General features: G+C 36.3%; 9 protein-coding genes, 2 long non-coding RNA genes and 2 other non-coding genes across 16 annotated transcripts; 5 read left to right on the plus strand and 8 right to left on the minus strand.

Moving 5' to 3' along the window:
- Window positions 1–427: 427 nt before the first annotated feature.
- LOC122277514 lies at window positions 428–1,132 on the minus strand. The gene is made up of 2 exons (XR_006229023.1): window positions 950–1,132; window positions 428–841 (listed from the first exon to the last, which is right to left on the minus strand). It is a non-coding gene; the product is annotated as an uncharacterized LOC122277514 (long non-coding RNA).
- A 3,685-nt stretch (window positions 1,133–4,817) lies between these two features.
- Window positions 4,818–7,389, plus strand: LOC122277553 (probable L-type lectin-domain containing receptor kinase S.5). The gene has a single exon (XM_043087569.1). It carries the CDS (start codon window positions 5,105–5,107, stop codon window positions 7,082–7,084), a length of 1,980 nt encoding a protein of 659 aa, XP_042943503.1. The 5' UTR covers window positions 4,818–5,104; the 3' UTR covers window positions 7,085–7,389.
- A 725-nt stretch (window positions 7,390–8,114) lies between these two features.
- Window positions 8,115–14,107, plus strand: LOC122277554. 3 transcript variants are annotated; one of them, XM_043087571.1, is made up of 3 exons: window positions 8,115–8,296; window positions 10,384–12,090; window positions 13,825–14,107. In XM_043087571.1, the coding sequence occupies exon 2, from the start codon at window positions 10,424–10,426 to the stop codon at window positions 12,056–12,058; it is 1,635 nt and encodes a 544-aa protein (XP_042943505.1). In that variant the 5' UTR covers window positions 8,115–8,296; window positions 10,384–10,423; the 3' UTR covers window positions 12,059–12,090; window positions 13,825–14,107. The 3 variants fall into 3 exon arrangements, with proteins under 3 accessions (XP_042943505.1, XP_042943506.1, XP_042943504.1); XM_043087572.1 differs by lacking the exon at window positions 13,825–14,107 and having other exon boundaries at window positions 10,384–11,318; window positions 11,408–11,543; XM_043087570.1 differs by lacking the exon at window positions 13,825–14,107 and having other exon boundaries at window positions 10,384–12,282.
- A 315-nt stretch (window positions 14,108–14,422) lies between these two features.
- Window positions 14,423–25,278, minus strand: LOC122277555 (nudix hydrolase 23, chloroplastic). 2 transcript variants are annotated; one of them, XM_043087573.1, is made up of 9 exons: window positions 24,612–25,278; window positions 17,875–18,006; window positions 17,091–17,167; window positions 16,774–16,909; window positions 16,541–16,684; window positions 16,382–16,440; window positions 15,669–15,736; window positions 15,468–15,502; window positions 14,423–14,845 (listed from the first exon to the last, which is right to left on the minus strand). In XM_043087573.1, the coding sequence occupies exons 1-7, from the start codon at window positions 24,882–24,884 to the stop codon at window positions 15,676–15,678; spliced, it is 882 nt and encodes a 293-aa protein (XP_042943507.1). In that variant the 5' UTR covers window positions 24,885–25,278; the 3' UTR covers window positions 14,423–14,845; window positions 15,468–15,502; window positions 15,669–15,675. The 2 variants fall into 2 exon arrangements, with proteins under 2 accessions (XP_042943507.1, XP_042943508.1); XM_043087574.1 differs by having other exon boundaries at window positions 16,541–16,681; window positions 24,612–25,268.
- Window positions 25,279–27,932: 2,654 nt separating this feature from the next.
- On the plus strand, window positions 27,933–31,160 carry LOC122277635 (actin-like). Its single transcript, XM_043087714.1, has 5 exons — window positions 27,933–28,075; window positions 28,823–28,892; window positions 29,006–29,399; window positions 29,884–30,497; window positions 30,787–31,160. Exons 2-5 carry the CDS (start codon window positions 28,833–28,835, stop codon window positions 30,850–30,852), a joined length of 1,134 nt encoding a protein of 377 aa, XP_042943648.1. The 5' UTR covers window positions 27,933–28,075; window positions 28,823–28,832; the 3' UTR covers window positions 30,853–31,160.
- Window positions 31,161–32,733: 1,573 nt separating this feature from the next.
- Window positions 32,734–37,114, minus strand: LOC122276055 (probable protein phosphatase 2C 68). Its single transcript, XM_043085494.1, has 4 exons — window positions 36,277–37,114; window positions 34,519–34,883; window positions 33,412–33,648; window positions 32,734–33,313 (listed from the first exon to the last, which is right to left on the minus strand). Exons 1-4 carry the CDS (start codon window positions 36,581–36,583, stop codon window positions 33,065–33,067), a joined length of 1,158 nt encoding a protein of 385 aa, XP_042941428.1. The 5' UTR covers window positions 36,584–37,114; the 3' UTR covers window positions 32,734–33,064.
- Window positions 37,115–37,334: 220 nt separating this feature from the next.
- TRNAC-GCA lies at window positions 37,335–37,406 on the minus strand. The gene has a single exon. It is a non-coding gene; the product is annotated as a tRNA-Cys (tRNA).
- Window positions 37,407–38,509: 1,103 nt separating this feature from the next.
- Window positions 38,510–39,394, minus strand: LOC122276057. Its single transcript, XM_043085496.1, has 2 exons — window positions 38,963–39,394; window positions 38,510–38,789 (listed from the first exon to the last, which is right to left on the minus strand). The coding sequence occupies exons 1-2, from the start codon at window positions 39,293–39,295 to the stop codon at window positions 38,700–38,702; spliced, it is 423 nt and encodes a 140-aa protein (XP_042941430.1). The 5' UTR covers window positions 39,296–39,394; the 3' UTR covers window positions 38,510–38,699.
- Window positions 39,395–42,123: 2,729 nt separating this feature from the next.
- On the minus strand, window positions 42,124–43,746 carry LOC122276058. Its single transcript, XR_006228748.1, has 3 exons — window positions 43,605–43,746; window positions 43,368–43,469; window positions 42,124–43,276 (listed from the first exon to the last, which is right to left on the minus strand). It is a non-coding gene; the product is annotated as an uncharacterized LOC122276058 (long non-coding RNA).
- Window positions 43,747–43,895: 149 nt separating this feature from the next.
- On the plus strand, window positions 43,896–43,968 carry TRNAA-UGC. Its single transcript has one exon. It is a non-coding gene; the product is annotated as a tRNA-Ala (tRNA).
- Window positions 43,969–44,133: 165 nt separating this feature from the next.
- LOC122276056 (probable plastid-lipid-associated protein 13, chloroplastic) lies at window positions 44,134–48,606 on the plus strand. Its single transcript, XM_043085495.1, has 7 exons — window positions 44,134–44,403; window positions 44,962–45,083; window positions 45,163–45,246; window positions 45,398–45,494; window positions 45,968–46,184; window positions 46,884–46,936; window positions 48,189–48,606. Exons 1-7 carry the CDS (start codon window positions 44,134–44,136, stop codon window positions 48,282–48,284), a joined length of 939 nt encoding a protein of 312 aa, XP_042941429.1. The 3' UTR covers window positions 48,285–48,606.
- A 3,108-nt stretch (window positions 48,607–51,714) lies between these two features.
- Window positions 51,715–52,590, minus strand: LOC122277476 (VQ motif-containing protein 17-like). Its single transcript, XM_043087456.1, has one exon. The coding sequence runs from the start codon at window positions 52,482–52,484 to the stop codon at window positions 52,005–52,007; it is 480 nt and encodes a 159-aa protein (XP_042943390.1). The 5' UTR covers window positions 52,485–52,590; the 3' UTR covers window positions 51,715–52,004.
- An 8,944-nt stretch (window positions 52,591–61,534) lies between these two features.
- Window positions 61,535–66,499, minus strand: LOC122276083 (delta(12)-fatty-acid desaturase FAD2). The gene is made up of 2 exons (XM_043085537.1): window positions 66,338–66,499; window positions 61,535–62,905 (listed from the first exon to the last, which is right to left on the minus strand). The coding sequence occupies exon 2, from the start codon at window positions 62,891–62,893 to the stop codon at window positions 61,742–61,744; it is 1,152 nt and encodes a 383-aa protein (XP_042941471.1). The 5' UTR covers window positions 62,894–62,905; window positions 66,338–66,499; the 3' UTR covers window positions 61,535–61,741.
- Between the last annotated feature and the right edge of the window lie 3,193 nt (window positions 66,500–69,692).

The raw sequence follows: 69,692 nt of genomic DNA on the forward strand, positions 1-69,692 counted from the left end.
CTCTAATTCTAATTTTTCCTCCAATTTAAATTTCTTTGAAACTTCATATGATTTGAATTTTTCTTGGGATTTTAATTTGCAGATTTTTTCCTACAATTGAATTTTTCCTACTTTGCATCTATAGAATGCCGTGTAATAAGTTGTTTTCTAATAATAAATGTTTCTTATTCAAATTACTATTAGAATTAAAATAAAAAAAAATGTTAAAATCAATATTTTAATAAAATAATGATAAATTTAGAGAGTTTTTTATTTGATATTATTGAAAAACGATTAGTTAAATTTATAAAAATAAAAATTTTTAATTAAATTTTAATCAAATTTTGACGAAGCCACTACTAGTGATGTAATACGGATCAATCTTGTTTATCTTTGGTTCTCCTGACCTAACTAGTTGGAGGTGTACTGCAGCTAGCTTTGTCTTTAATTTATGAAAGAAATATATCATGTCATCGAAATAGTTGAAGTTTTACATAATATTTAAGCTTAAAGGCCTGCATACATACGTATAATGGTACAATATGTCACATCCTCCATAAATTTTAACCACATCATACAATTGTGAACTGTAGTTAATGTAAATCGTGAATGAGATAATATATACTGCTGAGGCTTGGCTTCGTTCCATTTCTTTCTAAAATTTGAAAGGACAGGGGCCTCTGGGAAATTCAGCCTAGCTATATACTGCTAATTCTTTCTCCACAAAACATCCATCGGAAACTCCCTTTCTCCTTTTCATAACGATAACAGTAAGCTTCATTGCTCCAGCCGGGCTGTTGCCGCCACTTACTAAGCGCTGGTTGTATCCCCGCTGGGCTGCTAGCTGCTTAATTAAACCAGCCTGCAAGAGTAAGCAACAGTCCATATTTAGTTATGAGATAATATATACGAAAGTACATAAAGGTTATGGATTGCTTGTTTGTGGAGAAGGAATCTGCATCAGTCCAACCTGAGACGGGTCGGTCTCACCTGGAGTGGCTGTGACAGTGTGACTAAATTAACGTACGTATAACTTGATCTCGCCGGAATCCGGTTTAATTTGTATGAGAGGTCAAATCCAATCTTGTTTTCCAAGAGTTTTTTGTTTCTGTTTTCTGACTGGTATTTTTTTTTAGATTAGCCAAGTTGAAAACTAATGGAAATGATATTGTTAGGTCCCCATGAATGATGGAGAAAGATTGGTCAGCTGTCTTATTTAATTTCTACTGAATTGTTATCTTTCATTTTCAATAAAATGTTGTCTTTCATTTTCAATAACAGAGCCGCTTCTAAGCGGTCAGGCCAATTTTCACCTAATAACAGCCTTCCACTGACATTATGCCACCTCAAAAATTACACCAAAATCACCCTACACTCGTTCACATATGATAGAAAATGGCAGAGAGAACATAGATGGGAAATTGAGGAGAAGCTTCATGTTTTGATTTACGTCGACTGTAGTTTCACGCCGACTAGACTTCCACTGCCAACATCCACCTCCACCAATCCACCACCACCATTTCGATTATTGTCCACCATCTCTGTCTTCACTCACTTAGGCCGATTTCACCCCACGAATCCATCGCCCATGGCTTCTTTTGAACTATTTCTCATGTTTTAATAAACACCCAACCCACCCGGATAATTAAATTGAGATGTGATTGTGATATGCTAAAATCATGTTCTTACGAGTCTTAGTTCAGTTAATTTACACCATTTGAAATCTTGAGAAAACTAGTTTTTAGAATCTAATTGGTGAGAGAGAGAGAGAGAGAGAGAGAGAGAGAGAGAGAGAGATGTCAAAGGCATAAACTAATTTACCCAAAACAGATTTACGCTAGTCGGGCAAACAAATCCAGATGCAAAGATACAGAGAATGACCAAAAATCTCAAAAATTTTGAACAAACCCAGATTTGAAACAAACCCAGGCGAAATCTCAAAAATACACCGCAGGCCGTACGTTAAGCATCTCTCTCTATCCCTCTTTTGCTTTTCTTTACAACTTTGTCGCTCAGATAATTTTTCTTACAGATTTTCTCGGAGTCCAATCACTCTTGCTGCAAAAGCTTTTAGATATGTTTCATGACTCAACTGGGAGAACAAAGATGCAGCGAATTGGGCCAAACCAATAATCTGTAGGTGGGCGATGGAACAAATTGGGGATTTAAAATATAATTTCGTTTAAAATGTAATTTAGTTTAAAATGTAATATGTGGGCACTTCATGTTGATCGATTGAAGTTTTTGTCTGAATAAATGGAGTTGAAAGAGATGAGCGTAGGGGAAGGGGCTGTGAAGGCGAGGGGGCCTGTGTTTCTTTTGCCGTTGGGTTGATAATCTCATGTAGTGCTGGTTCACACTAATTTTGATGGAAAGCCTAAGTGTCTAAAAATTATTGGCAGGCTGTTATATGTGGATTTTTAGCTGGACCGACTTTAAGGAATTCTCTTTCAATAAATATGTCCTAAATTATTCACGTAGATGTTGCTTTCAGTAATTGAGAAAGACCTTTCATTGTAATGGCTGTTCAGCTATTTAAACGCTTGATGCCAAGAATAAAACTATCTGATGAGTATTATCTTCAACTTTGTATTGATTGGGAGTTGTGATTTTTCTCGAATTAAACCAACTTAAGAGGCCTAAGATCTCTCGAAGTATCCTACAAAATTACTATCATAGGTAGAGCATGCAAGGACGATCCTTATTCTCTACCCGTTTATAAACCCACTACAAGGTTGCAAACTCTGGCACGTAACAGATATTTTCTTTGTAAATAAACATAGTTTCCCAAAAAATATCTTGGGAGCTATTCAAATGGACCAAGCTGGATTATACGTTATTCGACGCAATTTACGGAGAGACAAGTGGGGGAGTGCAGGTAGAGCAAGCGAGCTTTACGTGTTAATAACTTGTTATAAAATAGGAATGACTGAAACTTTAGCCGGTTGCATACATGTGGAGACTCTGGCAGTGTAATAGTATTAAATCGCCCAATATAATAATTCTCGTATTCTTTTTAGTTGCATTTGGCGCCGTTGATGTCGCACGTTTGACAATTAATATTAAATGCATACAATATATATAGTATATGCAACTGTCCTCTCATTCTCCACTCAAAGCCTCGATCCAATTACTGGGTTGATCTCTACTACTCGATCGCTGTGATGCGTCATTGCCTGGAGTAACTAAGATCTGCAACCTCGCCTTGACGTGACATGGTATATATGTGCTTCCTTCCTTATGTCGCCGCAATATTATGGACGATGGCCACCGGCCAAGACGTTTTCATCCCTTAATGGAAATATCAAGAACAGGCATGGGATAACAGGAAAAAGGAAAACAAACGTTATATCTTAACCAGGATAATACCATCTTGCTTTACTTTCTTTGTGTGTTTTTCTTGTTGCTTTTTAGAGTTGTGTACGTTTGGCACTTCTCTTAATTGAGTTTCTATTTGTTTATCGAACAATGCAACTTTATCGGCCAATTTTAGTCCATAAATATGTCCATTCTGCTCTCAATTTACATCATGTGAAGACGACAGTTTATGTCCTTAGTGACTACTAGCGTTAAATAATTTCCGTGCGTGCATGCTAGGCATAAAAGTAGCTCAACAAAGCCATTTTGCCTTTTATGCTAAACTAAAATATAAGAATTATGTTAATTATCTACAGAAAGTGTACAAAAATAAAATAAAATTAGAGGATCTGTGAGAATGTTAACCACTGATTTAGGCAAGGGATCATGATATTATTACTGGAAAACGGATAGTCCAAGACTATTCTAACATCATATTGGACCTTAATTGACTACTCCTTGGGTTGGATCACAGTACCACCATTATTGCTGTAATTTGTTAGTTCTTGATTGATGGCGCTCGGCTCCCTCCTGTCTCGATCGGCGAAGATTGTTAGAACAGGACCCTATAATATCTGTCGTTTTCGCCAATTCGTATTTTTCTCTTCTCTTTCGTTTGCATATGCTCTGGTTTATCTTACATGTGAAAATTATTCCAATTGAATAGAAGAAGACATATCACCATGTTCTTAAAAGTTAGAAGACTTGAAACATGTAGCTTTTGGAATATTAATGACTCGTAATCGATCTGTCCGTTCTCGCATTCATCAAGATGGATAATCATGATAATATTCAACAGTTTTGAACTATAGACGATTTAATCATGTAAAAAACAATCTAGATGGATAATATTCAACAGTCTTAGCCAGCCTGTTCTTCTTCGTATTTTGTCGTATTGCTCCCCTTTCAAATGTAATGATAGCTGGGAGCCCGAGAAGTGAGAACGATATTAATATAATTTTCCTAGTTGATTCCGTCAGACCAGACGACAACTATGACCAATCACAAAATTTATACGTTATCTAGCAAGTTGCTGTCTTTTTAGTTGTTTTTATATGTAAATATAATAATGCATAGTGGGCGCGCAGTTATAATAAGTTAATAACACATGACGCACACGTGTTGAAAGGAAAAAATAAAAAATAAATAAGAAAGAAAGAACAAGACTTGTTCTTGATCTTGGACTTTCTGGAAATCTGAGCTCTATTTTATCCCAAAAAAAAGGTTATATCCATAATGAAGATTAATTATTTTTAATAGATTATATCACAGATGAAGCTAGCTGGGTTGCAATATTCATTGAAGATTAATATTAAACGGTCAAAAAAAATTATACTGCCAACAATAAATATTGTAATTTTTTTTTTAATCTCTCTTAATTTGAAACGCTTGTCTTTTGGCTGTTGGAATTTTTTTTTTTCAAATTATCCGTACAGTAAACCCTCAAAGAACGGAGTACTTGTTCCCGTTCCCCCGCCCAGTAAGGGGAAAAAAAAAAAAAAAACACACGCAGAAAACCTCCGGAGGTTGACTGCTTTTGATACGCCGCCGTTGAATGAAATATTATATTCAAATTGCAGAAATTACTGGGAAAGTTCTGTTCTACAAGGCTAAAACTTTAAAATCTCTGTTTAGAATATCTTCCAGAAAATAAACATAAGATTTTGCTTTCGTTTTTCTGATCAATCCGTACGTGTCTAATCTTGGCAGAAATTGGAAAACTACAATCGACCTGTCAAGAGCCAAGACCATTCTGTATTGATTTTCCATGGGTAGAAAGCAGTTTTCTGAGGTATTAGTGTCCTTTTTTCTTGCAATCCTCCTGTGTGGAGCTCTTAAACAAGTAGGGTGCTTTAGTTTTCAAAGCTTTCCTTATGAAACCAACAATGATCTCATTCTGAGCAAGAACTCAGTTGTTTTCCTAGATGCTATCCAAGTTACACCTGATCTTCGTGGAGAGAATATCACAAATCGTTCCGGACGTGTCTTTTACAAGGAGCCATTCAGATTGTGGAGCAAGAGCAAAGGTGTCACGGCATCTTTCAACACCACGTTTGTGCTTAGAATAAGTCCAGTGACATCTCCTGTAGGCGGTGAAGGCTTGGCCTTTATATTAACTGCAGATACCACTCTTCCAGAGGCCAGCCAAGGGCAATGGCTTGGGATCGTAAACGCGAGTACAAATGGATCATCTCAAGCTGATGTGGTAGCGATTGAATTTGACACCAGAAAGAGCTATCCAGAAGATCTCGATGAAAACCACGTTGGCTTGGATGTGAACAGCATCTTCTCGATCGAACAAGTATCGTTAACGGGCTATGGAGTCAATCTTTCTTCAAATACTGATATAAGGGCACGGGTTGAGTATGATGGCAAAACCAAAACCGTCGTTGTTTCCATCAGTAATGAAACGGGAGAGTTCAAGCCAGTCATTTCTCTGCCTCTTAATCTCTCTGACCATCTTCCAGAGAGGGTTTTTGTGGGATTCTCTGCTTCAACAGGTAATTACACCGAACTGAACTGCATAAGGTCATGGGAATTCTCAGTGGAAGATATTGGCGATGAAAATCCGGAGCGGTTATGGATCTGGATCACAGTTCCGGCAGTACTGCTCTTGATTGCAATAGTGGTTTACTTGTATTTGCAAAGAAAACGCCGAGAGCGACCAGAAGATGCATATCCAAGGATCGAAGACCAGATCGAAGGGTCCTCTGTGGCTCCACGGAAATTCAAACTGAAAGATCTGAGAAAAGCAACAGGCAACTTCAACCCGAGAAGCAAGCTCGGAAAAGGAGGCTTTGGAACAGTCTACAAGGGATTCTTGGCAAATAAGCTGGAAGTAGCTGTCAAGAGAGTCTCAAAGGATTCAAGTCAAGGTAAGCAAGAATTTATAGCAGAAGTCACAACCATCGGTAGCCTCCATCACAAAAATCTTGTGAAATTGATTGGATGGTGCTATGAAAGGCTTGAGCTCCTCCTAGTGTACGAGTTCATGCCAAATGGTAGCCTGGACAAGTTCATATATGGCGATGAGAATTTAGGCATGGAGGAACATGAAAATCTCAGCTGGGAGAAAAGGCACATCATAATATATGGGGTAGCTGAAGCGCTGGATTATCTTCATAATGGATGTGCAAAGAGGGTGCTGCATCGCGACATAAAAGCCAGCAACATAATGTTGGACTCGGACTTCAATGCAAGGCTGGGAGATTTCGGACTCGCACGCACCGTTCAACAAAGCGGAAAAACCCACCACACAACAAAAGAAATTGCAGGAACGCCGGGTTATATGGCTCCGGAAACTTTTCTTATTGGTAGAGCAACTGTTGAAACAGATATCTATGCATTTGGTGTTCTTGTCCTTGAAGTTGTCTGTGGAAGAAAGCCTGGAAAACAGAATGAGGACAACGATTACAACAACGGCATCGTGTATTGGCTATGGGAACTTCACAGGAGAGAAGGGATCCTTGATGCAGTTGATCCCAGATTGGACGGCAAATTTGACGAGGAAGGAATGAAGCGGATGCTTGTATTGGGGTTGGCTTGCTGCCATCCAAATCCACATCACAGACCCTCCATGAAAACAGTTTTGCAGGTAATCATAGGGGAAGCGCCTCTGCCACCGGTGCCTAATGAAAGACCTGCTTTTGTGTGGCCTGCCATGCCCCCATCATTCAAACAGGACGCGGATGATGTCTCTCTTATTGGAAGCCAACTCAGTCCATTCACACAACTCAATGGGAGATAAATCATGCCAAGCTTTAGACTCGCCAAACTCCTTTCAACAATCTCCACACACTCATTGTCATTCATCATGCCTCCATGGCCGCCATAATTCATCTCCCTTTCCTGCTCGATCAGACTCATCCTGAATTTCTGGAATCCCCCTGTTCTCTACTATTAAGGCATTATATATCATCCAACGAACATCCACTCCCTCTGTTATTTCCGTCTTGTAAATAATTTGCCAAGTTTTCATGTAAGAAAAACGAGGTCATAGTAGGTCAATTTGATGTTCTGAATGCAATTACCCTGTCATTTTAACATAGGAAACGACCAAATGGCCGAGTACGATGATTTCTTGCGTGTGGGGTTGCTGCTGATTCTGCATTTGGTTGTGTATTATTGTGTAGGCGAAGATCGTACGTATAGATTGGATGAGTACGAGTGCATCTGTGCATGCCTTCCATACAAAAACATCACTGGTGTTATATATAGACAGCCACTGTAATGGTAACGAAAGAAAACATGTACAGATCTTATTATGTCCCTTAGAGAAATACTTTACACAAACATTAGTAAACACATAAATTAATGCGATTTAACGTGATACATTAGATTAGCTGCTTGATCAAATAGTGCAAGTGTATATTCTAGAAAGTGGGCTTTGAATATTACTCCCTGCGTTAAGAAAAGAAAGGCAATCGACGAGATCAATCTCAAAGAAATGCTTTCTTTTCATGGACATTCTACATTTTTCACCTCCTCAAATTGTGTGGCAAATCACACCCTGCAAAGAAGGTAGAAATTTATTGGGTTTCACTTTCAGGTAGTGTAGAGGCAATTTGACTCTAACATCGAACTCTGATTAATGTCCCATTCTGTGGACAGTAGAAGCTGTTGGATCTGAACTGGATCTCTCCAAATTCTATTTTTAAAGTAGAATTAAGTCTTTTAATATAAATTATGACAATGACTTGGCTAGGAAGTCAAGCAAAAGGAACTTTAAATTAAAGATTGCTCGTCACCATGGATGTTGTCGTGTTAGTTGCGCAATTGCTAAAAAAAGAAATAAAAAACAGAGAGAGAGAGAGAGAGAGAGAGAGAGGAAAAAATACTTCTGCAAATCGACGGTGCATCCCTGCCAGCTTTCTCGCCGGGAGCCTCGCCGCCGCTCCCTCTCCCTCTCTCCACAACAGACTGGCTGCTCCCTCAGCCGATCATAGATAATTCCACACAGGTACGTTAGCCTATGCTTTTAAATTTGTTAGGCAGATGCCACGTGTGTCCTTTTATTCATCTCATCAGCGACAGTATCTATGAGATTATTGTTAATTAATTATCTGCGAATTAAGCATCAGAGATAAGATTGTATCTAACCTAAGAGGGAGAGCATCCACGTCCGAGTAAATATTTTAAATTTTTTTTTTCTAACTTTCTCATGAGTTTTATTTATCTTTTCAAAATCTCATACATCTTCCTCTATTTTTTTATATCAGTTTTACTAAAATAATATTTTTTATTTTTTATTTTTTTTCTCTCACTTCTCTTTATAATATTGATTCTTAACTACTGCCTTTTTTTATTTTATTTAAATTATTTTTTCACGGATACGATAATATTTTTAAAATTGTTACTTTTTTAAGAATAATATGACTTTTTGTCAAGTTTGGCATTTTATAATAGTAATATTTTGTAACGGTTAACTTTTAAAAATTAAATATGAAATCGAAACATACAATTCATTTCGGAATAAAAAAAAATTAGAAATATATAAGTATTAAGGAATTGGAAATCGTGCAAAGCAATATTAGCACTGAAATGTGTGTTTGTTAAAAAACAATTACTTAAATTTATAGTAAAAATGAGTATTTAATATTATTAAAAAATACAAAACTATAATCTCCCTCATATTAACGAAAAAAAAAAACTAATTTTAATGATATTGTTTCTAGTTTTGGAGAAAGAGTAGGAATAACAAATATATCTAAATATATTATTAAATTTGAAATAAAAAATTATAAAAAAAAAACGAGTTAGGCCTTGTTTACTTACATATATGAGATGAAAAATATGTAAATAAAAATAAGATTATTTGTAAATAGTAATGAAATAGTTTGAGTTAAGATTTTTATAGAATTTAGAAAACAATTAGAGAGAAAAAGCTAACTAAAAAAATTACAAAATTAAAATAGGGTTAGAATATAATTTTTTAATATTATTTTTATTTTAAAATTTGAGAAAGTTGAATTGATTTTTATCTTTTGTTTAAAAATTTAAAAAAATTGTAATGATTAGATGAAAAAGTTAAAAATTTAAAATTAAAAAATATTTGTGTTTGAATAGTATTTAGATGTGAGATGAGATATAACAAAATTATTTGAAAATTTTGTAAAATGAAACCAGACCTTAAGCTAGCTACAGTTGCTCTCCAAACTAAACCAATCCTAAAATCAAAAGTTAGTTTAGAGAGTTGGATTTATCCCACTTTTCTTCACTTTTCCTAATCATTTACTAAAATTTGGCTAAGGAGCAATATAAACGGGAAGTGGAGGTGGATGCTTTCAAGGATGTAAATGGGACCCCATTTTGTTTTTATTTTTAAAGTTTATTTTTATTTCTTTTATTGTTAAAAGAGATTAAAAATAATGTTTATATATATTCTTTTTCAATGAATATTATAGAGGATATTTGGTGGCTAATGTCAATTAACTAACGCTTGGTTACACAGATGAGATGAGATGAGATAAGATATTTTAAATAGTAATAAATAAAATATTATTATAATATAATTTTTTAATATTAATTTTATATTGAGATTTGAAAAAGTAAGATTGTTTATTATATTTTATATTGAAATTTAAAAAATGTGTAATGATCAGTTGAAATGAGATGAGATAAAATTTTTAGTTTTGATTAATCAAACAAGGCCTAAATTATACCTTCTCATTTTATTTTATAAAAAAAACATTTTATTTGCATGATGAAGGGGAACTGTATATATGTATGTGTGCTGTCAATTATTATTATTATTTTTTAGCAACCATTGTGATTGGTTCACGTCCAAAGCCAATTTCTTTCCTTTGTGTTCACGCGAACGCGTTTATTTAAAGAATTTTCTTTTCTTTAATCAACATCATGAGGTCTTGGTCCTCCCTGGGTGAGCGCACGTTTTGGTCTTTGAGATTTGTTTGGATCTTCCCCCTTTTTAATGGATCGAAGAGTTAATAGAATATATATATATTTTTTATCAGTAATTACATATTTTACTAATGCTTGAAAAACTAACCGCAATCTGGAAACCGATTACCAAACATCTCTGATCAGTTCTGAGCGTGTAAAGAGTGAGAGAGAGATCTTGAAGGAGATGGATCTCAAACATTTCAGTCACAGGCATCCATTGATCTTCATAGAAGAAGTGAAAAATGAAGGTAAGAAGGATATTATCTGCTCGGGTTGTAATGAACCGATATTGGGTCCCGCCTACAAATGCTCTAAATGCAATTTCCTTCTGCATCAATCGTGCACTCAGCTACCTCGCGAGATACAACATCCATTGCATCCAAACGACGCCCTTATCCTCCAAGCACCTTCGGCGAGTAGTCGTTGTGATGCTTGCCGGAGATTTTGCAGCAGATGCTTCTATTATCGTTGTGACTGGTGCAATTTCGATCTTGACATTAAGTGTGCCTCTCGTTGGCAAAGTTGTCCTGACAAATGTCATCAACACGCATTCGTCCCCATTATGAACCAAATCCAATTCGCCTGTGAAGCTTGTGGCGTGGAACGCAAGGATATTGCCTACCTATGCAACATCTGTCGACTCTTGGTTCACTATGATTGTACTGAATTCCCTCGTACCATAAAAATTACAGGACATGATCACTCGCTCACTCTAACTTATTCTCTTCATCATGTCAAGGAGGACCACAACATATTCTGTAAACTTTGTTACAAAAAGGTGAACACAAAGTATGCAGCTTATTATTGTCAAAGATGCAGTTATCTTGCCCACTTGACCTGTGCAACTGACACTTTGTTTGAAGATAGAATCGCGGACTACTCGAGTACTGCAGATTTCAACTCGTTCTCGAACGATTCCTTTGATTTTGTCACCCTAAGAGATGGTGAAGGAGCTAGAGAGATGCAATATTTCTGTCATCATCACAGCTTGATCTTCAATGACGAGGAGCTCAAGGATGATGAGCTTTGTGAGGGATGCATGCAATTAATCTCGGCACCATTTTACAGTTGCCAACAATGTAAGTTCTTTATCCATAAAAGATGTACCGAGTTACCCACAAAAAAGCGACACCTACTCCATCGGCATGTGCTCACCCTTCACTCACAGGCACCTTCCATTGATGGCGTGTTCTATTGTAATGCTTGCAAGCATTATCGCCATGGCTTTACCTACAGATGTGATGAATGTCAGTACAACCTTGACGTTCAGTGTGGTTCAATGCCAGAATGCCTTAAACATGAAGGTCACCAACACCCCCTCTTCCTCGCTATAAATTCTGATGAGGAATGCAATGCTTGTGATTATAATGATGCCCACCGCGTATATGTATGCACGGATTGCAGCTTCACCTTGGGTTTTAAATGTGCAACTCTTCCGCTTGAAGTTACACATAAATACGATACGCATCCCCTCAAGCTCACCTACACTGCTGAAGATGACTCTGGAGAATATTATTGTCTAGTTTGTGAAGAAGAAAGAGATCCAAATCACTGGTTCTATTACTGTGAAGATTGTGACTTTGCTGCTCATCCTCAGTGCGTTCTTGGAGAATATCCATACATTAAATTTGGAACCAGTTATACAAATGAACAACACCCACATCCTCTAATTATTGTCCAAAGGAGTAAATACTCCCATCCGTGCGACGCTTGTGATTTACCTTTCGATGGCGTGGCCACAGAATGCACTCAATGCAAATTCAATATCCACCTATGGGATGATTGTTTGTGGAACCTTACTCAAGAAACAGTTAAGTAACCTTTGAGTGGTCATTGGAAAATGCCAGACAGGTATCTTCTTGGTGTTGGTAACTCGGTTGTATTAGTTAGAATATTTGTGTTCCTGCATGTCTAATCGTAGATCTGTAAATCTAATGTTTTTTCTGATCACGTGTTCGAAAACCCTTGCAGTTGCCTTGAATTCGAACAATATACAAGGTTTAAATATGCGACTTTCACATTTGGCTTTTGGCTTTTGAACTATCTATCCTTCACCCTAAATTTTTTTTTTTATCATCGACACATTTTAAGTAAATGTATAACAGAAGATTTGATACCACTTAAAATGTGTTATATCAAGGTATGTGATTGGAGAAGATAAAATCTAAAATAATAAGTATCATGGTTTCGAACATATATGGTTTATTTTGCCTTAATTAAGGGAACCACGTATCCCTTGACGTAATCTAATTAATCCATTACCCTTTAAATGATTTTTAAATGTTGTTCCTGCAATCAGACAGAGAGACCCAAAGAGTTCTAAAGAATTTGGTTGGATCGTCAGGAACAAGGTAATCACCACCGGATTAAAACTTAGGCAGAGACAACAGAGTGATAAACGAACTCAATTAAGACTTGAGAGGTCAAATGTAGGGGTGACAATATATGACACGACCCGTTAACCCAACACGACACAATAAAAAAGGGTTTGGATTTAGCTTTATCAAGTTTATGTCAAAACGGGTTAACCCGTTAAGCAATCGCTTATCAAATTCAAATCAAAACGGATTGACCTGTTAAAACACGATTACTTAACAGGTCAACATTTTTATCCTTGACCTAAAAATTAAAAAACCCTAAGTTACTACGCCCTCTGCACTTAGTCTTGTCTCTCATCCTCACAAATTCACATTTCAGAAACTTCTATCTTCTATTCTTATTTCTTACTCTTCAGTCTTCACACACTGACTCTAAATTGTGAATTTTGGAGCCCTGGCCGAAATAGATTTAAGTTTTGCAAGGATAAGGTGTGGGTCTTGGGGGTGGTGGTGGCTACTTGGACTTGGATTCATGGCATATTGATCACAGTGTTTTTTAGTCTCTTTTCGGCGGCTTAACAGTTTGGAAAACTAATGCAATTGTAGTGGCATTATATGCTTATAAAGCACGATAACTACCATTTGTGTATATTCAGTTATTCAGTAAACATGTGCTAGGAAAAAGTTAAAATGAGCGTTGATTTCTTTTCTTTTTAAGAGAAAAACGAGTATCAAATTTTTTCTAGTTTTGGGTAACAGTTTCCCATTTGAAGTAAATGAATTTCCTTGGAGTAAAACTGGGTTTCCGGAAAGAGAACTTTTTTATCGGTGGGTTACTGGAAAGAGAATTGGTGGTAGAAACAACATGGTCAAACTAGCACAACATGTGCTTTTACCTTGTCATCTTTGTGAATGTGAATACAAAGCAACAAATTTAACATCAGGCCCTTTTTTAATAATTATGTGAGCAGGACAAGACACCTACCAATACTTTCCTGCTGGTTCTAGTTTTGTTGTGGGCTTATGCATACTGGTTTGGCTGTTTCACTTTGCTAACATGTAGTATGCTGTATTGTAATAAGGAAAACAACAAAATGTAAATGAAATGCTATGTAATGAAAGGAAAGTAATGCAGGGAAGATGTTTGATAAATTTCTTCTAAGAGTCATACGTATTTGATAAGGAAGGCTTCAAATCAAGATTGTGTTATATCTTTCTTTTTTTTTCCTTTGTTCTAATATAATATTTTTGTTGTTTGTAATTACAGGGATCTAAAGTTCTTGACTCTATAAAGTGTAATGGCTATTTCATGTTCATTGTAGGGGAGCATGACTGCTTCAAGGCAGTAAGTTGCTACAAAGAACTTTTGTGCAATCCTTCAAATCTTGGAGAACAAGAAGAACAAAGAAGACATTGTACTTCATTCTTCAAATTCCAAATTTGTTTAGATTTTTGTCTATCATCATATTTGGAATATTAACATTAATATTATTACAATATGTTTATCGTATTCGATGCTATTGGGATTGTAATTTTGGATCTTTTTTTTTTATAGATATTTTAATTTTAATATTTATATAAAATTAATAAGGTCAAACAAGTTAACATGTTGTGTTTGTGTTCAAATGGATCGTGTTAATGTCCAAACGGACTGTGTCCGTGTCCAAATGAGTCGTGTTAACATAAAATGGGTCGTGTCGTATCGTGTAATGTACATGTCTTGACACGACATGAACACAACCCGTTGATACGATTTGACATCCTTAGTCAAACGCGACCCGACTAGACCCCAATACAAATCCACTCACCTAAGAACAAAAACTGACTCATTTGTAAAATATCAGGACAAAAATAACAGTTTGACGAAGCTGCAAAACATTCCATTCATTACTTACCCAGAAAAGGAGTATATTCCAATTATCTCTTCGAATTTCCATAAGAGGCTATTCCAATAATAATTTGAAACTTTACGGAAACACAAGGCAATCAGCCAGCTCAATCACATAGATTTGCGTTCTCTCAGAAATATCCTGAATTTTCACCACCTCAAATTGTGAGGCAGATCAACCTAGATGACACAGATGTGGTACAAAGAGTAGAAGGGGTTTCTGGGTCGGCTTCTGAATTTGGATGAGATGCATGGATTTCAGAGTATGCGAAGATACAGTGGCGGCCCTATGGGATTTTTGGTAGAAACATTTCCCAACTTGATCAATATGTTCAATTGCTCTTGGTTCCCATTTTCAATTAACCTGGCGGAGCAATCTTTTCTGCTAACTTACCTGATCCTGCAACCAGCAAAACATTAAATCATAGAAATACAGGCAGATGAAAGATTTATTATAGGAGAATTGCAGAAAAAAAATAAAATGAAGAAAAACAATTTCCACAGCGAGGCATATTGAATAAACTCTGATATTAATTGAAATATCCACAGTGAGGTAAAATAACAGTTGATGCTGCTGTAAAACATTCCAATCATCACCTAAAACTTATCTTGACGGTCCTCATGCAACCTCAATGAAACAATAATCTTAAATTTTTCACGTTCATTCTTTTTTTCCTCTCATTTTTTTTAGAAAAGTGCTACAGCTACAAAGAAATTTCACAAAAGTTAATTCACAAACTGACATGATTTCATGTGATGCATTAAATCTACTTTACAATAAAGTAACCTTATAATTTGACATACCACATCAAGTCATACTTGTGTGAAATTCCTTTGTGACCAAAGCATTTTTCTTTTTTCTATGAACACTGGCTAAGTAGGTAATGTTAAAAAATAATTTTTGACAAGATGTTGAGACCGTCATATAATGGTGTATCACTCGAATAGTTTAGAGAGAACCTTGAAAAAATAAATATTATATTTTCAGTAGGAAAGCGCAATGTATCATAATTTTTTGTTACCTTGTTATTTGCGAAAAACTCTCTTCAGGCCCCACCTGCAAATTCATCAGAAAGAACACATTGATGCATTAGTTAATGACCTCAAACATCAGTCATCACATACAGGAAGCAATGTCTAGAAACTAAAAGCATTTCAAATCCAGCTGTCGAATATTTTATGTTCATTTGTTTTTCCACTTCATGAAATCACAAGGGGCTCACCATCTTGTCAGCACTGAAGATGATAATCAAGAGTAAAGGCATGAATATCGGAAGGACTTGTGCCAGGCCTGAGAACATCCATTAGCAAAGAATCATATTCCAGTAAAATAACTCGGGAGAGAGGGAAGAGGTTGGAAAAAATGTGATCAGCAATCAGGTAAAATATATCAAACATCATTCAAGACCTTGACCTGAATTCACATACATTAGTTTAAACTATTTTAGTGGTTGGTGTGTAGGAAGAAATGATATATTACAGATACTAGATTATTTCCATTGCCACTATAAGAAGCTGATTGTACAACCTATTTATAAGGACTAAGGAAGCAACCAAAACAGCTCTGCTCCTAACCCTTATGGATATGACTAGAGCTGTTTCAGGGAGCGTGAAATCTTTACTTCAACAATGTAACGTTTCTGCTCTGCACAATCAGCTGCCAAAGGCAGAGAGAAGTGAAACCAAAAATGGATAGGGAGAGCCTTAAACTTGATTTTAAACAAAGAAAATGCCATGATAATAATCAGCATAGGCATGATCTAAAAGCACATAAATGAGTTGCATTTTATGTTTCACTTCACCAAACATAAAACATTGTGACAATACTTTTTTCCCCCTTCATCATCTTTGGGACCACATATTATGCAGTCAAGGTATGAGAGTTAATAATTTCCCAAAATCTAGTGTACGTCTCCCCACTAGAAGATTAATGTACCTCTTGTTGATTGTACCATAGTGGAACTTTGGCTTTCCAGTCTTGACATCTTGAATATACTGCAGCCAAAAGATGAATGTGAACCCATGACATAGGATTCGTGTCTATAAGGAATCTGACAACAATGATACAGTTTTATGGTTCAAAACTGATCCATACCAAATTCAAGGTTACAAACATCGATGAAAATGCCAAGGAATTAAAAGGTATATCATCAAGGGCAAAAAGCTGGCATTCGGATGATTCTGGACCTGGTGAGAACTGCAGTTTCTTGAGCTTCGCTAAGAAGATTATGTAAGTCTGCTAAAAACCAGGCATAATGAATTATGCAAGCATGTTCAGCTAGTGGACAGAAAATAAAAATGAAGTAGAGAAAAAAGTTTCTCTCTCACTTGGCCAATAAGAGGAATATCCAGTTGGGCAAAAGGAGAAAGCACTTCCACTTCAGCATTTGCTTCTTCCCAGGTTTCCCTGATTGCCCCTTCTGCACCAGACTCCCCAATTTCCATGTAACCAGCTGGAAGAGTCCTATTAAAAAAACCCAATCACCACATTAAGCTTATGGTGAATTAAAAACAATACTTGAAGCAACCTTCATCAGAACCAAAAAATAAAAGTGCCAGGGCCCCCCAATTGTGTTTTGCATATTTTTTTCTTTCATTCAGGAAATGATTGTGAAGAAGAAGAAAAAATATGTTTACATAAATACCAAAGACCATAAGATGGTTGAATCTTCCGCTTGCAAAGTAGGACCTTATTGTCATGCTCAATGAGGCAGCCCACGACCTACAAGTATCGATTTGACCATTTATTAAGCAAAATGAACCCGTATTGAGAATAAGGTAATTTAGTTTTTGCATTTGTAGCACAAATAAAAATAATGCCAAACAGATGACAAGTGCATTAGCAGCTAAACTTTGCCAACCAAAAATTCCATGCATACTTAAGCAGTTCTTATTCCAATTTCAAACTCAACTACCAGTGATCTTTTTTTTCACATCAGTTATACTGACATTAAGGAAAAATAGAAAATTAGACCCTGGATTTTCATGAAATAATACCTTAATTCCAAAAAAGAAAAAAGCATTGCCAGGTAAGCAACTTACCTCGTCATAGAGACACACAGCATGCAACCAAGTAGTGATCAACACGTGGGTATGGGGTGGAGGAGAGGGCTCCATCTACCCTGCATTATGGAAGTGTGGGATGAAAGGGGGACCCCTCCCCTGGTCCTATGGGAGGGCACGGGGTGGAGAGGAGAGGGTTCCCCATCTACCCTGTGTTATGGAGGTGATGCAGACGCAGTGTGGGGAGAGGAAACCTCACCTCCACCCCATATGATGAGGATGCAAGGTGGAGGGGTGCAGTGGGGGTGCAGGGTGGGTGAGGGGGCTGCCACCCTAACCTGTTTATTCTGTTTATTTCTAGATTTTGACTTGCGCAAATCAAAAGAAAATTCCATCCCCATACAAACCATACTCGTAGAGTATTACCATTTTTGGGTTCTGATAGGCAATTTTCCCACAAACTGTGCAGATAGCTCTCATCTTCTCCTCTCCATCAGGTATCTCATGCTTTGTTGGGCCACCACACCACTGACAGAAGTTGATCTTGCGAACATTTCCCTGCATAATTCAAACAAATAGAATGAGAAATGGTAGAGAATAACTATCTAAAAGGGAATTTAATAGACATATTGCGAGAAAAATTTGAGATTTTGGTTTTTCATATTTTGAAAACTTTTACGGTACAGCTTTCATAGAAAGCTTAATATTGTATTCTATTCTGCAATTGTTTGATTGAAATATCTGGGATAAATATTTTCTCTCCGTACACTTCCCATGCATGCAACCTACCTTCACTCCGGCGCCCCTCGCCGGAGCTGATCTCTCTTCCTCCACCCCCCATATTTCCTCACCATCTCACCCTTTCTTCTCTCCCCATCTCTCTTTCTCCCCTGTTTCTCTGCGATGGACAATGTTAGGCAATTTTCAGTGGAGTCCAAAACTTTTGCTTTCTCAAAGGTGGGTGCAAATTGTTTCGTATTCTTGAGAAAAGCAGACGCATGGCTATTTATCTATTAGTCAACGAGGTAGCGGCTTCATGGGTGGTGAAAATGGTGGTGGAAGCCACCGAGACCAGGTGGCGTGAGAATTTCTTCAGGAAAATGAGGGTCAGTAATGGGTTTCTCACGCTTCATCTACTCAGAAATGCTAGGGGCTGCTACCTCCATCTGAAGGAGTTCATCAATGGGAGAAGAAGAGGCTCTCTGATCATCCCCGAGGGCTCAAGAGCTGTGGATGGGAGGGGTTCGCTTATAATCTCAAAAAGGTGGTCGAATGTGAGGCTCCAAGACAGGTTGGGGAGCTCGGTTTCAGGTCGTCTGCCATGCCGCCGGTTTCCTATGCCGCGGTCTTGTCTGGTGTAGCAGCAGAGTGCAGGTCTGCCATGGAAACGTTGGGAGACAAGCCTGGTTTTTGCCCAGTGGACTTGGAGGGGATTTCTGACAATGGTACTAAGTTAGGTGAAATAGAAGGGGTGTTTTGGGATGTAAAAGCCAAACTTACGGGTGTACTCCAAGAAATTGTCATTTTGATGAATAAAGTTGATATGGGACTCGGCATGGTGATGGGACGGGGTAAGGGGTTCACGTCTACCTCACTCCAGTTAGTTCCAGAAGACCGTTTTCCCAATATGGGAAGGAAGGACTCTGTAGGTGCAGAGAAATATGAAAGTTCAAGGCCTTAATAAGCACTCGGCCACTCGGGCCGTTGACAGGCTCTGGGCCCAAGCCTCAGTGCCCACTGAAGGTACTGAACCCTCAACCCCCCCCTCACACGGGCTTCGAGCCCACGGCCTCAGGCCTTAAGCCCACGGTCTCGGGCCTCTTCTCAGGCCGACCCCCCCATTCGAGTTGAGTCTGAAACCCGGCAGGAAAGCCTTCAGCCCCCCCTCACACGGGCTTCGAGCCCACGGTCTCGGGCTTTAAGCCCACGGTCTCGAGCCCCTTCTCAGGCTGGATCCCCCACCCGGATCGAGCCCATGACCCGGCAGCTTTCATCACACGGGCCTTCCTCGTCTTGGTCCCGAGACCCTTTTTCCAGCACCATCAACCACACTCCGCCGGCACCCTTGCCGGCAACCACGCCGGCATCACAGAAACGGCTGACGGACTCTGGCGTACCTAACGGCGCAGTCGACGCACGGTATAAGGTCATGACAGCGGCAGTTACGACCTCGGCAGAGTCACCTGAGGAGGAAAACGACGTCTCAGTCGTTCCTCAAGCCTCTGAGAGCCCGACGCTAGCACAGATAATCCCGATCTGCCCCTTGGAGTCTTCTGGGTTTTTTTTCGATGGCAATCTATCCCCACGAGATGAGGACCACCCCTTCCCAGCAACCTGCGCAGCCTCTTCCTTGGTGGGAACTTCAGAGTTTACTTCCAGGGTCTTTTATACTCTTGAAGAAGAGGCAAATCATGGTTCTGAAGAGGAGGAAGAAGAAGTGGTAGAGCTTGGATCAAGTTCTTTGGTTCCTTTCACTGTTATGGACAACGAAGGGGATGATTCCAGTCCACTTTGCTCGTTGCCCCCAGCACTTCTATGGTCTGACCCACAAACAGATTGGGTGTTGAAGAAGGTAGAAGACATTCGGCTATGTGCGGGGATTTCTTGCACCGGCTTTGAGGATCAACTGACAGCACTGTTCACAGCCATTGCAGCAGAGTAGTCTCCCAACCTCCGATCCACCAGCAAAAGGGAGAGGGAATTAAAGAGACTCTCATGCTCTGTAAATTATGGTCGAGAAGGAAGCACTAGCAGGGAAAGATTTATTGATAGGGCGAACTTAGGTGATCCATGAAGCCCAAGATCCTTTCATGGAATGTTCGGGGTTTAAACAACCCGAACAAACGCCTTAGAGTGAAGAACCTAATCCGGGATTGGAAGGCGGACATCCTTTGCTTACAGGAGACTAAGTTGAAGTATGTAGACAGGAAAATTATCAGAAGTTTGTGGAATTGCGCTTATGCAGGATGGACCAGCTTGCCCTCCAAGGGCGCATTAGGGGGCATTATTGTGATGTGGGATAAGAGAGTTGTTGATTTGGTGCAAGAATCCATTGGCGAGTTCGTGGTTGCATGTTCCTTTAAATCTTTGGAAGACGGGTTCGGGTGGGGCTTTGCAGGTGTTTATGGTCCGAATAATGATAATAGCAGGAGGCTCCTTTGGGACGAGATTGCGTGTTTGTGTAGCTGGAGGGAGGGTCCTTGGTGCATTGGAGGCGATTTCGACATCACTCGGTTCTCAAGTGAAAGGTCGGGGGACTCCAACTCGGGATCAGTCATGGCTGATTTTTCAGCCCTAATCTTCGAGCTAGACTTGATTGATCTTCCCCTTGGGTGGGGGGGGGGGGGGGGGGCAACTATACTTGGTCAAATGGGAGGGCATGGTCTCGTTTAGATAGATTTATTGTCTCTCCTTCCTGGGAGACACATTTCCCCACTCTTTGTCAGAAGCGCCTCCCCAGACTTTGCTCAGATCATTTTCCACTTTTGTTGGACTGTGGAGGTATTCAAGAGAGGCAGAGATATTTCAAATTCGAGAATATGTGGTTGAAGGTGGAGGGTTTTATGGACAAATTTAGAGCTTGGTGGTCCTCCTATCAGATATCGGGCACCCCCAGTTTTGTTTTAGCCGGAAAACTTAAAGCCTTGAAAAATGATCTGAGACCATGGAATATGGAAACCTTTGGGAAACTAAATGAACAAAGATATACTTTTTTTCAGGAATTACAGCTTTTCGAGGATAAAGAAGTGACTTCGGCCCTCACGGCAGAGGAGAAGGAAAGGAAAACGAGGGTGAAAGCTGAACTGGAAAAAATCACGCTTATGGAGGAGATATCCTGGAGACAAAAATCATGAGCCCTTTGGTTGAAAGAAGGGGACAAGTGCACTAAATTCTTCCATCGTGTCGCCAACTCCCATAGACGAAGCAACGCCATTGAGGTTCTACATTCCGATGGGAGGATTATCTCCAACAGGACAGCCATCAAGGAACACATTGTTCACTTTTACGATCATCTGCTTAAATAGCAACATTCCTGGTGACCTAAGGTAGATGGATTGACCTTTGACTCTATTGATGCATCAAGTGCAGCGTGGTTAGAAAGGCAGTTTGAAGAGGAGGAAGTACTCGAAGTTTTAAAAGGAATGGTAAAAGACAAAGCCCCAGGCCCCGACGGTTTCACTATGGCTTTCTTTCAAGCTAGTTGGGACATCGTCAAGGAGGACATTATAAAGGTATTTTTCGAATTTCACGCTTTCTTGAAATTTGAGAAAAGTCTCAATGCCTCCTTTATCGCCCTTATTCCGAAAAGGGCAGGCTTGGTAGAGGTGCAGGACTTTCGCCCCATTAGCTTGGTGAGTGGGGTTTACAAAATTATTTCTAAGGTGTTAGCCCAGCGGATGAGCACAGTTATGGGGAAGATCATATCGAAGTCTCAAAACGCCTTTGTGAAAGGGAGGCAAATTCTTGACTCCATCCTTATTGCTAATGAATGTCTGGAAAGTCGGGTCAAAGTCGACATTCCGGGTATCTTGTGCAAGTTAGACATGAAGAAAGCTTTTGATCATGTTAACTGGGACTTTTTGATACACATAATTGGCAGGTACGGGTTTGGGGAAAGGTAGTGCCTATGGATAAAACATTGTATCACAACCGTCCGTTTTTCCGTTTTAGTGAATGGCACTCCCGAAGGCTTCTTTAATAGTTCCCAGGGCCTACAACAAAGAGATCCCCTATCACCTCTTCTTTTCATATTAGTGATGGATGTCTTAAGCAGAATGTTGCATAGAATGGTGGAAGGTGGTCACATCTCGGGTTTCTTAGTGGGCGGCTCCACCCACAGTAATCTCTCAATCTCTCATCTTCTCTTTGCCGACGATACATTGATCTTTTGCGAGCCGGATCCTGATCAGATCCGCTCTCTAAGGGCTCTATTGCTCTGTTTCGAAGTTGTCTTCGGACTCAAGGTCAATCTTGCAAAATCTGAAGTGGTTCAAGTCGGAGAGGTCAATAATCTAAGTGAATTGGCTGGTTTGCTGGGCTGCAAGGTGTCATCCTTACCTATGAAATATTTAGGTCTCCATTTGGGGACCTCACATAAATCCAAAACAATGTGGGATGGGGTGGTCGAGAAAATCGAACGTAAACTTGCAGGTCGGAAACGACTTTACCTATCCAAAGGTGGTAGAGTCACTCTTATTAAGAGCACTCTATCCAACCTTCCCACATATTTTCTCTCCATTTTCCCCTTGCCTGCAGGTGTGGCGCATAGACTGGAAAAAACCTTCCGTGATTTCCTATGGGGTAGCTTGGAGGACGTGAAAAAGTTCCATTTGATCAAATGGGAAAAAGTATGCACACCCATAGCCAATGGCGGATTGGGGCTCCGCAACTTGAGAATTCACAACAAAGCACTACTTAGCAAATGGCTATGGAGATACCACAAGGAACGAGACGCCTTTTGGAGAGAAGTTATCGATAGTAAATATGGAAGCATGCGAGATGGTTGGTGTTCCAACGAAGTAAGAGGGGCTCATGGTGTAGGTTTGTGGAAATTCATACGCAACGGTTGGAAAGCTTTTTTTGCTAATTGCAGACTTGCGGTGGGAAGGGGCAATCAAGTTAGCTTCTGGCATGACTCTTGGTGTGGCGAGTTTGCTTTGAAGACCACTTTTCCTTCCTTGTACAGGATTGCGTCTGATAAGGAGGCCACAGTTGCTGATAATTTCGACAGTTCTTCTACCTCCACCCACTGGTCAGTAAGATTCACTCGAGCAGCACAAGATTGGGAATTGGGAGTCATCGCTAATTTTTACAGCACGTTACAAGCATCAATTTTACATGCTGATAGAGAAGATCGTCTCCTTTGGTCGCCCACAGGAAATAAGCGTTTCTCAGTACATTCCTTTAACAAGATACTCTCGGCACATTCCTCCATTGTATTCCCTTGGAAGTGCATTTGGAGGACTAAGGCTCCCTTAAAAGTGGCTTTCTTTGTATGGCTAGCATCCCATGAGAGTATTCTGACTATTAATAAATTGAGAAGACGTGGCCTCTACTTAACAGATTGGTGTTTTATGTGCAAACACAACGGTGAAACAGCAAATCACCTTCTCCTCCATTGTGAAGCTGTCACGGCTCTATGGGATGACATCTTCACAAGACTAGGCTTGGCGTGGGTAATGCCTAGAAAGGTGATTGATCTTTTGGCTTGTTGGAGAGGAATCCGGGGTAAGGGCCAGATTACAGATATTTAGAAAATGGTGCCACTTTGCCAAATGTGGTGCACATGGAACGAAAGGAACAGTCGCTGTTTTGAGGACAATGAGCGATCTCCAGAAGGCTTTAGGGATTTTTTTTATCACACTTTAGTTCTATGGGCATCCTCTATTGTAATGAATGGCACTTCTTTTATTGAACTTTACGCTGCTCTTCGCAGCTCTTAGCCTATAGCAAGGCTCTCTGTATACCCCCTGTGTACTCGGGCCTTGCTCTTTTCATGTTCTAATATATCTCTTTTTACTTATCAAGAAAAGAAAGAAAGCTTAATATTTCTGTAGATGATGTGTCAAAGAAGAAAAACTGAAAATTTAGATAGTTTGGCCACAGAACTCTGTCCTAAGTTTAAAAGTAAAAAGGAAAAACTCACACATAGAAACACACCCGCAATCATCAGACATATTGAAGACTACGCCATCGAGAAACTAACCAGAAAAGTTCCAACCAACGAGCAAAAGAATTTCAATTCTTAACTCCATCTCCCTCTATCCAAGTTAAGGAGAGATCAAGACCGTGGGAGCCGCCTTTTTCTACAGGCATGAGATTTTTACTCCCCATACAATTTCATGCTATCAAAATGAGACAAAACCATATAACTTAAACACGAATATTCGACTTCATCACCAATCCTTCTTTCTCTTTATAGAGAAATCGAAAAAAAAAGACCAACAATTATCGCATCAAAATACTAGACAGTGGAAACAGAAAAACGAAAGAAACTGATCTTGTACATCAACAAAAAGAATCATAATGATACTCAATCTCTCCAACCAAATATTTCGCATTCCCGATAAAACTCAAAGCCAATCAAATTAACGAGCACGGAGACAACAAAAACTCAATCTAGCCCATCAAATAGAAAGAAACGTGCTACCAGAAAAACTCACTGCTGAATGCTGAACTGCGACCGATGAAGCGGAACCGCCGTCTGGGTTTGATTCGGAACGAGTTGAGGGCAGATGAAATGGCCGCAGACAACGAGTCCCGCGAGCTGGAAATTTGGGCAAGAACGAAGAATTTGTGCTGGTTGCTCTTCTTGAAGATGAAGAATACGATAATGGTTTAGCGGAGACGGAAATGAAGGAGAGCCCGCCACTGCAACGGGGTTTCGAAACTAACCCTGACGCACAAGAACCCAGTATCTGTGTAGCTTTGAGCATATTATTCTATCTCCCCAGAAATTTCTCCAAAGATTGAACCGAAAAATAGAACAGAGAGAGAAGAAAAAAAATTTGGAAAGTTGAGAACGATGCTGGGTTTGGATAGTGGTATACGAGACTCCTAATTCCTAAACCGATGCTCCACATAAAATTGATGATAAATTGATAATTCAGAGGAAATGAAATCCCGTGTTAACTCACACAACTCCGGACGAGTGATTGTGTCCAGTGTGTGTTTGTACGGACTGGTTCTCTGTCTGAATGCTTGCTTGAAAGGCTGCGATCTCTGAAAATACAAAATTGGATGAGAAATAATGATTTGATCTGATCTTGACACCTAATTCTCTCGTGTTCTTGGGTCCAGTTTTGTGTTCTACGCTATTTGATTCATCCCCTCTGATTTAAGTAACCCTCGTCACCCAATCAAGTCCTTCCACTTCAGCATACATAATCGGCGCCTATACATTATAATTTAATTGGTCAATGAAATTGCTGGAAAATTAATTTTACGAATTTCTTTCTTCAAAAATTGAAATTACAAAAAATATTGATTACAATGCCGCAAGTCTGTAAGAGATGATGTTGAAACCTATATCAAATGTTTGCAGCAGATTAGGCCTGATAATAGTCTTGTAAGTGGTCCAGCGGGCCGCTACCATCTGGAATATTGGAACCGAAAGCCCAACAGATGACAACCCGAAATTGGATTGCTTAATGTGGGCCGGTAAGTTTAGCCCAAACAACCCAAATGAAATAAAGCTTACGCACCAACCTCCGAACGCATACTGATCTCTACGTACGTACAATATTCAAACCAAAACGGGAGGTAATATAATTGGAGAAAATGCATTACAACAACAACAACTTTTGAGTCTCAGCTCATTATTAAAATAGAGTGTTATGAATCTCAGTTATGCCCAATTTCTTGGTCGTCGAGTACATCAACATATATATATATATATATATGCAGCCAACAGGCATTAATGACATTAATTTCCTAAGCAACTCGTAGATAAGAATTAAAGTAAATCGTGCATATAACCAAACTAGCCGACCATACTAAGAAAGAAAGTTGCCTTTTTTGAGTTCGTGCGGGACCAAATTAGTTGATGTGATAAGCACGAGCGAGCCAAAAGGGAAATATTCTCACAATCGAACCAGCTAAAGATGTACGTTCCAACTAGATCCCATGTTTTATTGTTCTCTTAATCATTATGGTTTAGCCCTTTCAATTCTAATTAGTTAAAGCCGGCTGGCCAACTCATGCAGTACTACTACTTTCTATAAAATTGTCTTCTTTTTTCTTTTCTTTTTTTAGTACTGTTACAACATATTGACATGTAGGATCCATGTCAATATGTTGGAAGAGATCATACGCATGTGAATGTGTGAAACCAGCTAGCCACCATTTCAATCGGCCTTAAATCATCGGGCATAAAAAAAATTGTGATATTGATGAATTTGAAGTTTAATTAGATTTTAGAACGAATAATGGTTTGATCTTAGATAAATGATCATTACAGTTATGAGTGTGCAAGCGTTAAAGTTTACTCTTTTTCAAAAAGACTACATGTCACTTACGTACTACACGACTGTATGTAGCATTATTTTGTATATTTTTATTCGAAAAAATTGGACAAATCTATCTAAGACATAAATGAAAAAAATCTACTTTTTAATAGTAAATTCTAGTGTTTTCAAAATGAACTTGTGGAAGACTTGCATATCTAAAATTATACATAGTATTACCTATTAATAAATCATGTGCTAATTCCCAACTTGGAAATTAAGTAGAAGATATCTCAAGTTGTGATCGTGCAACCTAGAAAAATAGTGGTAGGTCATAAGATTATGCAAGCACGCTATCTTACAGGTCGACAAGACCCTTTATTTTTTAACCTTTTCTTTTCATATTGTGAATTGCATATAGGTATCCATATATAATATTTTAATTTTTAATTTTTTTGAAGTAAACCTCTTTATAGTTAATATAGGGAAAATGCACGGAATTTCCACAATATTATAGTATTTATTTAATTTTTGATGAAAATAATAATTTTCTTGATAACAATGCTAAGCTTTGTTATTATATATTAATGGGTAAATTTAATTTAAACAGGATTCTATGGGTGACCACGTTGCATGCTTCTTGGCAGTTATGCATGACACGTTATGACTCCACGCGGGTGCACCGTTAAATAATTGACCGGTTCTATCGGTCAACGATTAAGCGATATAGGCGTCGAAAGGCCGGCTGGAATGGACATATGTCAGTGCATATTACTGCACCTGGGGTCCTGAACAAACACGCCCGACATGAACTCTGGACGGTTGGAAACGGAATGCCGAATTGGCATTTGCTCCGTTTGTTGCAACCCGAACGACATCTGTATCATTACGCGCACCCAAGTTAGCCCTGCCCTTCCTTTTACGCTAAAAAGCCAGCCAAAAAATAAATAATAATAACAATCAACTTTTCGGCGAGGGCCCACCACCTGGACGGATCTATCCTTTTCTTTGTATCATTTACCGACTGTATCCCAAATGTATAATCTCACGAATGCGAGTGGTATTTGTGGAATTTACTATGAATGTATCGTATAGCTTTCTAATTATTTGTGAATTTGCCGCCCCATTTTCAACTTCTGCTGTAATAATTCATTAAATTAAAAAATTTATATTATTATAAATTAATATTTAGATAAATAATTTTTCTATCATGATATTTTACAATAAAAAAAATACAAAAACCATCAGTTAGGCAAACTACATAAAATGTAAAAAAAAAAAACTGGTTAAAAAAAAATGTCAAAGAAACAGACGGTTCAAAAGTTTTTACTCTTTAGGCACATGCTTTACTGATTTGCCCTTTGGTCAGACGTAGGGACTGGGGGGCCATTTCAACAAATGCCAGGTGGGTATATCCGTCTTCACAAAGCAACCTAAAGAGAGCCAGCTGTTTCCACTACGAACGTGACTCGTAATGGGGTCCGTCCGATCAGATATTCCAAAACAATGGCCAGGATCTTGCGATAGTGCATTTGAGGTTCATTTAAGCTGAATTTCATTTGCACGAGCTTTACTCGTTTTTAAACAAGAGGGCGGGTACCTGAGCCTCTCAAAACAACAGTCCCTTGAACGGAGAGACGCAGAAAGAGACCAAAACAAAAGGAGAGAATTTCATCTCAAAGGTGCATGCTTTCTCTTATCTGATTAACATTTTCGAATGTTCGCAGAGAATGCTAACGAGTGACGATCGTTTGATGTTCCAGATACTCTGCTTTTGTGATCTATTTTTGTGCATGATTCTTGACAATGTTGCTGCATTGTTTGTTTATTAATTTAACTAAGAAGTGATGGCTAGATTCAGATCATGGGTGAATGGAAATGCACTTCGTAGATTAATATGCATGTGTTGGATCCATGGTGGGTTTTGTTGTCTTCCTCTCAATGTTCTGATTTTCGCAGATGCTTTGATCGTATCGAAAAGTTGTTTACATTATGCAACAGTTACCATTGTTAGCTAGTAAATTTTAGATCATAGGTTAAGTTTTTTCTTTTTCGCAAATTGGCAGTTGTAAAGATTGTAGATGTCCTTGTATACTTTCAAATATGCGTGCGAGAGCGGTTGCTTTCTGGTATAATTAAGTTATAATGGCTGAGCAATGGATAGGCTTATGTTGTCGAAATGGCATACATACATATATAAATATATATATATATATATATATATATATATATATATATTGTTTTGAATTGAGAATTTGAGAGTCAAGGATTAGAGAAACTGGCTTTTACCATGAATTGGCATCAAACCTTTGCATGCATTTTGCTTGGGTTGAATGATATGGATGTCATAAGATGGTGAATCAAATTGCTCGCGATATGCTGTGCTATGCATAGTTATGATTTGTAATGGTCGGGTTTTTATGGAACAGGCAATAGGAAATGGCAGAAACTGAGGATATTCAGCCTCTTGTCTGTGATAATGGAACTGGGATGGTCAAGGTACTAATCCAATATCTACCGTAGTGTTCACCATTTTTGTTCTGGTTCGGTTTTGGTTTCTGTCTAGTTTCAGACCTAGATTCTAATTGCATTGACGGATCTGATCTTTTCAGGCTGGATTTGCTGGAGATGATGCTCCAAGAGCCGTGTTCCCTAGTATTGTAGGTCGCCCACGTCACACTGGTGTGATGGTTGGTATGGGCCAAAAGGATGCCTATGTCGGGGATGAGGCCCAGTCTAAGAGAGGTATTCTGACTTTGAAATACCCAATTGAGCATGGGATTGTTAGCAATTGGGATGACATGGAGAAGATCTGGCATCACACCTTCTACAATGAGCTTCGTGTGGCTCCAGAAGAGCATCCAGTTCTCCTCACAGAGGCGCCTCTCAACCCCAAGGCCAATCGTGAGAAAATGACTCAGATTATGTTTGAGACCTTCAATACTCCAGCAATGTATGTTGCCATTCAGGCCGTCCTTTCCCTTTATGCCAGCGGTCGTACAACCGGTGAGTAATTATCAATTATTCATATGTTCTGTTAATTTGTTTGATTTGATACATGACACTGAAAGTTTAGAAACAAAGTCTCAAGAAACTCTTGGTACAGGCAATACATTATCATGTATTTCATTAGATTCTAATGTCTGATAAATTCAAAACACACAAGAGTTTGCCCTTCATGACGTGAAACATGTTCCTGGAATTGATTTGAGAAACAAGTTGTATTCATCACGATTCACAATGTTGGGGCATAATTTCTGATCATCAGCATTTCTATGTCAGAAGTTGCTCTTCTGGCTTTTTACTCAGCCAGTAGCTGGGTGAGGTTATATTACTTTTACACAAATCAATCAAATGTGTGTCTACAAAGAAATTTTGGGGAACCAAGTGAGAGTGCCCTTCAAGAACTCTTAGTTCATAGAGATGATCACTTGCACTGTAAGTGATACCATGTGTTCATATATTTTGCATTGTGCTTGTTGTCTTTTAGGTATTGTTCTGGACTCAGGGGATGGTGTGAGTCACACAGTTCCTATCTATGAGGGCTATGCCCTCCCACATGCCATCCTGCGGTTGGACTTGGCAGGCCGTGATCTCACAGATGCCCTTATGAAAATCTTGACCGAGCGTGGTTACTCATTCACCACTACTGCTGAGCGGGAAATTGTAAGGGACATGAAGGAGAAGCTAGCCTATATTGCTCTTGACTATGAACAAGAGCTTGAGACAGCAAAGACCAGCTCAGCAGTGGAGAAAAGCTATGAGCTACCTGATGGGCAGGTGATCACCATCGGTGCTGAAAGATTCCGCTGTCCTGAAGTACTCTTCCAGCCATCCATGATCGGAATGGAGGCTGCTGGCATCCATGAAACCACATACAATTCTATCATGAAGTGTGACGTTGATATTAGGAAGGATCTTTATGGCAATATTGTCCTCAGTGGTGGTTCCACCATGTTCCCGGGCATTGCTGATAGGATGAGCAAGGAGATTACAGCATTAGCTCCAAGTAGCATGAAAATTAAAGTGGTGGCACCACCAGAGAGGAAGTACAGTGTCTGGATTGGAGGCTCCATCTTGGCATCTCTCAGCACCTTCCAACAGGTACTGTGCATTTGTGCTCACCTGTGTGTGTTGCTTTGCGTACCAATATGACCATATATGCATGAAAAAAAAATCCAAAACAAAAAATTATATTGATGGTAATAAAGTAATACAAAACGTATTAGGCTTTGATGTTTAAACAAAAGCAAGGTTGCCCATTTAAGTTTCTAACCAGCATTATATCGTTCGCACGGTCATTTTCTTTTTAAAGAAAAAAAGAGATACATTGTTTAGATGGTAATTCAAGCATTGCTGACTGGAAAAAAAAAATCCCTTCTTCTTGGTGCAGATGTGGATTGCAAAGGCAGAGTATGACGAATCTGGGCCATCAATTGTTCACAGGAAATGCTTTTGATCATGCAAAGAAAGAGGTGGGCAAAGACATTATACGATACATTTTGGGTTACAGAGAGGCTTCCAATCAAGTGGTTGCAGACTTCCCTATTTTTATTTCTTTCCTATTTCCCATTCATGTTTGTTTCTCTATGTTTTTTCTTTTGTTATCCTGGAGCGGTGAACATGGAGACAAGCAAATTAAGTTTAAGATTCAATTTTTTTCGTAACTACTTCGTGGTAGAAGGGTTGTGTATTGTTACTGATTCGATTTGGGGTGAAGCAGAAATTCTTTTTTGTTATAATTTATTTTAAGGTTATTTTGATTAATTATAGTCTCATCCTTTTTTTTATGTGCTCTGTTTTCTGCAACTCGAATGAACGATTGGTGTTTATATATTGTCGTAATATTGGCGTAGTTGTAGCCTACATAGATGGATATCTACCGCAACAAACACAAGAACTTTAATTTTTTCCATATCAACTACTTGAATACTCATCTCTTCATCAGTATGCCAAATCTGCGAAACACCTACGAATACGAAGAAGGCCCTGTATCTCGCGTCTGTTTTGCATAAGCATTGACCATGAACGTATCCTAGTATTTCATGCGCCAAACCTGGTGTAGGTTTCTTCATGCTGCATGGCATCAAAGCGGCATGAACATGGTAGAGTTGCATATGGACGAAAGATTTAAGGAGAGAATTGAAAGAACGAACGAAGATGTTCTTAATAGAAACTTTGCTAAGGGAAAAGTCTTGAGCAGAAGAGAGCTCACGGGGAAAATTTGACTGAGAAAGTGTTGTTTAGTTTCGTTTCTTCATCGCCAGGATATTTTGGTAGTTGGGGAAATAGTACTTAAACGTTATCACGAGCTAACACGACACTCGATGTTTTTGCCTTTGCAGTCACTTTCGAAACGGTGAGTTCAGATGCGCCTCGCCTCACGTGTGAAACTTTTTTGCGAGGTTTGAAGATGTTGAGTGGGAAAATAACACTTGCAAACGAGAGAAGGAGTCTGGGTTTTTTGTCCATCACAAGTGCTAGGTTTTTTTTAATATAATAATTTTCTAGTTAATAGACAGGACCGGACGAGCATGCAATATAATTATTCATTTTAAATTTTGGCATCTCTAGTCATAGACGAAGAACCAACTTTCTCTAGAGTTGAATGACATAAGTTCTAATTAACGGTTATGTGTTTGTAAAAACAAAACAGGTTTGAGTATATTAATTTCTTGAAGAATTCTCCCCTGAATACCCACCGAATAAGTGTATTGTTTTTGTGATTTTTGATATTTTTTCATTCATTTTTTGATATTTTTAAACATTTTTGTTTTAAAAAATCACAACATCACTAAAAAATTTTACTTAATCACTAAGCCAAAATAAATAAATAAATAAATTTAATTCGGGATACTTTTCCTTTCTTGAAATGCAAATCGACATCCTAGTTCGCTCTAACATCAAGACATGTACAACATTTACTATAACGCCCCAATAGAAGATCCAAACCACATTATTTATACTCTAAAAAAATTAATCAATGATACAATTAGAATCTAATTGGAACCTTATAAAGAGCAAAAACTTCACATTTTCAAGCAATGTGGGATCTCATACATCACCTACCTTCAATCTTATCATATGGAGGTATTACAATCTACCCCTCTTAAATTTCCGATTTCCCTCCCTAAGGTAGGTAGATTGCAATATCCCATATGATAAAGATAAAGGTAAGTGGTTTATGAAATCTCATATTACTTGAGAGGAAGAAGTTCTTGCTCTATATAAAAGGGGCTCTAATTGTATCATTGACTAATCTTTTTTAAAGTATAAGCCATGTGGTTTGAACCTTCCATTTGGACGTTACATTTACCAAACTCATTCAATTAAAGCAATGTTCAATAACAACAAATTTATTCAAACAAACTGTATAATTGCACAACGTCTGAGTGTATACAGACCCCCAACATAAGAACCTCCAAAAAGAAAAAAAATCCGTAGATTTCCTTACAAGAACCATCGAAAGGGTGCATATCTTATGGAAAAACAGGTTCCAACTTCGCTTGTAGAAGAAACTTGGAAAGGACAAAGTGAAGACTCAAAGAAATGATTATGGAGTTGAAAAAAACGTTGAATGAACAATTAAAAGGCTTTATGAACCCATCTTCTTGTACCAGACTGAGCCATTCAAGTTGCCTGGTACTTATTTAAGATAATGGACCAAGCACTCACATCAATCCTTGAAGAATATTGAAATTTGATGGACCAACCGTGTCAATGAAGCCTCTTACCGACAGCTCTGGTACAGATATTTTCTTACCCAGCAAATCATGGTCTATGAAGATAACGACAACTGTAATATCATCGTGAAAGAACCGCCTGACCCCCTTTTCAACATTTTTGAGATCATCATATCTCATCTCCCTTTTCCTAGCTGCTGCATTTAAAGCTGCTTTGAGAAGTCTCCTTGCGATTCCCTGATATTGCAGGAAAACAAATAAAGGGTGGAAAATTACCGTCTCAAATAAAAAGGGCTAAGTATGATGAAAGGGGTGCAATAAAAGAAAAAACATACAGATCGAGGGTTATTATGCACAATATCAGCAGCTTCCTGATTTGTTATGTGTTCCCAAAGTCCATCGGATGCAAATATGAGAAATTTGTCATTGGGTTGTAAAACTCTTGTACATACAGATGGTTCTGATGTCAGCACAGGTCGATGGATAGGTTCAGCAAGGTGGAATCGCGGAAATGAAGGATCGAGAGAAAACTCTGGCCTCTTCAAGTATGCATCACCTATAGATCTAGATACCTGAGACAAAAGCAAGTTAAATAGTTACAAGCAAAGTAATTGTCGCTGATCAGTGTAGCAGGCACAAAATTTCAAAAATGAGGACTAATCAAAGACATAAGTGGGTACAAATATCCCTATGCATGGACTTGACTATTCAAGAAAAAAGTCACATAGCTTCTGTGACATTTTAAACAAGATGATGATAATAATAATAATAATCTTACATGCAATTAAAATTAGGTTATAGAGCACAAAAAAAAAATCAACCTACTCCCACAAGATCTTGAATTTGTTGAAGGCTCCAATAACCACAGCATCCATTTGGACTAACCTTCAAATTCAGAAAATCTTAAAAACTACCATGTATGTACAAATGTCTCAGAAAATATATTAATAATATGAATTATTTATTAAAAAAAAAGAGACTAATGCAAGCAATACAAACCTAACAATAAGCTTTCTAAAACCCTTGGAAAGCAGAAAACTATAATTGGGTAAGAAGATTTTTTCTGTAAGCCTGTTCAATTTGCGATCAATTTGAACTAATGACTTGAGTGCCAAAGGTTTCCATAAAACTGCATCACCAGAGATGAAAGATATACCATGAGTGCCCCGTGATGAGGCCTTGTTCCCCAGTCAATAAAAAGTCTTAATTCTGTGGGGGTTTGTGTGAATGTTCATCCACAAGCACATACACGTGTCCAATGGAGCATATGAATGTATTTAGGTACAAAAACATATCTAATGACTTAAAAAACTCGGAAGTGCAATCACTTTAGAGAAACGGGAATCTTTTCAAGAACATATCTTCAAAAACAATTGGGAACGTACACTATTTGGAGCAAAAAGAAATCACAGAAGAAGGTAACCACTAAAGTAAGAGCCAACCTGAATGATGCCTTTGATACGCCAGACTCCTTGCTTCATGACTACAACATGTGAATCATCTGGATGCCTGGACCTGAGTTCTTGTCTAACTTCCTCCATACTTGCATTGTGATCCCTGGTCAATTGCTCAGCAATTATCTTATTAGATCTGCCTAAAGAACCAATAACAGCTCGAGAATCACCCAAATTGGCAACATATAATGTTCCTCTCCAGATCACCCCAACCAGGCAACAAGAACCAATTGCAGCAATTAGTGGTTTTATTCCCCAAGTCCTACGAACAAGACCAAGGAACCCATCCTCAGTTGCAGAGAAAGCACTCCGGAGGACATCTTCAGACATGGTTCCATTTTCTTGAGCAAGTCCTGCAGAACAAAATATCAGATTCACCACTTGAGATTCAAAACTACCTAAAATCAATAAACAAACAAAGGGTGACACCCATGAAGTATGAAAGAAATAAGCAATAATACAACCTAAAGAACATAGGAACATATCTAACTGCCTGCTTTGACATAACTTCTGACTAAATTTACATGAAATCCACTTCATATTTTTTTTTCTTAAAATAATACCAGGTGGAGGAAAGAAGTGATTACCATCATCAGTACAACTATACCAAGAACAAGATGAAAATCCAGCACTTACAACTTTGTAAGCCAAAAAAATCCAGATCCAATAGTCAAACAAATATAAAAGCATGATGTAGACCTCATATTCCTTGAAGTCAAAAATTTCATTTTATTTTTCCCATAGCAAGAGTTAAGTGTAACCCTATCTTAATATAAACAGCCTGTTATTCGGAAAACCAATGATTTTCAAATAGGAAAAATCAAAGCCCTCAATAACATTGAAACTCTTGACTAGAATCATAGATACACAAATGCCAGACCAATTACTTGGATGAGAAAAAAACACACACTGCCAGTTTTTCCCTCGTAAAGTCTGGGAAGATAGAATAACATGCCTGCTAACCATTTTCTTTTCATTCCTTTTTTTATCAGTAAAAGATTTTTCTTTACCGAACAACAAAGAGAAATGTTCACAAGGGGTTGGAAACTGCTCCATTCATCATTTTCTGCATTCAACCCACTTTTCCAAGTCTATAACTGCATTAGTTTGCATGGAAGTTGGATTTCAGTATTGGAATCACAGCTCTATTTTCCAGATTCATCAATAGGTGATTTATGAATTTTCAATAACTTTTGAATCAAACTACATTTTATCCAAGTGAACCAAGCAGCAAGGGTTATCAGCATTAAATTCCAAGTACCCTCAATGTACTAAAATAAATCTACAACAAAATTTAGATCGTCCGAATTTCACAAAATTGGAAAACCAATTAAAAATGTATGCACAAATCATACGAAACCCCAAAAACCTAAATACTCGACTCCAGTCACCATTGATACAACGAAACCCAATATTTGACAAACTCGACCACCATGAATCACACACCAAGCAGGAAGACAAACAAACACAACAAATTCGCCGTAAACTAGATACATTAGCTTTAATAAAAATTACTACCAAAACCATTTACCCCAATAGGAAAATTCATTGATCTGCCAACAAAAATTAGAATATATAAAATAACAAACATGAAGATTCATCCTGCAAATTAGTTCAAGGCTAAATAACTTACTCAAATTACCAACATACCACCCAACATAAGAAGAGAGCAAAGATATATTGTCACCGAAACAGACCAATAAACCAAACAAAAGAATGAAACTCAGGAGCAACTCAAAGACTCACTGACTAGATGTAGAAAAAGATGGTCGCGGATAAAGCGAGACGCTTCGGGGCCGCCATGGCCGTCGTAAACGCCGACAAAAGTGGCGTTTTGGCCGGTCTCAACCTGGCTATGATCCTCGATGACCTCATTGGCCTGGACCACGGCGAAGGAGAACTCGCCTAAGGAGTGCTTCTCGAGGTCCCGACACCAGAGGAGCGAGTCACCGAGCATAGAATCAACGTCATTAATATCATCCTTGTTCATACGGGCATACCGCCTTACTGGCTTCCAACACGCCGACGCCATCCTTGCCAGCCACGAGAACATCCCTCATTTCCCTCACCAGCAAGGCGCGGAGAATTCAGAAGTGAAAAAACAAATCGCTTTGCAGAAGAACCAGAAGGGTGTGACTTTGTGTAGCAAAAAGTAAGAAATTTTAGGAAGATGCGAGAGAGAGACCCAGTATATATGTATCTCCCCCTTTTTTCTTCTTTAAATTAAGGAAAGAGGTTACTGAAGAGTGAATGATGGATCAAAGTAGAGAGAGAGAGAGAGGCAGTGAAATCAAATATAACAAATATGATGAAAGAGGGTGAAGAAAATGTGATGATGGGTTGCACGGGAGAGGAAAGAGGTCGGGCTGGGGATCAGAGTGAAGAGAAAGAGTGCGTGTGGTAATGGAAGAAGGAATCTGCGTGTGCAGGGTGTCTTTGTGAGAGAGGAAAAAGTGGGAAATTCTGGTTTCCGGCTAGAGAGAGAGAGGGGTTTTACAGAGAGGGGAAAGGAAATAGTAAGAGGAAATGATAGGTGGGGGTGGAGGAGAAGGGAAAGTTGACAAAAACCGCGTGAGGAGTGATGCTAATTAGCATATATTATTTTTTCTTGGGAAAATCCGTTTGTTAACAACAGCCAAAAGGGAGTATTTCATTACACCTTTTGGTCCTAAAATCATTTTTTTATTATTCCCAATTCTAATTTGTTATATTAAGCCGAGATTAGTGGATGTGGGACCCGCTTCCACTTCATCATGGGCCCCACAAATATTTAAAAAAATAAAAAATACATTTACCTTTACTAGAGGGCCCAACCGGGTTCGAACCGGTGACCTCTTGATCTGCAGTCAAATGCTCTACCACTGAGCTATGGACCCTTGTACGTGATAGAAGATAAATAAGAAATATTAGTTTATTTAAAAGAAGGAAGATGCCATGAGAATCCAACTGCAATTATGTGAAGAGTTAGCATTTTGCAATGCATCCGGTGCATATGCTTGCCAGATTATATATGTTGCTCCAATGCAGGTGCACCCAAGGGACAGGACAAAGTGTTGTGAGATGATGAACCATGATGTGGGCAAAGGACACGTGTGAGTTGAGTAAGTGTGGCTTATAAATTGACACACCTCTGTTGTCTAGAGAAGGAAAAAGCAGAGGATGAGTAGTAGTTGTGTTAGAGGTATGTTGTTTTCGTCCAACGGGCGAAACACACATGCGACTTGTGAAGCAACTTTTTATTGTGCTTCTTCACATTCACAAAAGCCCCCCCCATTTATTGTATTCACCCCTTCAGCTTACCTACATCTTCTCATCTCATCCCAAAGAGTACCAAATTGTACAGTTAGCATTTATCATTTTTGTTGCTGCCAACCCATTAAATTAGACGGTTCTGATCTCGTTAATATCATATGAACAACTGCTCACCAGAAAAACCAGTGCCATATTTTAAAACATGTGTTGTGAAATTTGTTGTGCCGGATATCATTACTCGACCTCTATATTTCAATTTTCAACCATGTATAATGTGTCTCCATATGGTTTTGCTTCTCTCCGTATTTCAATAATAGCTGCCTAGTTACTCGAACTTCTCTTATCCATATTATTGTAAAATTCTAAACAGAAATATATTTAGAAACTTCAAGTCAAAATGTAAATACCACGTGATATCTTGTGCATATAAGTTCATACTTCATAGCTTAGTTCAGTTTTGTTACTCTTGTGTTTCGATTCACCTTGGTTTCCGGGCAAAGACTACTTTTTGCTTGTGAATTATTGGCTTATTCTGCAAATCTTTCTACTATGCAACTGTGGTCCATGCCAACAAATCCAAGGACAATTTATTTATTTATTTATTTTGACTTTAGAGCTCTGAGTTCAACTGTACAACGTACTGTAAAGATGGATGCCCATTTATCATCTCAATATTCACAGGCGTGAGAGAGAGAGAGAGAGAGAGAGAGAGAGAGAGAGAGAGAGAGAGAGCTGAATCATCTTGATTTATTCCTTATTGGTTTGGTGAAATGAATACTGATATACTTACAAATACAAGATATGAAATTTAATGCCAATGTACAAATGGCGTATTAGCATATTTCCCCTTCCCATCTAAAGGCAATGGCAAATCGAAAAGCTTTAAAATTCCAAGTAAGTGAGAACTCCAGCTCAATCTAAACAATGTCATTTATCAAACGCTTATGCCGGTGGTAATGCTTCTCCATAAAAACTTTTGAGGCCCCTTCTACGGTTTTATGCCATGTCTGCATAGATTTTTCCACAGGTAACCCATTAGAGAAGAATAAGAACGAAGAAAAAAAGACGTATGGAATCACCAGAAATGTATAATTGTGTATGTAAGATTTGAAACACAGCAGGATTTAAACAAAAAAAAAAAAAAAACGCATTTGAAGGGTAATACAAACAAGAAGCTCACCTTCTCAATTCTCCCCAAAATGGATTTGTTATCCCTTGCCCTGAAGGGTGACCTCCCAATCCCAAGTTGCCGAAGCAATGCCGACCTCCTTTTCACTGCCAGAGGAAGAAGCGACCTCCTCTCTAGTAAGCTCGCACTACTATTTGATGGGCTCTCACACTGATCACCTTCTCTCGTTCTCCTGCTCCTTTTCCGGGGTTTTAACACCCTCAACTCTTTCCTTACCGGTGCCTCTTCGGCGGAATCCGAATCCAGTTCGGCAAACTTTCTGAGCAGTTCATCGGAGGACTTCTTATTCACATGTTGAACCTTGGCGGGGCTAGAGGAGTCCATTATAGAAAAAGAGAGAAAAATTTGCTAGTATGTATGAAGTTCAGACAGGGATGTGAAAATGAAATGCATAAATATACGGGGGAGTACCAATAATACGTTGGGTTTGTGTCTTATTACATGAAAAATGGACCGTTGGGGAACGCAAATAATGATTTGAATATAATGTCAAGACAAAAAAAATAGCCGTTGGGGAAAGCAAAGGAGCCTAATAGATCAATGATGTTAGGCACGTCAGACGCTGATGGGCAATAAGAATACAAACGTATTCCAATTAGATAAGATGGGGAAATTGCCCCCCAACATCATTGTTGACACATGTTGGCGCCGCCTAGTGGCAAGTGGCATAAAATTTGGATCTGGTTCGAATCTGGGCAACGATATTTTATATGGGTTTGGGATATATCATTTTTAATTTATTGTTTGAAAGCCATGTGTTCGTCTTTTTCATGTACAAACATTTAATTATAACTTCTGAACTGAACCTGAAAGCTACTCTTTTATAAAAAAAATTAAAGGGATACCAATCGAGGTTCAACAATTGAAGCCCGGTTGCAGCACCATGAGATTCCGATGCTTTTAAGTATTAAGAATTGGTAAGGAAAATGTATGCATCCGCACCCAACATTAACAGAAGAGTTCTTGAACATTAATTTATAATATACTTGGGGACAAAAAGCATCGATGTATCCTATGTTACAACCATGGTTATCTCCTCAGGCTTAAGCTTCAGAGATCCACTCGCTGGCTCCCTTCCAGTCTCTGTGGGTTTCACAAATATGGTTGCATTCAGAAGTTAGAAGTTGACTTCGTGAAAATCTGTGAGAAATTGAACATAAAATGTTAATAACTATCAATTATAAAATAAGTGTAGCCGCTTTCAAAAGTCTGATAACCTTTAGTCGTGTCAACTTGCAAAATTGGATAGAAAAACATTGGATTCATATCACTATCATTAAATAACCTGTCAATGAACTTCAACGCTCCTATAAGTTTGAGAAAAATGATAAACTTACAACTCTTACAATTCCATTTCAAATGAAAAGTAGTTGTATAAAATTAAAATTATCTTTAATGAAGTGGTATAATTACATTGATTAATTGTTAAAAATTAGTTATAAAATAAACATATTTTCATGGTCGAGCCCCTTTTGACATATTTTCATGGTCGACCGTTTTTCTAACATGCAGAAGTAAAAATGGAGGAAGGTAAACCAGATCATACTTGATTTAAGGGGAAGCTCTATCTGACTATCTGAGGTGGTACCGTGGTAGGCCAGCCTCTAGGATATCTTGAACCAAAATGTAGCCAGCGTCAGTTTCCTTTCCATGCAAAGCAACAACACTGCCTATCATGCGCACCATGTCAATGCCAATGAACATGCTTTATACAGATAATGGTTAATACCAAGTTGTACTCCGGAAAAAAAAAATACAAGACAGATCAACCACAACTCAAATTTTAGGCAAAGCTGAGAAGAATAAGAATAACAAAGTTGATCATTCACTGCTAATTCCGCACATAAATTTCACATACTTTGATGAAAACTATCCAATCAATTGTACCACAAAGACCAATTAGACCTATATTATGATTTGAAAGAACAGTTCAACAAGCCAAGGTCCTCTGGACCAAATGGCATAAGATCTAATCTGATCTCCAAATGGGAGAACCTGATTCAAACCCCTCACCCCTGTATAAAAAACAGCACAACAAAAGCTGCATTCATCATACTAGAAATACGGAACATTTAAAAGGAGTAATGAACTTCATAGATTAAGCCCCCAAGAACATCTCCACCTAAAAGTGGACTAAATTTCTAGAATGACAAACTGTAATGCAACTAAAGATGACTGAAATCACACTGGCTCGAAAAAACATGAGCAACTCATTGACAAAAGAAAATTTCCCAATAGCTTCAAAAAAACTAGTTTACTACGATCAGATTCTGAAAATGAATTTTCTTCCGACGGTATGATATGTTTATCATGAAACAAACTTGTTACATATACAGATGCTAAGGGCACATTCCCAGCAAGCTTAACTCTTCCACTATTTTCTTGTAAAACCAACTTATCATCTGGGTATAAAATTATGAGGCTTGACAAGTCGAGTCGCAGATCTCTGTATATTGCAATGAAAAGCTATTCCATCTAAAACTCCAATCTCAATCATGAAAACTAAATATGACAAATAAACTCATTCATAGTCAATCACAATTGACAATAGCTCCTTGGAGTACTCATCCAGAACACAAGGTTTGAGTTTCATGTGCTTGTACAGGGTTCCACCTAGGATGCATTCCTTGCCTTCTTCCAATCCAACTGCAAACTGTGCAAACTGCGAACCCAACAAATCTCTAAATTACTTCACCGAACTCTATTTATCTAATTTGTAGTACCTTGCTTGGACATAACAAACAAACAAGAAATTCTTAGATTGTGAAATTTATGATAAAAACCTAAACTAGGCATTCGAGATGCCCCCACAAAATGAATGGTAAATCCATGGCCTCAATTCTCAACCAACAAAATATAGCTACTGTAAACCGGGGAAATTGAGGCCTTATTTGGATGAGGTGGGATGAGAAATTTGTTAATAGTTGTAAAATAGTTTGTGAATAATAGTGAAATAATTTGAGTTAAGAGTTTTATTGAGTTTTGAAAAATGAGAGAAAAAAATTGAATAAAAATATTATAAAATTAAAATATTATTAGAATATTATTTTTTAATATTATTTTTATTTTATAATTTGAGATTTTTTTTTTTTTTTGTATTTTTCTATGGAAGTTTTAAAAAATTATAATGATTAGATGAAAAAAATATGAAAGATAAATTAAAAAGTATTATGTTTTAATAGTGTTTAAATGTTGAGATAAAATAAAATAAGATGAGATGAAACCTTATCAAAGGAGGCATGAATAAGCAAAAAGTGGGTGCCAATATATTGATTTCCTAATACCCCAAAACCCTGGTCGTAAATAACTTTTTAGTTATAAATCCGCCTTTAAGAAACACAATTTCAAATCATTCCCCCACAAACTTGAACTCCCAAATTCCATACGTTAACACTACCCCTACAAAATATTGTGTAACTAACAAAACCTACGGAGTTTATCAACACGGCAATGAGCAAGCTCTCACAAAGTCCCAAAACCCTGGATTTCGCTCTGTGGAGAAAAGCTAAAACCTAAGTCCAATTAATAAGGAAAAATATGGTAGTAAGCGATTCTACACACTAATATGCGCATCCATCCAACGTAATTAGTCAGAAAATCAACCTTTAATGAAAATGGTACAAATTTAAATTTTGAATATGAAGATAACAGTTTTGGTATGCAGATCAATATCCAAATTCGTTTGTATATAACAAAACTCAATTAATAATGTACACGAGTGAACAGAAAATTTAAAGAATAATGATACTTGATAATCTAAAACTTACTGCTTAGATAAAAAAATACAAAATACAAAGGTAAAGCTAAGATTTGAATCTTCATTTTCTTGTATTTTTGGACGCTTTTTTTATTTTGAATGTATTTTAAAAAAAAATTGGGATACCAATCGAGGTTCAACAAGTGGTGCCATATCACTTTTTTTTTTTTTTTTTTTTGATGAATGCCATATCACATTTGGTTCATATCAAGAAAGGTAATTTAAGCGGTAAGGTTAAGGGAATAACGGTACTCAAACTTAAAACGGACGAAAATACAGAATACCAAAATGAATGAAGATTTCTGGGACCAAATTTGATTGCAGAAAAGGTTAATAAATACCCCCAAAGATTTAAAAGCACGAGTTACCTGTTAATTGGGGTTTCAATGGGGATGTAGTAATAATGTAAATCAAGCAAAAGTCTACAGAGGTAACGGAATCTGGCTCGAGTCAAGACCTCGGTCATGACCGACAATCAAACACCAAGATCAAGCATCCTCCGCTCCTGTGATACGATCTTCTCTGCATAGCACCAGCTGGCATATCTCCTGCACTTATTGTAACTGTTTATTGCAGCAACTTTATAAATCTAAGCATCTGTACATGTAATGAGTGTTCAAATATATAAAATTCTTGTACCTTTTTATGGAGGAGGGTTCGCATCAAATGGAGACGAGAAAAGTAAATCTGGCTCTACTGCTGGCCCCTGTACGTCTCCTTCTGAATCTCAAAGTTCTTATACTGCAGTCAAGAATGCCAAAGTCAAAATCACGAAAAAAAATAATCAAACAGATGTCAAAACCGTCATCAAATTGCAGAAAGTCTATGGCGTTAGGGTTCTGAGAGATATAAAAAAAAAAAAACCTCTATATGCACCTGGAGATGTAAGAATTTATTAAGAGTTGGACAATGGTAAGAGTACAAGTTTATTGATAATTTTTTTTCTATTGAAAGGGGAAAGTGCTAGTGAGATGCAAGAGTTAAAAATTAATGAATACGGAAGAGAAAGAGGTATTTAACAGGGAGATATAGGAGGTAGATTGTTCTCTCTGGAGATTCTTCTCTGAGTCGACTTCCATGGCGGGAAAAGAGAAGCACCACCGAATTTCACGTAGATAGAAAGTTAAACTAATAAATATAGTTAATAGAAGCCATTTCAACCAGGTCGGGGATGTAGCTCAAACGGTAGAGCGCTCGCTTTGCATGCGAGAGGCACGGGGTTCGATACCCCGCATCTCCATTGTTTCTCGCGTGTCCTAACTATTGTTTCAGCTTGACGAACAATACCCTCGGAGCGACGTCGTCCCGTCTCTCTCTCCCTTCCTTCATCCACTGGTTACCATTTTCCTCTTCACTGGGTCCACTCTCCAGACCTTGGGTTTCCCGCTATAGCTCTCATCCTTCAATGGCGTCCTTACAAGGCTCGCTCCTCTCAATCTCCGCAATCCACTCGAGTCACCAATGCTCGTCTCAGTTTTTCTCTACCCCAGCCACAGGTACTCCACTTGTCTCCCTCGCTAGATCGCCGGGGTCTCATCGGAAATTGTACGTTTTCCGGAGCATTGGCAGGAAGTCCTTCTTCAGAGCAATGGTGCAGCTGGCCGTACAGGGAACTCCGGCAGCTTACGCTAAGGAAATGGAGAGGCTTTCCGCTAAAGAATCCCTTCTTCTCGCTGTGAGTGTCACTTTTTTTTTTCCTATTTATAAAATATAGAAGCAGAACGTTTTATTTTATACTTCATTCTATTTTCGCATGATTTTACTTGTTCAAATTGGTTCCCTTATTTGCTATAGTTTACTTTAGTTCTTCAATCCGATGCTTAAGTCAATTATTGTAAGTTTTATTTTTAATTCACTCAGTAGAGACAAGCTTTTAGTTTTACGAATCTGCTTGGTTGCTGAGAAAATATTTGAAATGAGAAGTACAAAGTTTTGGCATGTTATGTAATTTTCATTTCTTCGGTTGTCTTGGTCCTTAGTTTCATTCATTTGACCTGATACATATCGAACTTAAACCATTTATTAGTTGTTTCTTCTTGCTTTAAGTCAAAGATATGTGGAAGAGCAAGAATTCGTAGCTTTAGTGTGTATTCATAGCTTCTATGTCCGTCTCCGCGATTTTGATAGGTATAATTTTATAATTTTCTGATTTGATTCGTACAGAAAATTATGGCATTTTGTAAATTCTTAAGCTCAATCTCTTTGGTATTTGTTTGTGGGGCCATGCTTCCAGTTTAAAGATTCTGGTGGTTTTGAGGGTTTAGTAACTGGTAAGACAACGGATATACAGCGCATCGATGTGAATGAGAGGATAACTGGCTTGGAGCGGCTCAATCCGACGCCCAGACCAACTACGTAGGTGCCTATTCAAGCAAAGAATTTGCATATCTATATACTTAGTATGAGATGCTAACTTGTTTCCTCAGCTATCCAGATCGCCCTTTCTAGAAGGTAGATGGAATTTTGAGTGGTTTGGGTCTGGAAGTCCTGGATTATCCGCTGCTAAATTTATATTTGAGTGAGTACTTTGTTTATTATTCAGTTTGCTAGTATTTTCAACCTTTACCACCCTTTTTGGAAGTGATGGTAAAAGCCTTCCGTTATTCATTTAAATTTGGTCGAATTGAGTGGTGGCTAATAGCCTTGGTTTGATGTCTGTATTGTTGTAGGAGATTTCCTTCATCTTTGGCTAATTTGTCAAAAATGGATGTGACGATCAAGGAAGGATATGCAAAGATTACAGTGAACATGACATTACTTAACTCGGTAGTAACTTAAATGTCTATTTATATGTCCTCACTGTAGATGATTGCATCAATATGGTATTCTTGCATGGAAGTTTATTTGCGATTCAGTATCCAGAAAATGTCTAAAAAGATATATTCTGTGCTCTTTGGGTTGAAAGGTTGGTTTGGAAAGCATGGGAGTTTCCCATTTGGAATGCCCTTTTGCTTAATGCAGAGAAATAATCATATGCTTAGTGGTGCAAAGTTGTCTAGTGTTGATTGAAATCAGTGTTCTTCAGATTGTTGTTCCAAGTGATTTCTGTGCTTGGCACTACTTTTACGATTTCTTTTGTACATTTTATCAACTCCCCTTGTTTGTGTTTGTAATTGTTGAGAGCTTTGTGTACAGGAGTTAATGTGGGCATATTATTGCTTGCCACAGTGGACTTTTACATCCCATTTTAGTTTTCTCATTTTTGCTTTTATTCTGAAGTGCTTTTTGGTGAAATGCAGATAGAAAGCAAATTTATTCTATCCACCAGGTTATCCATGGAGGGACCGCTTCGTATGAAAGAGGAATATGTTGAAGGGATCCTGGAATCTCCGACAGTTATTGAAGAAACAGTACCAGAACAGCTAAGAGGTGCTTTTGGTCGGGCAGTTAATACGATGCAACAACTGCCAATTCCTATTCGAGATGTTGTTGCCACAGGGCTAACAATTCCTCTTAGTAAGTCTTTTTTTGTAATTTCTTTTCTAACTGGAGTTGAACAAATGAACCTCCAAATCATAGATTTCTACCAATCCATTGGGTAGATCTATCTTGGGAAATCAACTTAATTTGGTTCTATTATGTATAACTTTTATCATTTTAATTGGAAACTGAAGCAACTGATCATGATCCCAGAAAAAAAAAAAAAAAAAAAAAAAAAAAAAGTGTTGATTTTTTAAATCTTCCCACTAGTTGCGCGTAACCTTGGGTGGTGCTGTAAATAAAGAGTTCAACTGACCATGCAAACCTGCCTGAGGTGTGAGAACCTGCAGAGGGCCACAGAGGTTTTCATGTAGAAATGTTATACATCCTTTGTGTGTGGGTTTGTGTATGAAAACACAGTCTCTCCTGAAACCCCTCCCACTCCCCCCACACAAAACTTCTCAACAATTTTCTTCAGGATTTGGGCATATTGAGTGATGCTGTTTCAATTTCTTTGCCGTCCTTTGTTGTAGCGGACAAGTACTCCCTGCAAATGCCTCATTGGAAAAATATAAATTCATAAAACAAGTTATATATGGAAAATAATGGTTCAAATTTCTTTTTTTGTTAATTTGATAAGTAACAGTTCAAACTTTTATGGAATCCAATGAGAGTTATCATATTTTACCTGTATTTTTTCAGTTGTATGCTGAGCTCTTCATTTCCTGTGTACAGGTGGATCTTTCCAGAGACTATTTATGATTTCTTATCTTGATGATGAAATACTTGTAAGTATTTTTACTGAGCATAAACTCCTTGAACAAGTTTGAATAATATTTATATATGTTGTCCTTGAAATTTTGTCTCACTGATACTGCTGCAGAAGTATATAATGATGTATAGAAAATCAACCTCTGCCATCTTCAATTGCTGTAGTAACTCTTAGGGGATGTTTGGGAATCAGTTTTATCTCAACTCATTTCATCTCATTCTCAAACATCACTCAAACAGAAACGTTTTCAACTTAATCATTACAACTTTTTCAAACTAATTATCATTACAACTTTTTCAAATTTCTAAACAAAAAATAAAAAGAACTCAATTTTTTAAAATTCCAAAACAAAAATTATATTCTAACAATATTTTAACTTTATGATATTTTTTATTCAATTTTTTTTCTCTCATTTCTCAAAACCCAAAAAACACTTAAACTATCTCACTACATCTTATTACTATTCACAAAATTCTCATCTTATCTCATTTTCCAAGCATCTCCTTAGTGCAACTTGATCAATGTGATTAGAGTTTACTCTATAAATAACCTTTGCTTTAATTGGGGATCTCGAGCTGGAAATGTTTTTCAGGGGAAAGTTTTGGTAAAAATGCGTTCGTATCATGGAACCAATCTTGAAGGAAAAGTGGAGGGCCTTTTTGTTTGGCAGGATAGGAAAAAGTCAATTCTAAAAAAAATTGTCTTTTATTTCTTATTTTTTCCGTTTTCACCTATTTCTAGCTTTCATATTGCTGATTCCTTATACTATTAGCACCATTAAACTAATTCACTTGAACATTTCTTCTTGTACCTTTCATGCTTGTAATCTAGAAAGTTTCCTAAGGGTCACTTCGAGTTCTATGCACGTGTGTATTCCATGCACATGTGCATGCCCTCTACCTTTGGGCAAAGTGATCATGAATAAATTGTGACAGACAGTGAGAATGTAAGAAGAATCTACAAACTTACATAGTGGTTGCAAACTTGGCTTCCCAGTTCGTTAAAGGAAGAGAAAGAAAGTAAAAGAGGACGATATTTGCAGTAAATAATCAGTATGAAATGGGGTAGAGGGGGTGACCGAGATGATGGGCAAGTGAAATAAGTTAATAACATTTATACTCACCATATCCTGTTATGTTACTGTCATTTGAAAGGATGATAATGAAGACTTTGTGAGTTTGGTCAAAACCTGATTTGTAGGAATAAGCTAATAGCAACTAGTACCAGAATTGTTGATTTTTGTGACCATATAAATTCTTTTTGCACAGATAATAAGGGATACAGCTGGAGTGCCTGAAGTTTTAACGAGATTGGACGCGCCCCCGTCTCCCTTGGCAGAATCCGTTACGGAGTATGAGAGTTAGGAATTTGTACATGTATGAAAACTGAAAAATTCCCTCTACTTCAATCACCCTATAAGAGTTTAGAATTACATTCTTCTATATATATCTCTCTCTCTCTCTCTCTCTCTCTCTCTGAGCTGCTTCGAACATTCTAGTACTGCCAGCTTGTAAATGTGAACGAACTTGCTTGTGTGGGGTGTGAACTAGCTTGACTAAAGGGTGCCGTGCTGCTTTGACAAAAATAATGTTTGCAGCCACACCATGCAGTTGACGGGGGTTACCCACCTCAACCCGTAAGACAAATTGCTCTACTTTGGCAATTTAATACTTGTTTGTTCCTTTTTTTTTTCTTCTTTTTCTGGTCTTGCTCTTCCACGCCTCTTTTTTTAACCTCTTAAAAACAAAACCCCATTCCCATGGGTCAGCAAGACGGCGAATTAGTCATTTGAATCCGATAAGATTTTTTTATAAGAGTTGTGTACCATATACGAACAAAACACTCATGATCTCACATCCATCGTTTTGTGTTGATGTACTATTAACTGTTAGATCAACTGTATTTTTCAAAACAACAAATTCAATGCATTGATAATTAATGATGCAAATTAAATGATAATTAACAGAATATAAATAATGCAAATTAATGAATTACACACTAAAAATAAGAGTGAAATACAAGTGATCATCTCTCTAAAAGTTTATTATCTGTTAATGCCACTCACAATTAATTCCTTGATTCAACCCGAAATCAAGCGGCCGGGACTATTTTATTTTTTATTTTTTTATTTATTTTTGTTATTTAGGAGTAAGGACATATATATATATATATATTATAACAAGTAATTATTACTGGAGTCATTAATTTTTTGTCCATCGAGAGAGTCACCGGCCGATAGAGAAAAAAAAATTGTATTTTTTAAGGTTTTTTAACATTTTTTTAAACTCATTAAATATTTTTTAATAAAAAATAAAAATCACAAATTCATTAAAAAAATTTTACTTAACTATTAAGTAAAAAAAAAAAAAAAATTCAATCGACAGCCTTTGCCTTTTCATTTTCTCCCTTGAGAGCCTCCAAGTGAAGCTGAAGTTTTGTTTTTAGAGAAATCAACACATTAGCTAGTATACGCCACCAAAGTTGTAACATATTATGTCATCGATCCTAATCTAATAGTTTAAATTTATATATATATATATATATATATATATATATATATATGTAATGGCCAAATTAATATCCCAATCAACCGCCGCCCAAGGAATCAATAATATTTGCAATTTGTGATTAAAGTTTACCAAAATATGTTGACTTCATCATTTGCCCATGTTTTCAAGTCAATTATTAATATTAAACTTGGTGACAAGCTGCTAGCTAGGGTTTTTCTTTTAAAAAAAAAAAAAAAAACAAGAGATTAATTTCACCAGATGGTCGATAACTTGCAATCCAAGACTCAAACTTTCTGATCACACCCATCATTTTCTCCTTTAATTTGTTAGTCTATAAAATTATCGTCAAATATTTATATATATATATATATATATATATATATATATATATATATAAATAGCGCTCATCGATCTAGTACGTTCTAGTTCATGATATCTGTTACTATCCGTACATGACTACATGAACCAAATTAAAGATAGAGAAAGGGAAACGTGCAGATTAGTTGTAAAAATCAAATCAGAGCTCCATCTGTTCTTGTTGATTTGTACACGCTAATCATTTACGTACACAAAGAGCTAGCTAGCGAGTAGAGCTGTAAATGAACCAGTCTGTTTGATAGTTCGCTTGGTACTCGCTTGATTAAATTCGAATCGAACTCGATTCATGAAAAAAAAAAACTCGTTCATTAAAACAAATACTCGCTCGATTTGTAAATGACACATACTCAACAAAATTCGACTCGACTAAGGATCGTTTAGGCTCGCTCGTTTATGCTCGAGTCGACTCGTTAGCTCGACTCGATTAAAACTCATTCATATATTAATAAATATATCCGTACACCTATGCATGTATATATGTATTAGCTAATAATACACTACAAGAAAAATGATCTTTTGCGACCAATTTGTAGTAATATAAGTATACCACTTTTATAATTAAATATATAATATATATTCTAATTACTTATGTCTATATAGTAAATATACTTCATAGGTATAATTTATAATTTGTATAATAATTAGTTGATAAAATTTAATAATTTCATATACTAGTATGTGGAAACCATATATAAAATAGATATATTCTATCATATTAAGTGTATGTATTAATAATATATGCAGGCATATAATATATTGTTGTTTTGGATAAATATCAACTAGTTAGATATTAATTATTTATAAATTTTTTAAAATTTTATAATTTAATAGAGGTTCTACTTGTTAGTTGTATAAATTCAATATTAATTCTTTTTTTTATTTATTTATTTTATTAATTATTAAATCTTATTAAAAATAATAATTCAAACTCGAGCTCGACTCGACTCGACTCGAACTTGTTTGTGGGACGAGATCGAGTTGAGATTTTAACTTATCGAGTCGAGCTCGAACAAAGAATTAAAAAAAATCTCGAGCTCAGGTTCGAGTTCGAGCCCGAGCTCCCTCGAGCTCGGATTCGACAAGTCAAAACTCGGCTCGGCGCGATTACAACCCTACTAGCGAGCAACTGTTACGAAAATGACTACTCCTAGCAGTTAAGAGATCACTCAGACTTTGGTCCTGCGTGCATTACATATTTACGCGTAGTAAATGTGTTGAGATTGTTTAGGCAGTGAATATGAATGAGAAAAATTAAAGCATTGCAGTTTGCCAATAAAACTTCATGCACAGAAATCATGTAATTCAACATGATCTCCTTTCCAGATCTATTCTTTTCTATGAAGACTACTCCATTTATCCAATTGTATGCATTGTACGTTGCAACACCAACGGTATCAGGTGAACTGATCACGATTAAACTGGTTGTAATATATGGCAGTGATAAAACTCTTCTGATCAGTACCGTGCTTGTGATTCTGATTGCTTATGCCAACTTAATTATAAACCTCATTTAGCCCATAGATGGGAAGTTCTCAATAGGGCTTGCTATAAACGCAGATCATGTGCCTGAAATTTGTTAATTATATGAATTGTGTTTCAGACTTTCAGTTTGATGTCTGTGTCTTGACAGGATATATAAGAACTACCTACAGGCGACTTAGGTAATAAAGTCATAAAAATGAAAATTTTAGCAAGTCCTGCAAGAAAAGTAACATATTTATCTATATAAAACTCAGCACGTTCTTATGCTGTTCACCAGAAATACTCACAGAGAGAGAGAGAGGGAGGCCCACGCAGACGAGACAAGATCGAGCCAGTGCCCCATCCAAAAGCAACAAACAAAACCCTAATATATCAAACTAAAATTTCGAAGGAGTCGTTAAAAAAAGAAAGGAAGTCGAGAAAATGTTTTCGATTACTGCATCCAAATGTAATCATGTAGAATTAAGTGCGATTTCTCTGCAAAAGGAGAATCCTGAAAGTATAGCTCTTCTATTTACAGCATAGAAAGATCTTGAAGTATCAGAAATTCAGAAGATCAAGTAGAAAAAGAGATACAATATAAAAGATAAAACTGTTAAACCATCTAGCTAGAACCATCAAAACAAAGTTCTGACGATCAAACATTAATCATGAACAAATGAAAAAGAAGAAAAGGCCATAAAAGAAAAACCAATATTTGATTTCCTTCACTATCTAGGCAAGTTGAGCTTCTCCCAAGCCATGCATGTGCGAAGCATCCAAAGGAGGAAATGGGAATTCACCAAGCTCTTGAATAAAACCCTCCAAGTCTGCAAAGCCGCCCAAGAACCCACCTGAATTCTCACCATTCCACATCCCTTCCTCATCCTTAACTCTCTCCCTTGACTCCAAACCACGAAACCCAGCTCGGAGCTCCAGTTTGGCCACTGGCTTGTCGGATGAAGCATTTCTTGGCTCTTCTCTCAGGGCAATTCTCCGTTTCTTATTGCAGACCTTTTCCGTGGGTTTTCCAGTGAGTCGTTGCACTAACTCGCGGAAGTTTGCTGCGTCGGTTTTGATGATTTCTGGTGCATATATGTGAATTATGCGTATTTTTGGCTTGGGCTTGGATATTTTCTTTGAATCATGGCTCATGGCTAGGGGAGGTGAAGTTGAACAGGGTGTCCAAGTTTGTTTCTTTGCCATCAAATCCATGGAAAATTCTGATAAGAGAGACAGAAAGAAAGAGGTGCGGAGAAGTTGGTGTGTTTGTTTGAAGGGAATGCTTTTATATATATATGGGTGGAGAAGTAATGTTTGAGGGGAAGGACAATCAATAGATAGAGATAATTTTAAAAGATGGAGACAAAAAATAAATAAATGAGAAGAGAAAAAGGGAGCTCTGATGATCTTTTGTTGGGAGCAAGTAGTGAATGAATCCTTGTCTGGCAGATTGCAAGTAAAGTCAATAAAGTAGACAGAACTCAATGGTCCCCCAATTCCCAAATTGTGAATTAAATACTAATTATAATTATAATGGACGTTTTGTCTATGAATATGCAGTTTACTTAGCTAGAGATCATTGGGAGACCTAGATATATATATATATGTGTGTGTGTGAACATGATAATAATGCATCTCATCTTTCTTGTAATGACCAAAAGGCCCCTTTGTTGTCTAGGCCATCTCTCTAAAGTTTTACAATCTGTTCAGGCTCATTAATTTGAGAGGTCCTTCTTGGCGTCTCTTTCTTTTTATCTTTTTCTTTCTTTCTTTCTAATTTTAATTTGTTTAGACCCTTCAACAGCCATTACTCAAAAATTGGGCGTTAATATATATAATGATCATGACTCAATGTTAATGGTTCTCAAATTCTCACACTAAATATAATAAACAATTCAAATTTTTCAAATCTCAAAATAATAATAATATTAAAAAATAATATTCTAATAATTATTTTTTTTCAACTTTTAACTTTCATCTAAAATTATCTCATCTAATTTCACTATCCAGACCGCACATTAATCTATCGTAAAACAATCATGTCAGTGTGTGTATACATATATAATATTTGGTATTTATGTACGTCTATATATATATCTCAATTAAAGAATTAAATTCTCGATGGTAGAAGTGGAACCTATATATTTATAGTGAAATAAGGCCCATCAAACAATAAAATATAATCAACACATAATTACAAAAGTATTATGGCTTTAAAATAATTACAATGTAATGTGATGTGTGTCGTCGGTGACATAATGGGAGGAAGAGCTAGCATTAGAAGAAAATTAATCCCCTAATATGCTAATTACCATCCCAAACACATCTTTTTCTCTTAAAGAGTAAACTGGCCTTTTCCATTTGTACGTACAAGTTGCTTTCATTTTCCCTAGCTAATATATAGAATAATATTGAAAAGATAACACATAAATTAGTATACCGATTATCTCAAAAATTAATGAAATATTTTGAGTTATCAAATCCATCCCAATGGTGACCTAGCTTTCTTGTTTGGAAATTAAATATTTGAATTTGTTACCGCCTATTATTAGGGAAAAAAATTCAGAATAACCCAACGTCTAGAAATTATTTTTATTATAAAATAAATTTAATGTATCTTGTAAAGTTACGTTATTTATAAAATTATTTTTATTAAAAAAAATTATGATTATAGCACAGCTCTTTCCTAATTAACTAAACCGAAAATATCGTAATTTTCAAAGACAAACATTAATGCTTATAATGTCAAATTAAGAGGTGGGAAAAATCATGGGGATGGAGATGGAGCTGTTTGTAATGTGGGCTTAAATGGAACCTTCACCAAAATATGCGAATCATGCGAGTGGTTGTAATACAAACCGAAATCATGGCTTCCACAAAACGACATCCGTACGTAATCTGCGTTGCAGACCCAACCTGCAGGCCGAGTCCTAACCCTCTTCCGGTTCCATATTTTAAGTAACAGAAGATTCTCTGATTTTTTTTTACCCCTTTCAGCGACAAGTCATTAATAGTACTTTAATCGATTAAAATGTTAATTTGATGTAATTTATTGTAATTAAGTGCAACTCTTAAGAATATTTTTTCAGAATGTTAAGGTCTAGATGATCAGTATCAAAGATATAAATGTATAAAATAAGTTTTATAATATTGATTGTATATTTAATATTATTCAAAAAATTCAATGAATTCTATATATAAAACTCACTTTATATATTTATTTCTCTCGTCGAGTTGTCGGCTTGTTATCGTCATTATTACTATTTGATAATAATAAAATATAATCACAACTGTTCGTGACATTTATGGGATCTTTACTCTTTTTTTGAATAATCATTATATGTAGAGCCACAATGGTATCATAGGATTAATTAATGGACCAACGTGGCTAAGTTTTAGGAAGAATAAATTTTGAATATAATGGCATGAAAGCGACCTTGATGAAATGGCAGCCTTTATTAAATGCTTAGACTAACAAGTACCCCTATATGATAACAACATGAAAATTAAGATTTTTTCAAGGAAATTAATTAAGAAAACAAGATTATGTAAGAATGAGGGATAATATAAGATAAAAATACTTTATATTTTAGCATATCTCGTGAGATTGAAAACGAAGGTGTACTTGGTCATTCTCAAGGGAGTAGATAGGAAAAAAAGTCATTATGGGCTGTGCAGAACAATGACTTTCTGAATGTGGAGACAGAGAGGTTGGAAGGTACAATTCAAACAAATTTATAAAATAAGAGTAATATTATATATAGTTTAAAAATATGTAAATTTTTTATTTTTAAAAAAGTAGAATTTATTATTTAAAATTATAAATTTTTAATATAGGTATCAAGATATATTCAATTTTTTAAATTGCATGCAAATATCATTTATCATCAAACAAAATCAAGACAAATATATATTTACAAAGCCTAATTTAATTACTATTTTTACTTTCCCTCTCCTATTGGTAGATCCCGGTGACCGATCATAATCCCAATCTCTCTTTTGATGAGAAATTGATTTATTGAAAAAAATAAATAAATGTACAAAGATACCCTTTATAATTTATTCTTATTATTTAAGTTATATTTATATAAAAAGTTGGGAATTTAATGCATATTGTGGATCGATGTCATTATTCTTTGAGTAATGTTATTTATCGTTCATTTTATTATTATACTTTCTTCATTTTATGATGTGATATTAAATGATTATAAATTATTTATTATATTTCACTTGTGGATTTATTATTTAATACCACATCTAAAGACGTCAAGAGAAAGATGATAAAAATGATAATAGATCAATTTCTCCTTATTCTTTTGTAGACTCAAAATAATCTTATGCACTTTAATTTTTAAGTATTTCACAGCAAACAAATCTTATGCACTTTAGGAGAAAAAGAAATAATATTTTTATAAATGATAAGTAATTAATACTAATGTTGATGAATAAATTAAACATAAGAATCACATTATTTCTACGGTTGGATGATTCGTATGTGATGGGTGTCGAGAGAGAGAGAGAGAGAGAGATCGTACGGTTCTGCTTTTGTTATAACCGTAGTGGGGGTGGGGAAGCCCACGTGAAGGCATATGCAAGAAAGATAATGTGACGCCGGCCCACACACCACACCACACGCATGTATTATATTTTTCCTGTGTTTGCCTCAGCAAAACCAAGACATCACACCCACACGAGACCCTCGTGCCGGCCCACTTTAATTATAATTTTTATTTTTTCAAAAAATGAAATTACTGGTAGTAGCCAGTACTGTACCACTAATTAGGAGAATCGCAACGGCCACGTGGAGACGTGCGCGTGCGTACGCTTTAACCTATGCTAGCTAAGTTATTGCTGTTGCGGGGGGAGACGCTGCCATTGACGTGGTTCCAAGTCCTTTTGTGGGCCGCATCGCTGCAGAGTGCGGAGCCCTCTCTCTCTCTCCCATCTTTTTTCCATTAGCTGAAGATGGTGTACTGCAGATGTCATTGAACATGTATGGATCCAGATCAAATTAGAAAAGGATGCATACATTGACATGAAGTGAGAATTATGAACGGATTCAACTATTTCACCTGTTTTATACTCCACTCATGCACTCATGATGATGATGTGTTCATATATATCTACTATTAAACAAGCATGAATGTCTTCTGATCAGTATTTTCATTCAGCACTTTCTTTCTTTTTTTACAATTATATCCCTCCTTTCGTCGGCCCATTTTGTCCATTTTTTATTTTTTCTTTGACCTTTATACATTTCACAACTTTATCCCTTCTTCCATGTTCCACCGCCTTCTTCGATTTCTGAAAGATCAATCCATCGCCTTAGTTAGTTGGTAGCCAGTAGTTTTCATAATCAATATCATGTGGTCCTAATTAATATTCATTTGTACAAAACTAGTACTAAACAAGGTTTTGCAGAATGTCATGTCAGACATATAGATCATACTTATCCAAAATGGCTAAACTGTTCCTTTTCACTTCCATAAACCAAAACACGCAAATTTTGACGAACAATTAAGGAAGTAAACGAGGAATATTCGTTACCATCACCATCTCTAACATGAATTGGTTTTTGGATTTACGGTTTATGAAGTCATTATTCTCTGCCATGGCATGGGATAGATGATATTGATAAATACTAGAGAAGGGAATTGGACCTTGACATTACAAGTCAAGGGCGATCATGCATTAAGCAATTCTTACATATATATAAAATACTCATAGCTAGCAAATACCTTTCAAGTTTATTGCAACAGTGAAATAATATATTTTAATCCATCCAAGGCATCATGCATATATACCATCTCCAATCTGTCACATTACTATTTATCGTATATTCCTTAACAAATATGATATTTAAAAATTAAAAAAAAAAATTGAGGAGGAAAATCCGATCCTCGCGCAATAATTGTTCTAAATAAATGTTTGTTCAAAATGAAGAAGCAATTAAGTATGATCAGTCTAATTAATTAAAGTAGATGATAGTTGAGAGGTTGATTATCAACATATTTATCTATATTATCATTTCTTTATTTTATTGGTCAAATTGATCAGTGTACTAGTTCGACCCTTTTAATTTGATATACTGAAAGCATATATATGTGTGTGTGTATGTATTGCATACATACATGCATGTTTTAAAACATGGGTTGAACCATCTCCAATTTGTCAAATATTCTAGATGATAAGCAAGACTTAAGCCACACAAATGATACGAAATGAATGTTAAATAAAATATTGTTAGATTATAATTTTTTTAAAAAAATTTGAAACAATTAAATTATTTATTGTATTTTATAGGACAGTGTTACCCAGATGACTAACACAAGAGGGGGGGTGAATTGAGTTGTATTAAAAAATAACAATTATAAATCAAATATATAATATAAAATATAAACAAAATATGAAATAACAATAAATATAAAGAGTAAGGGTAAGAGAGAAGCAAACTCAGTATGTTAACAAGGTTCGGCCCCACTGCCTACATCCTCTCCTCAAGATACCCCTTGAGGATTTCCAAATTCACTATTCAACCTCTTTCAGGTGGAGATAGAAACCTATTACACCTTTGAACAACACCGCTACAAAGGATTCGTGTAGAACACTCTCTACACTTGCAATCACCTTACATGTGGTGATTCAACTATTCCCCGTGTAGAATACTTTCTACACGAACAAGGGTTATACACACCTTTTTTCTGATACAAAAGTTGATAGTGGGTAGGTTATCAGAAAACACTCATCAATGAGTGAAATAAGAACAATACAGCACAAACTATATCTCTCAAAATGAACAAGGATTAAGGCTCAATGCTTAGAGAAGAGAGAATGAAAGTTTTGAATGAATGTTGTATACTCTTGGTGTTGTGTATGTGAAGCTCTCAAACGATCTATTTATAGGCATATGAGACTTCATATTCAAATTTAAAAAGATTTACATGTCAAAGACAACATCATTCACTTTTTCAAAAAATTCAAATAAAAGGTTTTTCTTTTTCAATTGTCAAAGACAACATCATTGATTTTTTTTTTTTAAATCAAACCTAATCTTTTACTTTTGGCATATGACAATATGAGCACACTTTCCTTTTCAAAAAATTCAAACCTAATCTTTTACTTTTTGCATATGACAAAAGGAGCACACTTTCCTTTTCAAAAAATTCAAACCTAATCTTTTGTTTTTTGTATATGACAAAATGAGCACACTTTACTTTTCAAATTTTTCAAACAAAATCATCTATCTTTTGTATAAGTCTAAAAAAGCATCAATTACTTTTGAAAATATTTAAATAAAACATGCACATGTGAAAGATGACAATCAATCATCTTTAATATTTTCAAAGTTCAACCCTTTAATCAAAGCATGCACATGTAAAAGATGACAATCAATCATCTTTCAAAATTTTCAAATTTAATTTTCAAAAATATTCATGCACATGTGGAAAATGTATTTTAATGCTTTATGATAAAATATTAATTTTAAGCATTAATCCTAATTTCGAATTTTAAGAGATTTACAACATTACTCTATGACTTTAATGTGAACTTATTTCCTTCTTGCTCATACTTGGTTATTTGATGTACTTGATTCCATTGTGTGAACAACTTGAGCTTGAAACTCCTTTATTCTTTGAATTCATTTGTTATCATCAAAATCCATGTGTAGATTTATAATCACATGAAACTTGAAATCTTGGGTTCAACAGACAGTTCAAAAATGTTATAATAATTAGATGAGATTAGATGATTTATATAACCAAATGAAACTTAATTATAAGATCAGTACTCAGCAATACTTCATTAATACATTATGCCTCCACGACTAAATTATGAATTAACAGACCATAAATATGTTACAAGAATATTGCGTGAGGTATCATACTCATCATCAGTACTTGAGGGGAAATAAATTAAACTCTTAAAATAAGTACTACTACCAAAATCATCATTACTTGAGGGGAGAGAACTTCAAACAATATCTTCTATAATAATAAATGTCTATCATATTACTACAATAATGAACAGTGAATTCTAATTCTATTTTTTTTCGTGTACATAAAAATTTACACTGCTTTACATTCCGTACAAAACGATTGCAGTCGTCGACCATACGAACACCGCCGTACAACCGCGCTGTGCACACCAAAGAGAGAGATCTGAGGCGATGGATTTGGCCATCGATCACACGAGGCTGAGGATGAACGAGGCACTGATGGCTCTGTTACTGAGGCTCGACTCGATGCCCAGTGTTGATCCGTCGTTGAGGAGCACGAGGAGGAAGGTGAGCCATCGAATCGTGGGGTTACAGGAGATAGTGGACACGATTTCAGAAATTTTGTCGTCGAAACCCACGAATACGTGGCACCAGAGATTGCGTCCAGCGGATCGCACCGAAACGCTGTTGATTGGTGGACAAAGATCCAGTTCAACTCCTTGGATCGAAGCACGGAGCTATCGCCGCCGTTGTGTCGTGCGAGGGAATGAAGAAGAAAAGGGAAACAGCGCATGAGAGAAGAGGAAAAGGGAAGAAAAATGAGCCCTAAAGTCTTCTAAATGACGCCGTTTTAGAGGGATCCACTGGGCCGAGTTTAAGTGCTACGGGCTGGCCTAAGTTTGAAAGGAATTCGGCCTAAATCACAATAAAAACCCACTAAAATAAAGTCCACACAGAAAATAAGGTTCTAAGAAAGTAAAAAGGCACAATAAAAATAATTAAAAACCAAGTAAAAACACTACAACTCTATATTAATAAAGTAAAATATTTAAAGCCCAACAATAGAATATTTAAAGCATAGAGTAATTTAAATGCGAAATAATAACTAATAACAAGAAAACACATTAAAATAATTTACACTACTTAAAATCATAAATGAACCCAACGAATAATTCATTAAATTTAAAACAAAAGAATTATAAGCCATAATAAATAAAATAATCTTTCCATACAAATACAAGTAAAAAGAAAAATATACAATAAATAAATAAATAAGAGCCGAATAAAAACACCACAACTCAATATTAATAAAATATAATAATTAAAGTCCAACATTAAACTAATTTAAAATAAAGATCAATTTAAATGAAAAACAATAATTAATACCAAGAAAACACATCAAAATAAATTTCACAACTTAAAATTTATAAAATAAATTTTTTCATTCCTACAGTTTTTATACTATACATAAAATATTTTAACTTTAAATTATAATAAAATACTAATTATTTTTTATTTTATTTTTTTTACAAATTAATTATTTAAACATTTATTCATTCTCTAATTCCATTAAATATTTAACATATAGGAGCATCTGCCATTTATAGAGACAGTTGCAGTATAAGTTTTAAAAAAACAGTGAATGATTCAACTTGCTGCAGATTCAAAAATATTCAATCAGCAACAATACAAAAATTTTAATGTTCTCTCTATTGGCCCTGTGCAATATGACTGAGAACTACAATGATCATGAAAACAAAAAATAAAATTCTGTTTGTATTTCTATTTTTTTGTTCAAATTTGTTCTGAACAAATTTTTATATAAAATAATAAAAAAACACAACTAAACAAACGTGCCTCCACTAGTATATACATACATATATATAAGATGATGCATGCTGATGCTATATATTCACCACTTTTATATATATATATACTCCATTTATAATATCACAAACTGGGCGGCTTTAAAATCTTATGAATGTTAGCGATAACGGTAATAAGTCAGGCCAGCTTGGCACCATGACCTCTATTAATTAGCACCAATTTTAAAAAATTAATATCACGATCGAGTAAGGAGACCACCACAACATGACCGGGGGAGCAGCGTTTCTTTCCTTTCCGAAATTGGGCTTTTTGTAGGGTCATATAATTTCAATTTCAGGAATTTCCTGGACCGCCCCTATCTTCTCCATTCAGGACTCATTTCGCAATCATGCATGCTTATATACACATTTTTAGCCTTCTTTATTTTTTTCCCCTTCGTGAACCTCAAGTACAGGTAAATACAGAAGTTACTCTTGCTATATATATAATACTAGCACTTCAGGAGATGAGAACTGATTCCATGCATCAACAGTGTCATCTTTGCAGGTGTTGTTATGTTCACGCATTATCAATCAGTAACTCCCAACTATGTCTGGCTTCAAGACGTTTTCTATAGCTGAAATGGAAGGTCAACATAAGGTCCATTCCACCACTAAGCGTATAAGTATCGAATAACCGTTTAGGTTCCTTTAGCATGCGAAATTTAAATATGTGCCAATTTTTATCGAGAAACAATACTCATATCAGAACATAAAATGTCATAGTTTCTACCATGACAAGGGCTCAAGAAAATTATTGGAAAGCACAAGTAGATCTGGAGGTCCAATTCGGAGTGAGCAAACAACTTAAAATTACCCTGCCAGGAATGCTAATATTCTAACTAGAATCTGAAAATCTCGAACCAACATTTTGCCAGTTTCAATCATCACAGCTTGTTGTTGTACCAGAAGACACCTTTGCTCTGCCCGCCTTCATCTGGTTCAACGTAAAGACACTCCTTTGCCTCCCTCCACATTGCTTTATAAACCGGTGTGTCATCAAACTGATAATAATCTCCCAAAATTGGCTTGATCGCCTTTGTAGCTTCCATTGCATGATAATGCGGCATGGTTGAGAACAAATGGTGTGCCACATGAGTATCTGTGATGTTGTGGAAAATCTTGTTCAAGATTCCATAATCTCTGTCAACAGTTGCCAAAGCTCCTCTCAACCAGTCCCACTCGGTGGAATCATAATGGGGCAATGATGCGTGAGTGTGCTGCAAAAACGTGATCAACACCAAAAACCCATTCACGATCAGCAATGGTACTCCGTAAGTGCATATAACCCACATAAGTCCTTTCACCATGGCAAGACGGTAGAGCCCGTAGGAGACAGCAAGAACACCAGCATCAGAAATATATATTTGGAATCTCTGCCGATCTGTGTAGATGGGACCATAAGGGTCATAGTGGCTTGCAAACCGATCATATGGCCTGCCTGAAACATTAAAAGTTAGGTAGAGAGGCCAACCTAAAGTCAGTGTGATTGCTAGTGTGACGAACCGGCCTAGTGGATTGTTCAGGTATTTGGAGTACCATGGGATACTAGATTTTTTCTTAGGGACGAAGACCTCATCACGCTCAAGGGAACCTGTGTTAGAATGATGGCGGCCATGGCTATACTTCCAGGAGAAGTAAGGGACAAGAAGAAAGGAGTGGAGGATTAGACCAACTATGTCATCAAGCAACTGGTAGTCGCTGAAGGCATGGTGTCCACACTCATGAGCTATGACCCAAAAGCCTGTCAGGACACAACCTTGAATAATCCAATAAATTGGCCAAGCAAGGTAAGAGAGTGGTTGAGGAAGGTGGTGGAAGTAATTGGTAGCGATATAATAGCAGATAGAGGTTATAGCGAAGTCGTAAACAACATAGGAGAATGAGTGGAGTACAGAACGCTGGAAACAATGAGGTGGGATGGCTTTCTTGATCTGGCTGAGAGTAAATGGGGGCTTTGAGTGTGGAACTCGCTTCAGACTGCCAGATTCAGACTTACTGGGAGTTGGGGGAGCTAACATTCGGCCACCGGCACCCATTGCTTTTCCAACCTGCAAAAACGTGATACTACTCAGTAGTGTATGATCTTGGACCATGTTTCTACAACAATCTACTAAAAAATCCAAACTTTCAAATAGTTATTAGGTTCAACGAGCAATTCCATTGATTTCATAGCAAATTCTATTTTTTTTTTTTTTAATATTAATAGTAATAACAAGGTTTTTGCAATCTTTTAATGGTTGAAAGCAGCTCAATGCACTACGAAATAGCATCCGGACGACTTGCTCCCCCGCCAGCAATACAAATTACATCTAATACTTTTCCAGATCCCCTAAATACGTACTCCACTCCACAGGCTGTTGAATTCATATTTCAGTACAATATATCCCCTCCCTTATCCCAGGCATCAAGCTTTCTACGAGAAAGTTAATAACAAGGAACGAAAATAGGGGATGACAACATCTCCGCTATCCTTTTTCTATTTCGATCAAAGTTTTGAATACCGTACCGGAGGCCATACCAGTTAAGATACTGAAATGAAATATTTCGATACCAATACCGTTTCGTATACCATTTCAAATAATTAATATATAAATAAATTATATATATAAATATATAAAAATTATATTCTAAAATAATAATCTATATATAAATAAATTATATAAAAATACATATATATAAATTATAAATAACCTGATCTGAATTAATAATAAAAAAAACTTGTAGTTTGAAGAAATAATAAAAAATAAAAAAGAATAAAGGCCGAAATATCGGCCAGTATGGGCCGAATTGGCCGAAATTCTGGCCGATACAAAATAAGTGTTTTCTCTGTACCGGCTAAGTCATGAAAACGAAATATTTTAACCGTACTAGCCAATACAGTATAAAATTCAAAACAAAGATTTCAACGAGCAAGTGAAAACGGAAAGGGGGGAGGGGGAGGGGGGGAACTCAAATATGTGAAGATACATGGGATGCAACGAAAAATAGTAACAAACAAATATTTTTCTCCTTTTTCGAGCAAAAAGAGAGCAAAAGTAGAGTGAAAAAACCATCAGCAGTGGACTTCCTTTTCACTGCCACAAAGAAGGCCGAATTGTAGGGTCCAACAGTAGGAGAAAGTAACTGAAATTGGTAGGGACTGTTCTTTATTTTTATCAAATTCGAAAGGGGTTTAGCTCCCCACTAGATTAGTGATTCCATCCTTGAGAGAAAAAAAAGGTTTTGTCCTTACCAAGGTAATATATAGAACACCCAAGCCCGCGACATATGCTTATAGCGCTCAAAAATTACGTCAAGTCAGCAAGCACCGAAAACAGTAAAACCCAGGTCATGCTTCCAAGGCGTATGATAAAGTATATACAAATAAGATTCCTACCAAATATTAAATCATAGCACAATAATTGACAGTGCCATCCTTAGCATGCTCACCTAAGCTAAAATCCTAATTGTACCCAACATTCAACGTACCTAAAAAAATATAGATATAAAATTAATTCAATTTTTATACTAGAATAATTTGACCTACCAAACTCGCGCGTGAAATAAAAAACAAAGGGGGGGAAAAAACGAGTACAAACGCCGAAAGCAACTCCTTTGGAAAAAATATAACTTGGTCAAGAATATCATTAGTGCACTCTTGAAACGCTAGTTAGGAAAGCGACTCGTCCAGCAAGGATATTGGTATACGACTCAGCACCGAGGTACAATAACGTGTGGGTGCTGGGCCAAGCAGAAGTTGATTGTGCATTTCATGATTCACGAACACCGACGGACCTATTGGAAAGATTTAATCCCGTGTGCCGGCGAAAGATCTACACGTCTAATTAAAGAGCGTGTCATTTTCTCCATTATCTATTTTTCTATTGCTATTACTTCCACTATTATTCATCATATTGTTGGTAGCTCTTCAATATTGAGGAGCCTTAGGACCACTCTCTCTCTTTGAAGTTCGAATGAGACTCTTCGTACTAAAACCCTTTTTTATTTAAAAAATAAATAAAAATCAAAGATAGATATTTCAACAAGACCAACGAGTAGATGACTCCATGGTCTACCACCTCATCAAAGAAAAAAACAGGTGCCTGAACTTTTGAAATATTGTGATTTATGAACGAAGAGAGCTACAAAGGTGTGCCTGACCATCCAACTACGTAATTTACACTCGTGCAGCCGCCATCACGAACTTGGTTCATTCTTTCTTTACCCAATTAGTTAGGATCATTCCCACCTTGAGGTAATACATTCTTGGCCATTAATAATTTAATATAATATATCCCTGTTTCTCGAGGAAAGCAGTTATGTGGCTGTGAGCCTTTTATTCGCATAATTGTACTAGAATTTCGGAATATTCGTTATGAAAGCAAAAACGATTTTATAAATAACAACGATTATGCTATTTTTATGGCACGACGCTTTTCTGTTCAAGAAGACATCTTTGTTGACAATATTCCTATCACCCAAAAGAGACCAGGACAAAAATAGACTTATTCGAAGATAAATGGGCCAGAGTACAGCACGTAGGAAGGAGCTGAGTGAGTGCAAAGCGATTTCATGCACTAAAAAAACCTAACAAATCAATAAACATACGTAATGAAAGCAGACATTAAGAATCAAGATACAGTATTGCAGTTATAATCACACAAGGACACCACACAATTTCTCTAACCGAAAATTTAGAATGCTAATTGATTAGAAAGTCGTCACGTAATTATAATTTTTTTAAATTTTTATATAAAATATAATAAATAATTCAAAGTTTTTAAATATCAATTTAATTTTTATAATTTTTTAATTATAAAACAATAATAATAATATTTTATTTAATTTTTATCTTTCGTCTAAACTATCTCTTCTCTCAATCTAATCCAGGATTTACGTAGAAAACAAAAAGATTAACAGTTAGATCGAAAATCAAAATCAAAACCTACGGCCACAAAAGGCTGGGAACTACGGGTCTACAACATGGGATGAGGTCTTGCAAGATCAGGTTTAGATCCAACCGACGAAAGTTCAAAGCATTTAAAAATAGAAGAAGAAGAAAGAACCTACGAATAAAGAAATGTTCCTTCCTCGTCATATTAGCATTCTTCCCAGCAATCAAAATCGAGAAAAGAAAAAGATTCCAGTCTCCGATTATAATATGATAATGTATGCATCCTTAGATTAAGCTCAAAACCATAGCATTTCTTGGCTCAGGAATCACGAGTTTAAGCTAGAAATTAAATCCTAAGACCTCGCGTTTTGGAAGGAAAAACAAAGGCAAAGATCTCAAACTTGGAGAAGAGTTAGGAACAAAAACCGATCATTTCTGACTAGATCTAAACGAATCACACAACAAAAGGAGGATATCGAGCTTCGATTCAAATAACTTTTTCATATTCAATTAGAAAGCGCAGAATGTGAATACACCAAATCGAGCTTTTACGAACCAGACCAAATAGAGAAACTAATTAACATCAGGGAAAGCACAAAAGAAATACCTGAGAAAATAGAGAAGCCCAGCCCTTGAACTTCAATGAATCCCTATCCCTCTCTATTCCTCTCTCTCTCTCTCTCTCTCTGAGTGGAGACGCTGGCCGATGAAAAGCCGGCCTCTCTACAGCCCTCTGCTAGGCTTGTATTTAAGCCTGTCATTCCCTCCTCCAGACACCCACTGTATATGTAGGTCTACAACATATTGTTTGTCCTTTTACGTAATTTAAGAGTCTGCCAGCATGTTGTTGCATACGCGGCAATCTCTGAGTGGCTTATTGCTTGGTCCACTGACCGAATCAAAATATCTGGGTCACGACTCACGTGACTGGGAGACATGGCCCATATTTTCCAGTTTCTTTTAATGGCCAAGAAAAAAGGCGCCCCGAGTACGATACTAATTAAATCCCCTACCAAAAAAAAAATTAAATTAAATTAAATTAAATACCCTTGGGCGCGGGGTGGGGCTCCTATGACGAGGTGGTGTCACCGTCGCTGACTGACTGGCCCATGCTGTTATTTTTTTTTTAATGGGACTAGCGCATGCTGTTGCATGCGAGGCCGAGTTGAGCGTGGGGTGAAGGTGGGTTTAATCGTTAATAAATTAATATTGCATCGATTATTTTTTGTTTCTTTTAGGTGAAGATTCGTTCGTTAATTCTCTTAATGAAAAATTCATTTGTTTATGTTGTGTGTACGGTAAATAAATAATATACCTGCCTTTTTACCTCTGATTTTTATGGTTACGTGGGCATGAATCTATCTATCATCAAACATTTTGCATCAAGTAACCGGAATAGGAATCATTCAATCATCATGATCTGAAGTTTGAAGGATGTGGTGAGATTCCGGAGTTGTGTTTCTTCAACAATATTTAGATATATTAATATATACATATAATATTTAAGGAATTAATGGACGCAATAATCTATTTAAATTAATTTATCTATTTGCCAACTTGGATCTGCATGCGCGAATGATCTTAATTTGCCAAATCGACCTAATTAATTAAATTATTAATACTTTAATAGTGCTGCTGCCTGCGGCTGCTGGCCAATCCCATTTGCAATGAGTAGAGCATTACTATTAGTTCGCATCTTTAAAATTATATCTTTTAAAAATTGATTTTACATATTAAAAAAAATGCTCACATTAAATTATACATCTTTGAACTAAATAATAATAAAATATTTTTATTTTTTATTTTTTTCATAAAATTATTATTATTTTTATATATTTTACAATTAATATCATGTGTTTAAAAATACTAATTTCATATATCTAAATATTACTAATTTTATATATTAAAATGATTAATTTTATCAATAAATAATAATATGTATTAAAAAATACTTTGTATTATCAACTTAATACAAATTTTATATATCAAAATTATCTTAATACAAATTTCATAAAATTGATTTTAATACATAAGAAAGAAAAAAATATTAAAAATAATGTTTAAAAAGTGAAAAATAATTCTTTAAACTTGAATAATCACTATTTATAATTATGTAAAAATTTAAAAATATATAAACTAATGTAGATAAATTTGAAGATATATTATTCAAATTTAGAGATAAAAATAAAGATAAATAAATTAATATTAATGCTCTAACACGTTACCGCCCCGTTTCCGTAATAATTCGAAAACGACTTTTGTTTGTTTTGATCTATTCATTGCATCATTACCAGCTCATGATGTGCGCCAAAGTACCTTTGGATGAGAGGCTGGCACGTCAATTTTTTGCCAAACAAGTTAATTTCCTACAATAGAAGAAAATCTAATATTTAATAACATTGAAAGGTCATTTAGGTGGGATATTTCCCTTCTAAAGATGATCTGTTACCATCGGAATTCGAAGGATTTGGTTTTTGTGAACGTGTAAAGAACAAACGGACGGCAGTAAGCGCCATACTTTCTCCTCATGTAAAGATTTGAAAGAGGAGTGGGCCGGACCTGTCCTTTTCCCTGCTGCAACGACTTTTTTTATTATATTATTAAAACTCGATCATATGTTGTTTCAGTTAATTACTACTCACATTATTTTTAATTATTTACAGTGACCACGTTGATAAGAGTTTTATTAAATATAAATAAATTGATTTATCAATCTGTATATTAATATTATTATTTTTATATTTAAAATTTAATTTAATATTAATTTTATTAAAATCTTATATTTTAATTAATTATATTAAATAAATACACATATTAATACACAAAATCACCTTTAACATTTTTTTCCCTTAGTAATATCGTTTCTTGCATGCTATCATCATTAATGCCTTTCAAAATTAATTACAACAAAATTAAACAACCACGAGGGAAAATGCATGCTGATCCCTAGCTAGCTAGCCTCACCCCCGGCCTAAGCAATACTGCACCGGTTGGCCGTGTCAAGGCATAATTAATTATAAACAGTACGTACCGCCCTTTGAAGTTTGAACCATTCAAAGAAAGTGGCAAAGTTCGATACGAGTTAGCTAGCTAGCAATGATGGCAATTAGCGAAACAGGAGACGCGGCTGTACTACTTGGAGAACAGAAGTAATGGAGGAGTTGGGCGGTGAACGGTAACGATCGATCATAATTAAAGATCAAAGAGGCGGTTTGGATGCGAGAAGGGTCAGAGTCAGGTGGTTGGAGGAAAGACACGACGCAACACATGCATGTTGCATATGGCCGTAAATGAATGAATCTGTTCCATAATTTTCCCGATGCTCACGTGATTAAACTCAAATTAATATTGACTCGTGAAAAAATTCGTTCATAAAGATAGAGATTCGCTTAATTTATAAATAATACATATCAGATAAAACTCAACTCGATTCGATTAAAATTTATTAAGGTTCATTCATTTATATTCAAGTCAATTCCTTAACTCGATTCTATTAAAATTAATTTATATATTGATAAATATATATATATTAGCTAATAATATAAACATATTATTTTTATAATTAAATATATACATGTAATCTAATTATTTATGTCTATATAGTAAATATATTTCATAAATATATTTTATAATTTGTATAATAATTAGTCAATAAAATTTAATAATTTTATATACTAGTATACGAAAACCATATATGAAATATATATATGTTATTATATTAAATGTATGTATTAATAATATATATAGGTATATAATATATTGTTATTTTAGATAAATATTAACTAGTTAGATATTAATTATTTATAAATTTTTTAAAATTTTATAATTTAATAGAAATTGTACTTCTTAATTGTAAAAATTTAATATTAGATATTTTATTTTTTATTTATTTAATTTATTAATTATTAAATTTTATTTAAAAAAAAAGATAAATAATTCAAGCTCAAACTATAGATCGACTC

This window comes from Carya illinoinensis, chromosome 9, assembly GCF_018687715.1.
Source record: "Carya illinoinensis cultivar Pawnee chromosome 9, C.illinoinensisPawnee_v1, whole genome shotgun sequence".
Classification (NCBI taxonomy): Eukaryota; Viridiplantae; Streptophyta; class Magnoliopsida; order Fagales; family Juglandaceae; genus Carya; species Carya illinoinensis.

What these genes read in the sequence shown, in the direction of transcription:
- LOC122277553 (XM_043087569.1), top strand. Translation starts at nt 5,105, where the DNA reads ATGGGTAGAAAGCAGTTTTCTGAGGTATTAGTGTCCTTTTTTCTTGCA.
- LOC122277554 (XM_043087571.1), top strand. Translation starts at nt 10,424, where the DNA reads ATGGATCTCAAACATTTCAGTCACAGGCATCCATTGATCTTCATAGAA.
- LOC122277555 (XM_043087573.1), bottom strand. Translation starts at nt 24,884, where the DNA reads ATGCTCAAAGCTACACAGATACTGGGTTCTTGTGCGTCAGGGTTAGTT. An exon ending in CCTATCAGAACCCAAAAATG is followed by an intron (nt 17,168 to 17,874) that starts GTAATACTCTAC and finishes CGATACTTGTAG; the next exon opens with GTCGTGGGCTGCCTCATTGA. An exon ending in TATGGTACAATCAACAAGAG is followed by an intron (nt 15,737 to 16,381) that starts GTACATTAATCT and finishes GGATGTTCTCAG; the next exon opens with GCCTGGCACAAGTCCTTCCG.
- LOC122277635 (XM_043087714.1), top strand. Translation starts at nt 28,833, where the DNA reads ATGGCAGAAACTGAGGATATTCAGCCTCTTGTCTGTGATAATGGAACT. An exon ending in ATGGAACTGGGATGGTCAAG is followed by an intron (nt 28,893 to 29,005) that starts GTACTAATCCAA and finishes TGATCTTTTCAG; the next exon opens with GCTGGATTTGCTGGAGATGA. An exon ending in TGCCAGCGGTCGTACAACCG is followed by an intron (nt 29,400 to 29,883) that starts GTGAGTAATTAT and finishes GTTGTCTTTTAG; the next exon opens with GTATTGTTCTGGACTCAGGG.
- LOC122276055 (XM_043085494.1), bottom strand. Translation starts at nt 36,583, where the DNA reads ATGTTCTCGTGGCTGGCAAGGATGGCGTCGGCGTGTTGGAAGCCAGTA. An exon ending in TCTTTTTCTACATCTAGTCA is followed by an intron (nt 34,884 to 36,276) that starts GTGAGTCTTTGA and finishes TTTGTTCTGCAG; the next exon opens with GACTTGCTCAAGAAAATGGA. An exon ending in TGCATAATAACCCTCGATCT is followed by an intron (nt 33,314 to 33,411) that starts GTATGTTTTTTC and finishes CTGCAATATCAG; the next exon opens with GGAATCGCAAGGAGACTTCT.
- LOC122276057 (XM_043085496.1), bottom strand. Translation starts at nt 39,295, where the DNA reads ATGGACTCCTCTAGCCCCGCCAAGGTTCAACATGTGAATAAGAAGTCC. An exon ending in TTTTGGGGAGAATTGAGAAG is followed by an intron (nt 38,790 to 38,962) that starts GTGAGCTTCTTG and finishes AAATCTATGCAG; the next exon opens with ACATGGCATAAAACCGTAGA.
- LOC122276056 (XM_043085495.1), top strand. Translation starts at nt 44,134, where the DNA reads ATGGCGTCCTTACAAGGCTCGCTCCTCTCAATCTCCGCAATCCACTCG. An exon ending in CCGACGCCCAGACCAACTAC is followed by an intron (nt 45,084 to 45,162) that starts GTAGGTGCCTAT and finishes TCAGCTATCCAG; the next exon opens with ATCGCCCTTTCTAGAAGGTA. An exon ending in ACATGACATTACTTAACTCG is followed by an intron (nt 45,495 to 45,967) that starts GTAGTAACTTAA and finishes GGTGAAATGCAG; the next exon opens with ATAGAAAGCAAATTTATTCT.
- LOC122277476 (XM_043087456.1), bottom strand. Translation starts at nt 52,484, where the DNA reads ATGGATTTGATGGCAAAGAAACAAACTTGGACACCCTGTTCAACTTCA.
- LOC122276083 (XM_043085537.1), bottom strand. Translation starts at nt 62,893, where the DNA reads ATGGGTGCCGGTGGCCGAATGTTAGCTCCCCCAACTCCCAGTAAGTCT.